Here is a 72,089-nt window from a genome sequence, read left to right as displayed (position 1 = left end):
TGTTGTGGTTCTACACGTTTTCTCAATGCAGCAGAATAATAATGCAAAAAGTTATGTTTGTAATTTTGGTGCCTGCTGAGCTAGGTAAGAAGACTGGGCTATCTTGAGTCATTGCATGCACATTTTGTGAGTTTCTATGGATCAGGTAACTCGCCATTTCCAGGGACCACTTTTTGGACTTGGAACCTGTGCTGAGAGAATAAACCAATTTCAGGATGTAAGTGGAGAGTATCTTTTCCAGTTTTTCCTCAGACTAAGGTCCTTTGGGGTTTGGCAGAGTGGAATATACCCCCTTAAATTGGGGGGGGGGGAGCTCCCTCTGCACCAAACCAGTAGTTCCCCTATCTAATTTAAAGTAAAGGTTAAAAACCCAAGATCTTGCAGCCTCTATGTCACAGGATTGTGGGTTCATAGTAGCATATTTTGGGAAGAGTGTCCAACACTGATTTTGATTTTTTTCGGCCTGAGCCACAATGCAAGTCTCCGGGTTAACTCTGCAATTAAATGATAAAATTATTGATGATGTTAGCTGAAGGTTACAGACCTGATTTACAAGAGAATAGTAATGCGTAATCCTCTGAAAAGTACTGGTAGTGTAATTTCCTCAGTAAATGTAATATCCACCAGGTGATTCTCTGCAGGAGGAATAACTACTGTCAAGCTGCCATAGCTTTTCTGAATCAGGATCTAAGTTTATACAAACTCTCCAGGCATAATTTCCCCAGGATGAATTAGATTTTAAAGGGAAGGTTTATCCCATGAAAGAGAATGGACCGTGACTAGTTTCTGATGATATCGGCTGAAGAGGAGAGACATTTTGCTCAGGTTTTAAGCTGAGAAGATTAAATTAATTCTTTGCTCCTGTTCTAACATAGCTCCTTGAACAGCCTTCATAACATTAATAAATTATATACTTTCAATTAGCGGTATACCTTTGAGTTTGTATTGTGGATAGTTATTTTTCTTTTTTGTTATTTTTTTATATAGGGAGCTATTTCTACACAGAAGCAACTTTAAGGAACTTTTTGAAAGGAGATGTAAAATGGAAAGACAAAAAGGAGTGTAAATATGAAATATCAAGTTACATAGTCAAGAATAGCAAAGAGGTACGTAAAGAGATTAATTGAAATATAAACATAACAAATAATGTAATGCTGTATGTAGGCATTGTTTCTCCCTATTCAATCCTTCCTGGATTTGTCTCATTTTGACTACCTGGGTTTGGACCTTTGCTGTTGGTGAGTTTAACTATCTGAGACTCACACACAGTAAATTCTGTGGAAACGGGCTGAGAGTGCTAACTGCTAATGTCTGCCTTTTAGGATAAGACCACTGCTGTGCAGCTGGGTTAAAAGTCTGTGGGCTGGTTACATGCAAACATGTGAACACATGCTTGTGCATGTCAGTGCATGGGACTACACCTACCTTAGCTCAGTTTCTGCGCACAGATTACCCGGTAGAGAAACTGCCTTTCTGGGATTGGTGCTGTCCTGCTGAAGGCCTTATAATGTGAGTGGGCCTTCATAGTGTAGGACTGTAGTGGTTACTGAAATGCTGAGAGCTCACTGTATTATACTTTGTGGGCGAAATCTACAACACTCCACAGTATCACCATACTTAGGTCTAGAGATACCGGTCAGGTATGAATCATAGGGTAAATATGTGCCGTGAGTGCAGACCCACTGTCACCTTTGTGTTAACCGTACTCCTTAAGTTCCTTTGAGAAATATCATATTTCGCTGGCTTTTATCAGATTCCAGGTCGTTGTCCCCCTTTTGGGCCAAGCTATTTACTCTGGTGGCCAGCAGAAGGACCAAAGGCCTTGCCGCACAATAGAGCCATTAACGTTGCTTGACTAAGTTCCTTGAAAAAGAAGGAGAAGGGAAGCAATCTGCATCTTTTTAATTACCTTTTCACACTGCACTTGGCCTGGACAAGCTGAAGTCCAAAGAAACAAATGAGGAAGTCTAGTCCTCTGAAGCCAAACACAGGGGTCCTCCCCTTTGAAGTTTTGGTGTGAAGAGGTTAAGCAGCTTTGTCAGTTGGGAGTGGGTCTGAGGCTTCCTGGATAGGTCTTTCCATAGATTACTTGAAGTTGACTTCTTCTAATGTCACAGAATGCTTTCAAGGAGGGGTTGGGCAGGAGTAGAGGTTTGATGTGGCACCCCAGGATTGGGCAAAGGTGCCTTCCTTACAGAACTTTACAGCCCCACTTGAAAACCTCTGCCCAAGGGAGAGACACTTGAGAAGACACTGGAACTGGGAGCGACCATGGTGAAAGAATGCCCTGCTGAAAGGAGAAGCTACCTGACCCCAATGAGAAGATGGAAGGAAGAACATTGACTTCATCTGGCACACAGGACTGGAGTGGGTCTCTCCAGGGCCAGTTCTACCAGCCTCCTTGTGCCCCCTGAGGAGAAGCTCGGGAATGAACCTACCCGGGGTATCCTACAAGGTCCCCTTGTTACTTCTGTGTATAGTACTTTGACTCCCCTTGCACACAGTTGCCCTGCATAAAGCCAGGAGGCTGTAGGAACTGGGAGGGCAGCAGGGATGGTGGTTTGTTTATTGCCTGTAGAGGGGCTGTGGAAGGTGCCCCCAAGCAAGAGAGAGCATCGGGTGCCCAAGCAGAGTACAGGTCTAGCAAGGGAGCAGAACATTTAACAGAAATCAACGTTTGGAGGCCATGAGATCTGAAGAAAATGACAGGTGGCCAGAGGTGGCTACCAGGAGCACAATGAGATCAAAATGATGAGAATCGTCCCTGTCCGGCTGCAGAAATCACTGTTGAAAGCTTGTTCCCCAGGGCAGATCCAATGTGAAAATGAGCATGCCGCACTCTGCAACTGAGAGGGAAAATACGCTTAGAGTGGGCCAGGGCACACAGGGGTCAGCACTCAGGACCTTCTTTAATTTCCTGTTATGTGGAGGGGCATGTGGTGGGCCCCCCTCCTCAGGGTAATCTTTGCTCCTAGGGACACCATGCATTTGGGGTCAATACAACCCCCTTGTGTGCCACCGCACACTTTAAGATTTACATGGTCCCCGGGGATCCCCAAATCCCAGGGAATGAAAAGGACAGTTTTGTGGCTCCGAGGTTCATGCTAGAGTCCAAGAGCAGAGACGGTTGCTTCTCCTGCTCTCCTGTGCCTGTGCCTGGAGGGGTACAGGTGCACCCGTCATTGGTTCCCACACAAGCAGGAGAGAAGAACCAAGCCAGCTTTTGTGCCCACTTCCAAAAATCAGGGTACTGCTGTGGGGAGCTGGCGGAAGCGGCAGGAGCATTGGGGTTCCCTCTGCATCACCAGCTGCCCAAGTGGGCCAGGGCACCAGGATTTAAAAAAAGACATGGCTCAAGGTTGGCGATCAAGAAAAATGCCCAGAGCAAAAGATGGCAATTAAATATTTGGGCCTTGAGTGAGCAGGTTCCCATGAGTCCCATCAAGAGTTAATCAATTTGCATGTTATTCCTTGTGGTACCCCAGGAAGGGCAGGTACCAAGAATTAAAGTATATGTTGATAGGGCTGCCAAAGGTGCAGCAGCTCCAGGAGAGTTTCTCATAAAATGTACCCTTTGTTACCTAGGGAGATATATGGATTAGTGGTGTGCAAAATTTTCATTTGTGTAATTATGCAAACTTTCTGCACAATTACATGAAATTATGCGTATGTGAAATGCAAATCTGTCTTTGCAAGCTATATTTTAGCATGAAATGTGTCCTTGTATCAATATTTAGCACGAGGATGCATTTAAACAAAAGCAGCGCAAACAATATCCATTCACGTTGTTTCTCCCGTACTACAAATGTTCCATTCACCTTATTTGTTTACTGGGAAGGGTGCATAACTATGTGCAATGGAATAATGGCATAATTTGAGTAATTTTGTGTAACAAGTGTAACGTGGAATTCCCAAAATTATGCGAATTAAGGTGGTGCAATAAAATTTCAACCAGTCTTAACACGGATGACCCTAGGAGAGATGGCTTTGTTTTTTTTTAGCATTACTGGATTTTTTTTTTTGCACATAGACTCTGGAATGAGAGGTCCCTGTTGTTCAGCAGTGTCAAGGTAGAAATAAAACTCTGTGACTCATGTTATACAACATAATGCTTTATTTTCAATGTTGAAAATTGACAATGCAACGTTTTATATTCCATTCAATGGTTTTGAATGTAGGTTCTATCACCATTGATTTCAGTGGTGTTGCAATGCAGGATTATGCATACATAGGGACCCCCTGGTATATATAGGTTACTGGGACAGTGACCACAATCAAATATAGATAAGAAACCCCCCATTAACCTTTATAATTAATTGGCATACATCCTAAAGTCTCATGGATGTGCAATGGGCTCAGAGACAGTTTTGTTGGGCTTTTAGTACTGGGGAAATGTTGCGGATCTTCTTAGCTATGCATCATGCCCTACCTATTCATCCACTTGTTTCTTCTCCATCGGTGTTAAAAATTTTATGTAGTGTTTGCATTGAGTATATAACAATTATGCATAATGGTACCCTTGCCCTATATGTGCTAGCACTTTCTTCCGTTTCTACCTTTCTGTGACGATTTATGCCTGAGAGTATTTTTTAGGAGTTCACGTTTGTGAAGCTTTAACTCTGTTTTTATGAAGATTCTTACTTCTTTTTTTAATCTATCTTTTTTATCCATTTCAACTTTTCTTATGATGATGCTATCTTACTGTCAGCTAACATTGTGTACAGAAACATCGTTAGACATTGTTTGTGTTGGCGAATCCACTACTTTGGGGCCGATTCCAATCCGGGTCGGACGGGCACCGAACGCGATCCGGACGGAAAAACTACAAGCCGTACGCGTGTTTTCCGGCCGACTCGTACAGCTGTGCGAGCGAGTAATTACTATGCGAGCTACGTTAGATTCACCGACCGAGTCATTTCCGGGTCCGAACCGCTCTGTACGTCTTGGTCAGAAGCTAACTGTGGCGTGCAATGGATGCGATTTACAACCAAGCCAGTACGATGCACGCGTGGGACAGCCTGTGTGAGCTGGAGTGTCCGGCTCGCAAAAGCTCCTGGAGTCGGACTTCGGGGGTACACGTCAGACCCCCTGACACCCGCAGCCCTACGACTCGGACACAGGGGGAGACCTATGGGTCTACCCAACACAGGCATGTATGGTGCAGATGGCACCGATGCGTACCCACTGTAGGGGGCGCACTTGTTCTGTTCAAGACGTACCCATTCAGTCAATAGGAGCGCATGTACGCGTCGTACAACTGGCTCCCATTGACTTCTATGGGAGTCCGACCGAACCAAGTCCAACAGCATACATGCTCATCGTACTCGCTCGGTCGGACTGTAGTGGTCCTGCTCGGTCGGAAAACACTCCGGAGTGCTTTCCGACCCGGATCGGAATCGGCCCCTTTGTATCTTTTGCACTTTGATGGTCAATACTGACCGAATAAAGTTTCTTGACTGAGACAGTTATATTGAAAGTATCCAATGCTTTATTTAATCAATTCATGCTTTTCTTAGCTTACTTATCTCCATAGTGGTAAGCATTTACCATGAAAAGTTTCTCACATCAATTGTCAGGTATCTAGAATAGTACATACAGGGGCCGAATCCGATCCAGGTCGGAAGGGCACCGAACGCGATCCAGCAGGAAAAATTACAAGCCGTACGCGTGTTTTCCGGCTGACTCATACAGCTGTACGAGCGAGCCAGTACGATGCGAGCTACATGAAATTCACCTACCAAGCCGTTTCCGGGTCCAAACTGCTCCGTACGTCTTGGTCGTAAGCTAACCGTGGCGTGCAATGGATGCGATTCACGACTGAGCCAGTACGATGCATGCATCGGACAGCCTGTGCGAGCTGCAGTGTCTGGCTCGCAAAAGCTCCCAGAGTCGGACTTCGGGGGTCCGCGTCAGACCCCCCGACACCCGCAGCCGTAAGGGTCTCCCCAACACAGGCATGTACGGTGCGGATGGCACCGACGAGTACCCACTGTAGAGGGCGCACTTGTTCGAGACGTACCCATTCAGTCAATGGGAGCGCATGTACGCGTCGTACAACTGGCTCCCATTGACTTCTATGGGAGTCCGACCGAACCGAGTCCGACAGAATACGTGCGCATCGTACTTGCTCGGTCCGACTGTAGGAGTCCGGCTCGGTCGGAAAACACTCCGGATCCGACTCGGTCGGAGTGTTTTCCGGATCGGAATCGGCCCCATAATGTTAAAAAAAGGAGAAAAACACAAGGGACAAATTTATGTCACTCATACACATACACATCACTCACCAGTCTATACTTTAAAAAAAAAAGAAGAAGAGGGGCAGCTTTTCATCAAACATTGAGGGTCTTAATTATCACAAATATTGTTCTAATTATGAATGGCAATGTTCAATATTACAGCTGTCTTATACCTTCACACATTTATATACGTTGGTACATCCAATCATCATATCTCTAATCAACTTTTAAACTCTTGGTCTCTTAATTATTATCCTTTTAGTTGATCCGTATATAGAGTATTATTTTCTTAATTGTTGTAGGAATGTGGCTCATCAACTCGCATTTTGGCAGAAAGCCTTCTTCAGGTAGGCCATAAATGAGACCCCACTGCATATCCATATACTAATGGGGAATGGGAGCTAACTCAATACTGAACCGCTGTTGACGAAAGTACAACTTAATAAAATCCAAAATTAACTCCCTTGTGTATCAGGATAGGCTGAATGCACTGGTTTCTTAATGTTCCACCTTGTGATTGCAGCTTCTTTAATTTACCTGAATCTGAAGGGTTGCGGTTTTCTGAAACTTGGATGAAGATTACATTGGGCACCGTAAATTAATGATGTAGATCACACCTGTCCTCACAATACTATTTCCTTCAGGTTCATGTGAATTAAAGAAGCTGTAATCATAATCATGCCTGGGCGTAGTTCGAGGAGTTCCACTACGCGGTACTCTGCAAAGTGACAAAAAGCTCAGTGAAGTTCCGCAAGCAGCAGAGTGCGCCGCGAAGTGCAGTTCACACTGATCTTCCTGCTGCTAGTGTTGAAATTCTACCTGAGTGGCATTTCGTGCTTCCCAACTTACCGTTGGCGAACGCGAGCAAGGAAAATACTCCGCAGTGGAATTTTCTGCACTCCCCAAGCTCTGCGGAGTGCTGGAAACTTCACAAACTCCGTGAACGGAGCAGTGTTCACCGCCCAGGCCGAATCATAATCAGACGATGGTGCCAACATTTGAAAGGAGGAAAAAGGGAAAAATGAAGCTGGGGAATTTTATTTACACCATTAACTTACATTGAAGTGGGTGCAATTTCAGGAGGGAAAAATGCTCAAATAAACCCCTTTTGGGGCTAAAAAATCAGGAGTCTCCCACCAAGGGTTGCTCCCTGGTCGGTTGATTACAGGTCTGCATTGTTATGCTTAGGTGGGTAAGAACATTGTGAAAAACAGTGACATATTTTTTCCTTTCTGATGCATAAACCTAAAACAGCAAACACATAAAGAAATCAGTTACAAAGTATTTGAGAAGTATGTACATTTTTTCCAAATGATTTTTAGAGCAAGCAGAGGGGTAGTTGCCATGTTACAGAAGAATGACAGCTACACAAATTATTTTCCCCTACTAGCTGTAGGTTGTTCTGGAGTAGTAAAGTGTAAACAAATGACTGATGTTTTTTTCCTAAGGAAAGAGGCAACCCATTTCCCGCCTGAATCTGGTGTGTTGCACGTATGCGCTAGGCAACTGATTCAAGACCCTTCTAAATATGTAAAAAAAAAAATGGGCAAAAGCAATGGCGAAATATTGATACAATTGATTGTATTTTTTTCATTTCCCTGCTTACAAAACACAATATTGAGAAAATGGGCGTTAACATCAACGTAGGCATAGGTCATAATCAGTTTTCTTAATTGCTTTTTAAAATAAATACCTTTTGCGCATTTGTGGTTAGTCCATTAGAGCCCACCAGTTTTTTTTTCTGGTGGAAAACTTCACAATGACTCTTACCTACAAATCGACTTACCTCACCATGGGAAAACGACGGCACGCCATCCTGCAGGTTTTTATACGTCAAACTGGGCTCCTAATATTCATCACAATTAAGGTGTTTTAGGCTGTGTTGAAAATGTAATAAAGTATTTGATAGAGGAAGCGTAGACAAATTTCAGTCAGCAGACGTACTGCTTGTGCTGAAACCTCCTTGATGTTAATTGCACAACAGCTCTCTAATGAAACTCCCTGTGTATTAAATCTTAACAGGCGTCGCCATAAAAATGGCGCCACGCTATCGACTCTGCTAAGGAATGTCCATGCCAGCATTTTTAGCGACTGTTAGTCCTTTATACTTTGTAATGCTTCATAATTATTGCTACAGAGCGCATTAGAACCAAACTAATGTGTTTATACTGGACATTACAGCAAGTCACACTCTCCTTGCTTTTTACACTGCAGAGAGTTGAAAAGTTGAAGCCTCTTGCCTCCTGGGACACGAAAGAGTGAACGCAGACAAGAGGAAAATGCCATATTTTGTGGCAAAGGCACTGTGGGTAGACGTTGCATAGACGTTTATTAATTCACCACCATTTAATTTAGAATAAATTAATCATTAATACAATCCTTAGGGAAAAATGGCATGTGAATAAAATTAAGCAAGATTGATGTTCGGTAATCTCTTTTTATGCCTCCTGCAAAAAAATATATGACATTACAATGATTTCCTGCTTTGCATAATTTATGCAGTTTCCCAGCATTGTCATTTGGAGCCAGTATGCAAAATATTCTAAACATGATGCTCGTGTTAAATAATGCTTGATGCCAGAGAACAAGCTTAGGGGACGACTCCATCGTTTTCTGTCTTTGCCGGCTGCAGTGCACAGTGGTTTTATATCGCATGACCCAACAATAATACTGTTTTACATTGATTTATTTCCACATTTGCAGCTCCCCCTCCATCCACTCCCACCCCTCACCTTCCTCAATATACCTCACTATGTTGCCATAGAATGAATATCCTCCAACCTTGTTCACGATTTCCCATTCCCCCTCTGGTCACACAAGTCGTGGTGTACATCAGATCTTGAGTTCAGCGGACACGCTAATATGCTTAAGGTTTAAGAAGTTAAGTGCCCTTGCAACAATGCACATGAGTATCGAGGGCAGAGTCCAAGGGAAAAATATGCAAATGCATTTGAGTAAATTTGAGAAAATTATTCTTTTGGGTACCATCAGCTAAGAGTAATTTACAACATGATGAAAAACACCCGTTACTGCTTAGGAGCCCCATTAAGTTAATTGGGGCAGATTTACAAGCCCCATGCGCCACTTTTGCGCCGCCGTTGCGTCACTTTTGTGACGCAGTGCAAAGCTTGCGCCTTGCTGCGACAGATTTACAACGTGACGCATTTAGGGAGATGCGTCACGTTGTAAAGCCCTGCGCCACATTAAACCCGCGTCAGGTTTAATGTATGCAGGGTGGGCGTTACGTCGGAAAAAGCCTCGGAGAAGTGACGCAGTGAAATTTACAACATTTCACGCAGTCACTTTTCCGACGCTGATGCGTCAACTCATTACGCCTGCTTCAAGCAGGCGTAAGGCGTGACGCACCATCTTAGGGATAGCGCAGGTTGGAACAGTGCTGGAGTTGCGTCGCACTTGCGACACAACTTCAGCACTGCGCCTACCTTACGCCGACAAATGCGTCACGCATCTGCTTGTCCTTGCGCCACGATGCACCGCATTGTAAATGCGGCGCATCTGCGGTGGCGCAAGGGCAAACTTGCATAACGCATCTTCCCTGGCGCATCCCTGCTGAGTTGCAGGGATGCGCCAGGGAACGTAAATCTACCCCATTGTTTTTTAAGTAACACTTAGAATCAAAGACAGTGAATGAGACTGTCTACGTCCAGGAAAAAAGAACCTCTTTCATCTGGGTAGATTTCTGTCCGACAGAGAGACGCAGTCAACATTCATCACATTTAGATGGCTGAGTTATTATGCCCAGCAATGGGTAGCAGCCAGTCAGGACTGATCAACACCACTTTGGGCAAGTAGTTGTGGACAGCAAAGGTGAGTGAATCAGAGACCCTTGGCATTCACAAGCATCACAAATAGGTCTTATGGAAACTCGTGGTATGACATACAGTGATACGGTTGTATGACATAATTTCGACAGACAGAAAATCGACCTACAAATATATCGCAACAAAAATATCAATGTCAAGAATATCGACATCCTATCAACAACATGGTAAGTACAAAAATATCGAAAATGAAATATCGATGTCAAAAATATCGTTATTAAAAATATCGGGTTTTTTTAACTTTAAAAATATATGTAAAATAAACCAAATAATACTTAGAAATTAAATAAACATAATTAAATATATTGTATAATATTTAAAATGTATAATTAATATATATAATTTAATAAAACTTTAATTAAACATATACATATAATATATAATATCCACAAATTGCTTTCACATTCCGCGTGCTCTCAGAAATCAGGGACCCCAAGCTGATAAGTTAAACTGCTGTTTATTCACACACAACGCGTTTCGCCGAAAGGCTTGATCACGTGTATATGCCGTCACACTAATGCGCAGCGTTTTAAGTGGAAACTGTTATAAACATAGAAAGAGGATCGTAGTAGAACAGAATCACAACAATGTAACATAGATCAAATACATCAACTAAATAGAATGTATTATCTGAAAAAATGCAAAAATGCAAAAAATACATTGCAAATTATTCACATACAAATTATATATGCAAAATATAAACGTGTATGCATGGCATTTCCCAGCGAATGTTAAATAACGAACAAACAACGGACATGCTGAAATGGATCCTGGGGTCAAACAAAATAATAGATATACCCCAAACATGTGTCACACAATACAGCACTAAAGCAATGTCCAAACTCAATAAAAACTTTGAGCTAATTAGCCGTTCTCCTCATTGTTACATCACGAAGATCTTTCACATGTATCAGATGTCAAATGATCACAATCTAAGATTTGCTAAAGTTCTGAATGCATCACAAATAAATGACACATCTCCATGAAGAGTAGATGAACATATCATCAAGAATAACTCAACCGTATTCAGTATGTTTCATAAGGCTTGCAAAAATGACAAATAAAGTTGTACCTTTGAAAAAAGTTCATATTCAAAGGAAAAATTAAACGCAAAATGCAAAGCCCAACATTGAATATAAAGCGCTATTTTTATCTTTGTGTAGTCCCCAAATGGAGCACCAAAAATATTTATTATCTGTCCGACACATTATTATAAGTAAATCTGTTCCTAGGATTTGTTAATAAAGTTACTCAATGTGTCAACGGACTCACAGCTAATAGCAAGTGCCATACTGTGAACGCCGAACCAAATAGCAAAAAGATTTTTTATTATATAACGTCTCCACCACAGCATATAGCATGTAAGAGGCATATTCTCTCATTAGGTGTGAATGAAAATAGTGTAAGAAAAAAGAGAAAAATAAAAGTGAAGTGAGCACAAGTGAAGAAGTAAAGAAATAAATGGAAGAAAAGTAGCACTCATATGCTGCCCGTGTAGATAATATTCTGGTAAATCAGCCCAATTACTTTCTTCCTGTGAGATAAAATAGAACAATGATTTGTATTAAAATACATTGGAAAATTAAATACAATTAAATACATGAATTAACCATCAATTGGTGGTATTTCTTCAACACAATACCAAGCACAGCCATGAACAAATACGTGAAACTGTACAGTACATCAGCAACAATTAGCTATATCTCATTCTCTTAAATGTACAGATAATTCTTCCTCCTGATTTAACCCTCCAGGGGTCTTAGTCTGGAAATCTATGATGTATTTAGATTCACGTTGTCTTAGTTTAAGGGTTCTGTTCCCACCCCTGGGGTTTCTCTCTATTTGTTCTAATAGAATATAGCGCAAATCTTTGGTATTGGAAAAGTGTTTATCACTGAAATGACGTGCCACAGGGTATTTTTGGTCAAGATTCGTAATGGCCCTGCAATGTTCTAGAATGCGTTTTTATCGCCATGCAGGTGGTGCTCCCAATATACCATAATTTGCAAGTACACTCTATGATATAAATTACAAATACAGAGCTGCACGTCAAAAACTGGGTGATGTTTTTACTAATACCATTGTATGACACTTTCTTTTGAGATATGCTATTTTGACAGGCCTTGCAGTGGCCACATGGGTAGAAGCCTTCAAGTCCCTGGATGTTATTGGGGGGGTACATGGTTACATCACTATGCACTAGCATATCCCTGATATTCTTATTTCTTCGATATGTGATACTAGGTCTATCAGGAATACTTGCACCTATTACACTATCGTTTTTAAGAATGTCCCAATTCTTGGAAATGATTCTCTTGATGGCTTTCGAGTCTGATCCGTATGTCATAATAACTCTAGTGGTGTTATCTTCACTGGTGCAATCTAATGAGGAATCAGAGATGGTAGTAGACTTTTCTATACCTGCTGCTCTCAGCCGTGCTTTTCTAAGTACCCAATCCGGGTACCCCCTCTCCCTGAACCTGTCAATGATACAGTAACTTTCCAGCTTATATGACTCTTCGGTGTTGCAGTTCCTTTCTGCCCTCAGCAGCTCCCCATAGGGGATACTCCATTTAAGGGTATCTGGATGGCTGCTGAGGGCATGCAGAACACTGTTACCTGCTGTGCTCTTCCGGTATAATGATGTATGTACCTTGTTCTCCCTTATTTCTAGTTTAACATCTAGGTATACTACTTCAGTCCTACTGATGGTGCCACTGAGGATGATGTTGAGGTCATTGTCATTCAATTTCTTTATAAACTCATGTGCCTCTTCTGATGACCCTTTCCACACAATGAATAGGTCGTCGATGTAGCGTAGCCACATCGACACCCGTTTCCAATCTTGTTGGAGGGAAGGATGGGATCGAATGCCTTCCTCCCAGCTCCCCATGAAGAGATTGGCAAAGCTGGGAGCGAAGCATGATCCCATCGCAGTCCCGTTGACCTGTTTATAGAGAACACCATTAAACAAGAAGATATTGTTTGTTAAGCAGTATTCCAGCATAGTGAGGAGCATGTGTGTATGTTCTCGAAATCTTATTGCTCTGTTCATGAGGTAATGTTTGCAAGCTTCTAAGCCTTGTTTATGATTGATAATGGTGTACAGACTATGTACATCCAAGGTAATGAAAATGCTGTCTGTGTCCCATACTAGATTTTCAATTTTTTAAAGAAAATCTTTGGTATCTTTAATGTAACTATCCAGTGACATCACATAGTCCCTCAGAAAATGATCTATGTATTTAGAAACGTGTTCTGCAACACTGCCCTTGGATGACACTATGGGCCTCCCAGGTGGTCTAATGGGGTCTTTGTGGATCTTAGGTAGTAAATACATAACAGGGAGAACAGGGAAATCACACTTGAGATAACCAAATTCCTCCCATGTAAGGATCCCCCTATCTTTCCAATCAGTCAATAGTTCCCAGATGTTGATAATGCTCGCATTATATTGTTGAAAATCAACTATCTGGTAAAAAGTGGTGTCAGTGAGTTGTCTATCTGCCTCCAGTATATATTGTTCACGGTCTAAAATGACAATATTGCCCCCTTTATCTGAAGGTCGGATGATAATACTATCAATATATATAATATATATACTTACTTTATATATACTTAATTTATAATTAATTTTAATAATAATTTCTGTAACGTATAAATTATTAAATGGTTTTAAAAATGACCAATACATCTGTACACATAAAACAATAACATCAATAAATACTTAATAATTACATATAGTAAATAATAATAAATATTTTTAATGTGAATAATTTTTGTTATTAATGATATATTACAATAGCTAAAATAATACAAAATATATTAAATATCAGACACAATAAAACTACTAGTCCAACTCCAACAAAAACAACAGTAAGGAAAATGTTGGATAGCGTAGGGGTAAAAATTACTATTCTAACTCCAAACAGTGCAACAGTAGGGAAAGCGTTGGATAGCGTAGGGTTAAAATTACTATTCCAACTCCAGAGAGTGCAATAGTAGGGAAAGTGTTGGATAGCGTAAGGGTAAAATTTACTATTCCCACTCCAGAGAGTACAACAGTAGGGAAAACGTTGGATAGCGTAGGGGTAAAAATTACTATTCCAACTCCAAAGAGTGCAACAGTAGGGAAAGCGTTGGATAGCGTAGGGGTAAAAATTACTATTCCAACTCCAGAGAGTGTAATAGTAGGGAAAGCGTTGGATGGCGTAAGGGTAAAAATTACTATTCCCACTCCAGAGAGTGCAACAGTAGGGAAAGTGTTGGATAGCGTAGGGAAAAAATTTACTATTCCAACTACAGAGAATGCAACAGTAGGGAAACCACTGGATAGCATAGGGGTAAAAATTACTATTCCCACTCCAGAGAGTGCAACAGTAGTGAAAACGCTGGATAGCGTAGGGGTACAAATTACTATTCCCACTCCAGTAAGTGAAACAGTAGGGAAAGCGCTGGATAGCCTAAGGTAAAAATTACTATTCCAACTCCAAAGAATGCAACAGTAAAGAAAGCGTTGGATAGCGTAGGGGTAAAAATTACTATTCCAACTCCATAGAGTGCAATAGTAGGGAAAGCGTTGGATAGCGTAAGGGTAAACATTACTATTCCCACTCCAGAGAGTGCAACAGTAGGGAAACTGTTGGATAGCGTAGGGAAAAAATTTACTATTCCAACTACAGAGAATGCAACAGTAGGGAAACCACTGGATAGCATAGGGGTAAAAATTACTATTCCCACCCAAGTGAGTCTAACAGTAGGGAAAGCGTTGGATAGCGTAGGGGTAAAAATTACTATTCCCACTCCAGTGAGTGCAACAGTAGGGAAAACGCTGGATAGCTTAGGAGTAAAAATTACTATTCTCACTCCAATGAGTGCAACAGTAGGGAAAACATTGCATAGCGTAGGGGTAAAAATTACTATTCCCACTCCAGAGAGTGCAACAGCAGTGAAAACGCTGGATAGCGTATGGGTACAAATTACTATTCCCACTCCAGTAAGTGAAACAGTAGGGAAAGCGCTGGATAGCATAGGGGTAAAAATTACTATTCCAACTCCAGAGATTGCAACAGTAGTGAAAACGCTGGATAGCGTAGGGGTACAAATTACTATTCCCACTCCAGTAAGTCAAACAGTAGGGAAAGGGCTGAATAGCGTAGGGGTAAAAATTACTATTCCAACTCCAAAGAGTGCAACAGTAGGGAAAACGTTGGATAGTGTAGGGGTAGAAATTACTATTCCAACTCCAGAGAGTGCAATAGTAGGGAAAGCGTTGGATAGCGTAAGGGTAAAAATTACTATTCCCACTCCAGAGAGTGCAACAGTAGGGAAAGTGTTGGATAGCGTAGGGAAAAAAATTACTATTCCAACTACAGAGAATGCAACAGTAGGGAAACCACTGGATAGCATAGGAGTAAAAATTAATATTCCCACTCCAGTGAGTCCAACAGTAGGGAAAGCGTTGGATAGCGTAGGGGTAAAAATTACTATTCCCACTCCAAAGAGTGCAACAGTAGTGAAAACGCTGAATAGCGTAGGGGTACAAATTACTATTCCCACTCCAGTAAGTGAAACAGTAGGGAAAGCGCTGGATAGCGTAGGGGTAAAAATTATTATTCCCACTCCAGAGAGTGCAACAGTAGTGAAAACGCTAGATAGCGTAGGGGTACAAATTACTATTCCCACTCCAGTAAGTGAAACAGTAGGGAAAGTGCTGGATTGCGTAGGGGTAAAAATTACTATTCCAACTCCAGAGAGTGCAACAGTAGGGAAAACGCTGGATAGCGTAGGGGTACAAATTACTATTCCCACTCCTGATAGTTAAACAGTTGGGAAAGCAGTGGATAGCATAGGGATTCTATAAACATAATAACCAATTGAATAATTAGTTATAAAAAAAAGCATGTTAATAATTAATTTACAAAATAATTATTATTAAATACCAATTATTTTAAAAACATATTTACATAAATAACTTTGAATTACATCCCACACTATTCCCCCTTTAACACACAACACACTACACATACAAAATACACAATACATTTAAATATCAATTTATCTATTATTTACAATTAATAATACATTCTTTATAATTAATATAGTTATTATTTACTAATTTATACATATTAACTACCAAATTACAATTTTTCACAAATTAATTATTAATTAACAATACATTAATTAGCAATAACAACAAATAACATGAAATAATAAATTATTTATATTTACTATATTTAACGTACTAATAACAATTAATTACCAATTAATAATTAATTAACAATTAATTATTATGAATTATAAATAAATAAAAATTATCATTAATTATTTTAATTTAATTACATCCCACCCTATTCCCCTATAAACCCACAACCCACTACACATAAAAATTCACATAATTAATTTAATCATCAATTAATCACTTAATAAAATTAAATCACCAATTAATTAGTAATTAACAATTAATTAATTAACAATACCAATAAATAAATATTAATATTAAACTAATTATAACATATAATTAACCAATTAATAAAATTAATTTACAATTAATAATTATTTAACAATGAATTAATCAATTAATATATTTAATTTACAATTAATATTTATTTAACAATTAATGAATCATAAATACCAATTAAACAATACATATTAATTCATTAATTATAATTAAATTACTTCCCACCCTATTCCCCTATAAACCCACAACCCGCTCTGATACTAAAATGCTAAATTAAATCTTAAATAATTATTAATCTCTAAACATTTATTTTTAAATGTATTAAAATACATTACAATAATCTTTAACAGACAAATAAAATACATAATAAAATACATTACACTAATAAAATATCTATATTATTGACATCGAAATTTTTGCTTACGATATTACTTACATCTATATTTATGACTTCGATATTATTAACTTCGATAATACTTACCTTGGGGTCGATATTCTGTCCATCGATATTCTTGACTTCGATATTCTTTACCTACGATATTAACAACTCGATATACTTGTAGGTCGAAATTTAAAACTCGATATTTAGACTGCTCACCCAGTGATACAGCTGTAAGATAATAAGTGCCAGCGCACAAAGTTCTTCTCAGAAGCACGCTGCCAGTGCTGCTAAATACTGGGTAAACCAAGGTTTTCTAGTCTATTTTACAGCTTAGGTCCCTTTCATCCACCACCGTATTAATCTGTTTTCATCCTTGTTTTTCTGCCTTTCTCACTGTTTTCCCGACTTTCTCTTCTGCAATTTTTGCATCTTTCTGCCTTTCTCTCACTTTTACTGAGTCAGAGAGGCCCATTAGGATGTAGGGCGGAATGCCTCCGCCCGCATGGCGGAGGCGATCCGCCATACATCCTTTCCCAGTATGGCGGGAGTACCGCGGCGGACGGGAAGACCGTCCGCCGCTTTTCCGCTCGGTCGACAAGTCGACCGGGCGGAAAAGGGTTGAATATGGTGGCAGTGTCTGCTAGACACCGCCATCCATATTAGCATGGGTGCAGAAATATGCCTTTCTGTGGTGGCATTGCCACCACCGAAAGGCATGCGGAATTCTCTTACGGGGGACCGTTGCGGGCCCCAGGGTATTGGGGGGGTGGACGGTGCACAGGGGGGGTACCTATGGTACCCCCTGCATTGTCATGGACATGGTGGCAGGCACCTCGTGGTGCCTGTCACCTTGTGCATGACAAGGCACGCAGTGCATTCCCAGCATTGTGGCAGGCGGTGCTCACAGCACCGCCCACCACACTGCTGGGAATGGAGGATGCCACCGCCGCGGTGGCATCCTTATCGCCGGTGCGGGACCGCCTCACCACTGGCGGCCGGTCCCAGCACCGCTAGGGTCCGCCATCCTAATGGGCCTCAAAGTCTGATGATGAATAATAAGTTCTGACCTTTCATAAATGAGAGCAAGCTCAAATAAAGCACCATAGTAGAGAATAAGACTGCCTAAAAAGGTACAGTAAAAGTTGCTTTTAAGTACTTGAAACCCATAACCTAGAAGTAGTTGTAGTTGTTTGCAAGCTGAGGTTTCCACAGAAAATAGCATATTTTATTTTGCGGTTAGCCTTGCTGCTAATACAAAATCTATGTAAAATTTGTAGATGTTTGATGCAGGCTGACTAGAGTCTCAATTTCAAAATTTGTGCAGGATACCAGTATACGAGCGGCCCCATTGATGGTGGGCAAGCCGAAGTCTGGCGCTACTGCCGGGGCTTCGGCGGGGACTGCGGCTTGCCGAGCCGGGGCCTTGCATCCGCGCAGAGGCTCTGGGAAAGCTGCGGGGGCGGGGCCAACCGGAAATGTGGATCGCGCACTTCCCTGGCCGCGGGCCACTCCAAAGTCGTGCCTGCTTAGGGAATGGGCCTGAATGAGCCTGAGGCATTTTGTGCGGTAGAGGGCAGGTGGAGGGAGGGTGCAGGGAGGGAGGTTAAGGGGGGACGGCTAAAGAGTCCAGGGAGAAACATGAAAGCCGGCTGGTGGGGCTGTCAGGCCCCCGGTTGATGGAGGGGGGGCGCCCCTTATTGTTTCAGCAGGGTAGTGGGGAAGGTTTGAGGGCACAAGGTGGGCAAGAAGGTTTTGGGATGTCTCTGGGTGGGGGGTCTGGTGATGAGATGGACCATGGATGCGGCCAGCAGGGGCAGAACAGCCCTTTGGAGGAGGGGGTCATACTCTATGGATGAGGGCAGTGAGGCCAGGTTGGGAGGGGATGGGGTGCCAGCTGCTTTGGAGTGGGAGAGGGATGATGAGGGGGTACTTGGGATGTTGGAGAAAGCTGGGGGAGTCAGGCTTGGGAGGGCCTTGATATCTTCACCTCCTGGAATGAGGAGGTGAGAGAGTGGAGTGGGGGGAGCAAATAGATGCCTATATGGCACAAGGTGGGGCGGTGGGGTTGGAGGCTCGGGGGGCAAGGGAAGGGGGGCCAAGGGGGTAGGAGGAAGGGCAGAGTAGGGAGGGATAGCAGCCCCTCAGGGCTGGGGGCGGTGCCAATGGGCTCCCAGGCAAGTGTAATGGCAGGCCTGGAATTGAGCGAAGGGGAGGAAGGGGGAGGTAGCGATCAGGAAGTTGAGGATTTGTTTGGAGTGAGACGTAGTTGGGCAGAGAATACGCTGGGGGTTAGTAAGAAGAGGGTAAGGGAGATAGAGGAGGCATCTATCAGGCCCAGCACACCAGTCCAATCCTTTCTGTTTCAGGGAAGAGAGCAACTGCAGGGATCAGACTTGGCAGAGCTGGGAGAGGCTCAGAGACGGCGAGGAGAAGGGAGGGTAGAGCCTCGCGCGGCGTGCCCAGTACCGGCGGGGGAATCCCGTTGCGGCCGGCAAAAGTAGACCCAGAGCGGTCTAGATGGCCCCAACACCCGATGGGCCTCAACGGTCTACAGGGCGACAAGGACACAGGAAGAAGCCGTCGAAGGGTGCCAGGTAGTGCTGGCAGGTGTGGTAGGCTGCTCCTGAAGGAAGAAATTAGGGGCCGGTTGGGGGCCAGGAAAAGGAGGGTAGCGAGCGAGAGGAATTAAACTAGGATGAGGAAAGCTTAGACGAGGGTGAATTAAGAGAAGGAGATCACAGGGACATGGGGCAGAGTAATGTGTAAGGTTACACGCGGGCGGCGGAGCCTGGGGAAAAGATAACCAAGGAGGTTCGGAGTCTGACCCACACAGCAAGGCGGACTGCAGCATCATTGGCACCCTCCTTAGAGCCAGGTAAAGCACAAGGGATTGGGGGAAAGCCTAAAATTATCTTGGTAGGGGTTGGGGGAGAGATGGAGAAGGGGAGGCAGGTACTCTGCGGAAGGACAAATATGCATTGGATAGTGGGTACTGGGGATATGGATAAGACGACTACACCGAAAACAGAGGATAGTAAAAATCTGGGTAAGTTGGATAAAGGGGAGGAAACCCTACCAGAGGGCAAAGATAAAGTCGAAAGTAAGGAGTTAAAAATAAAAAAATGATCATACATAGGGGTGACCAAGCCGCTGAGTGCGCATCTGATGATGACAACGAAAGAGTGCATTTGGAAGGGCGAGTATGTTGAAACGCTCAAGCTGTTGCATAGGGAAGTGCACGCATAAGAGGGTTCAAAAGAGAAGGAATATGAGTTGGACAAGAGGCCATGTGTTCCACTCATGATAGAAAACTGGATATCTGTATTCTTAATTTATGCAAGTGTTTACTGCGAGAAGTACCAAGAATGCTGTATGGCCCTTTTCAAATACATGGATGTGATCCGGAAGGCCCAGATCTCAGGAGGGGGGCGGTGAAATACGTGTGGGCAAAGTACGATGAGGAATTTAGGTCACGTATGGCCTAGGATCCCAAAGCAAAGTGGGGGGAGTTAGACACGGACCTGTGACAACACACGATGCGGGCTTCTAGGGCGGGAAAAACCATTTTCACTGCCTGTGGTCTCACGTTAGTCTACCAGCCCTTTTAGGGGAAGCCCACCCAGGGAGGGGTAGGTGGAAAGGGTAGAGGATAGACAAGCATGGGTGGGTCCTGCTCGGACTTTAACAAGGGATACTGCACTCAGGATTTTTTTTTATTTAAACACGAGTGCTCAAAATGCGGGGGTAGGCACGCTTTAGTCAGTTGCTAGGGCTTCAGCCCGGGATACCAACAGGGAGACCAATAGTAGCAGCAAGGGGGAGGTAGCACAGGGGATGGCCGTCACAGCATTTCACATGAGCGAGAGGGGCAAAGGGGGCTGGGCCAAAGGGCTCTTACATAGGTTAAAGTGGACAAGGTGGAGGCAGCCTTACAGGGTTATAACAACCAGAAGGCTGCAGATGTGCTGAGAGAGGGTGTCAAATGGGGGTTTAGATTAGGGTATGGGGGACCACAATCCAGAAGGTGGGTGGAGAATTTGCAATAAGCAAAAGAACATCCTAAAATAGTTCAGGAGAAATTAGACAAGGAAGTACGCAAAGGAAGGATGGCGGGCCCCTTCATGGATTGGCCTTTAGAAAATTTGATCGTTTCACTGATTGGGGTGGTTCCAAGGATGGAACACAGACAGTTCTGTCTGATTCAACATTTTTCATGGCCTGAAGGGAGCTCAGTGAATGATTTTATCGATGAGAAAGAGGCTACTGTTTCATATTCATCAGTTGACGTGGCCATGTAACTAGTTGTGACGGCGGGCACAATGGCAGGAATAGCAAAATGCAACAAAAGATCGGCTTTCCGTTTGCTTCCAGTCCATCAAGATGACTGGGATCTTCTGAGTATCAATCTCAAGGGAAAATGGTACGTGGACAAGGCATTACCAATGGGCTGTTCTATGTCTTGCGCATTATTTGAGTGCTTTAGCACGTTTCTTCAGTGGCTGTTTTCATAGCGCATGGGTCACCAATTGGTGACGCATCATCTGGATGATTTCTTTTTTGAGGGCACCTCAAGCTCCACAGAGTGCTGGGTGGCTCTGGAAAACTTCAAAGAGCTGATGAGCGAGTTAGGGGTGCCTTTGGCACCTGAGAAGACAATGGTGCCCAAAGGCTCTTTCCTTTTTGGGTATAGAAATTGATTCCAGGACAATGCAGGCGCGCTTACCAGAAAAGAAAAGATTAAGGATGTTGGAGCTGCTTAGACAAATGCTAGCTTGAGACAAGGTCACGATCAAAGAGATCCAAGTGCTGCTAGGGTATCTGAATTTTGCCTGCAGAGTGGTGAGAGTTGGGAAGACAGTGGGAGAGATTCCGTGGGCTAGCCAAGGACGCCAACAGGACCCCAACGCCCATGCCCCAGCAGTTGTGGTATGTAGGCAACACAGGATGCTACAACTGGTGTTAGGATCACTGGCCACAACTACGAGGGCTGCGTACAGTTTAGCGTGGGAATAATTCTTGCTATCAGGAGCCCAGCGTCATTCCACATTAGAGCAGAGAAAAGAAGACGTTGTGCAATTCATACTAGACATGATCGGCAGAGGTCTATGTCGAGATATGATCACGGGGAAGCTGGCAGGCATAGCTTTTGTGGGCAAGCTTTTATGGAGCTATGCACCTTCCTTGGGGGAGCTAGGCACGTGGATGCTGGAAGGTTGGGCCAGGGAACAGGGGTCAGTCGCAGAGGGTCAGGAAGCCAGTGTCTTGGCATCTGTTGGGTCGAATTTTACAGGTACTGCCACAGGTGTGCACAGATGAATTTGAGTCATGCCTGTTTTCCACAGTTATGGTGTGGAGGTTCTTGGTGCTTTTCTGATATCGGAATTGCTGGGGGATAGGAGGGGTGGGGGGATTTCTGGGAGGGTGTGGTGCCGAGGAGGGACAAGATTTGCATCTGGCTGTGTAAGTCAAAAACGGACCAGAGGGGTGTGGGTAAATGGGTGTCGCTGCAGGCTTTTTCTCCTTGGCACACTTGTCCTTGCACGTGGGAGGCGAGATACAGGGAGATTTCCAAGATGAATGTAGCAGGGTGACTGCGTTTCAGCTGTTGGCAGTGTTGTGGAAAGCATTGAGAGTTTTAGGAATTGATGGGGTCGGGTTTGGGACACATTCTCTCAGGATTGGAGCAGCAACCACAGCAAATAACAGGGGGCGGGGGGACATTATGCAGCTTGGGCGGTGGTCATCTGACTGTTAAAAGCGATATTTTCACAGCACAAATGGGGTGGCTAAAGCGGTTGGTATGACTTCCTAAGTTCACACAGTTTTTCTCATTACAGGTTCAGTAGCTGGCCCCCTCTCCAGGGAGAGAACCATTTGAATTGTGGTGCATTCCTTCGTGAAGTGGGCTCAGATCCAAGCTCGCAGGAGTTATTTTGTGTAAAATGTAGGTTTTAATAAAAAGCATTTCAATGTGTGTTGAAAGGGAAAGGGGGGCATGTTTTGGAAGGATCTTCTTCACTGCTTGAATGGTCTGTTGAGGGCAGGGAGGTGTCCGGATATATTGGTACCTCATTTAGGCGAAAACGATTTGGTCAAAGAAAAAGGGATAGTGTTAATGAGGAGCATGAAAAAGGATTTGGCCCTTATCAAGGAACAGTGGTCTGGTTGTTTGGTTATCTGGACAGAGTTCATTCCCCGAAGGGTGTGCGAGGTGCAGTTAAACCGGGAGCTATTGACAGAGCCAGAAGGAAGTTGAACACTGAAATGGTGCAATTTTGTAGGGAGCTGGATATCGGCAGGATTGCACACAAGGAGATACGTTTTAGAGGGGATGGTGTGCACCTTTCTCGGCTGGGTATGGACTGTATCTCTTAGAAATCAGGGAAGTTTTAGCCAGGACTTTGAATGTTCAGAAACACTGAGACAGTGGTTCCTGGGAGGCAGGGGGGGGGACAGAAACAAGAAAGGGGAAGTGGAGTAGCCTGCGTGCCCCCCTCTTTTGCCTGGGTGGTGGGGTTTTTAAAAGTTGGCCAGGGTTGGCAGAAGTTTTTGGTTAAGTGTTGGAAGTTTGGGAGCATGGGTAGGGGCAGGGGAAGGGTAGGCAGGTAGGCTAAGTTTTAGAGTATACGTTGGTTAGTTACAGTTGCAGAAAGGCAGGTAGGAGATTTGGGTTTCATTGGAGGGCAGGAATTGTATCTGCAATACTGTGTAAGGTCTGCCCCCCAGGCAGATTGGGAGGTGGTGGGGCCAGCAGATTACCGGCCATGTTGTGTGCTTTTTGGGCTCCTTTTAAAAATCGCCCAATGTAGCCCAAAGTATAAATGGGTTTTTGCGCCACTCTCAGCCACCATTTTAGGTTTGTTGACCTGGTGGCTGGGAGAGGTGTAACTTAGTGCCGTTTTTGCCCACCCTCCCATCCCTCTGGAGATTTTGGCTGGGGTTTGCCTTTGGGATTCATATATTATATCTTCGGCTAAGTTTTGTAAACTCAGGTGCATAGGGGAAGCAATTTTGTGAATCTGTCACTTGGAACAGGAGCTGGCGGGGTTTTTAAAAGATGGTCAGGGTTGGCAGAAGTTTTTGATTAAGTGTTGGAAGTTTGGGAGCAGGGGCAGGGAAAGGGTAGGCAGTTAGGCTAAGTTTTATAGTATACGTTGGCTAGTTACAGTTGCAGAAAGGCAGGTAGGAGATTCGGGTTACATTGGAGGGCAGGAATTTTATCTGCAATACTGTGTAAGGTTGTTGTTATGTTAACGGCAGGGTGGGGGAACTGCTGAGGGGATCGTAGGGGCGGGGTGGACCGGGAGGGTCAGTTATTTGATGTATAGTGAGGTTTTAGTTTTGTAAGGCAGTTGCCAGTGTTTTCAATGTGATATGCACCTGTTTCAATAAGCGTCCTTATACAAACACAAATTTGGTCTCGGTTTAGCTTGCCCCTCCCTCCCAAAATTCAGTTTGACCCATGTATCATTTGCTTTGACAATTCTTCAGGACAGGAAAACATACTGGGGTGAACCAAAGCTGTGAGTTACGACTTGATATAGCTCAGCCAGGGAATCGCTCTCAGATTATCCTGGGGAAGGCAATCCCTGATAATCAGTCTATTCAGGGTAGGCTCACTCATGTGCCAAATAGAGATCCAAGGTAACAACGGCCTAAGTTTGATAGTGTTTGAGATATATTTGTGGCACAGCTCCTCATGAACAGCGTGAGTTGAGGAACTCTGCAGGACGGCCGGTAAGCGCCTGGCACCTTGATTAACCCTGGGCATAGGACTACGCTCCGCTTGCGTAGTTTGCGCAACTACGCGCTATGCGAATTGCACGTAGCACAGTGCAAAAACGCATAGTGTAGCGTACCGCGAGCGAGCAAAATAACATCCTGGCAAGACTTTTTCCTCGTTCGCAATCAGCAACATCAAGTTGCCGATCGCGAGCGTGGAAAGTAAACCTCCCAGCGATAATCTCAACGCGGGAAGGTCAGGTTTCTCATTGCGAGTGGTCGTGTATGCCCGAGACCGCTCGTGATGACAAACTACCAGTCCTCGCTGAGAAAGCTGACGCTCGAGTACAAATCTACTCGAGTGGCAGAAAACAACCGCTTGCACTATGCAAGATGCGGTTTGCAATGATTGCACAGTGCGGACATGCATCCGGCACTGTGCAATCATTGCGAACAGCATTTTGCACAGTGCACTACGCAGTTCGCGTAGCTACACGTAGCTACGCGTAGCTCGCGTAGTGCGAAGTACACTTCACGTAGCTACGCGTAGCGCTACTATGCAAACTACGCCCAGGGTTAACCTTGATCTCTTGAACCTGAATAACACTACAATCCTGATGCCCCCAAATATCACTACCATATTATGTGGCAGATACACATTCGGTTTTATAGATATGAAGCAGGGACTTTATTTGTTTCCTGCTAACCCTGGCTCGCAGGAGTTATTTTGTGTAAAATGTAGGTTTTAATAAAAAGCATTTCAATGTGTGTTGAAAGGGAAAGGGGGGCATGTTTTGGAAGGATCTTCTTCACTGCTTGAATGGTCTGTTGAGGGCAGGGAGGTGTCCGGATATATTGGTACCTCATTTAGGCGAAAACGATTTGGTCAAAGAAAAAGGGATAGTGTTAATGAGGAGCATGAAAAAGGATTTGGCCCTTATCAAGGAACAGTGGTCTGGTTGTTTGGTTATCTGGACAGAGTTCATTCCCCGAAGGGTGTGCGAGGTGCAGTTAAACCGGGAGCTATTGACAGAGCCAGAAGGAAGTTGAACACTGAAATGGTGCAATTTTGTAGGGAGCTGGATATCGGCAGGATTGCACACAAGGAGATACGTTTTAGAGGGGATGGTGTGCACCTTTCTCGGCTGGGTATGGACTGTATCTCTTAGAAATCAGGGAAGTTTTAGCCAGGACTTTGAATGTTCAGAAACACTGAGACAGTGGTTCCTGGGAGGCAGGGGGGGGGACAGAAACAAGAAAGGGGAAGTGGAGTAGCCTGCGTGCCCCCCTCTTTTGCCTGGGTGGTGGGGTTTTTAAAAGTTGGCCAGGGTTGGCAGAAGTTTTTGGTTAAGTGTTGGAAGTTTGGGAGCAGGGGCAGGGGCAGGGGAAGGGTAGGCAGGTAGGCTAAGTTTTAGAGTATACGTTGGTTAGTTACAGTTGCAGAAAGGCAGGTAGGAGATTTGGGTTTCATTGGAGGGCAGGAATTGTATCTGCAATACTGTGTAAGGTCTGCCCCCCAGGCAGATTGGGAGGTGGTGGGGCCAGCAGATTACCGGCCATGTTGTGTGCTTTTTGGGCTCCTTTTAAAAATCGCCCAATGTAGCCCAAAGTATAAATGGGTTTTTGCGCCACTCTCAGCCACCATTTTAGGTTTGTTGACCTGGTGGCTGGGAGAGGTGTAACTTAGTGCCGTTTTTGCCCACCCTCCCATCCCTCTGGAGATTTTGGCTGGGGTTTGCCTTTGGGATTCATATATTATATCTTCGGCTAAGTTTTGTAAACTCAGGTGCATAGGGGAAGCAATTTTGTGAATCTGTCACTTGGAACAGGAGCTGGCGGGGTTTTTAAAAGATGGTCAGGGTTGGCAGAAGTTTTTGATTAAGTGTTGGAAGTTTGGGAGCAGGGGCAGGGAAAGGGTAGGCAGTTAGGCTAAGTTTTATAGTATACGTTGGCTAGTTACAGTTGCAGAAAGGCAGGTAGGAGATTCGGGTTACATTGGAGGGCAGGAATTTTATCTGCAATACTGTGTAAGGTTGTTGTTATGTTAACGGCAGGGTGGGGGAACTGCTGAGGGGATCGTAGGGGCGGGGTGGACCGGGAGGGTCAGTTATTTGATGTATAGTGAGGTTTTAGTTTTGTAAGGCAGTTGCCAGTGTTTTCAATGTGATATGCACCTGTTTCAATAAGCGTCCTTATACACACACAAATTTGGTCTCGGTTTAGCTTGCCCCTCCCTCCCAAAATTCAGTTTGACCCATGTATCATTTGCTTTGACAATTCTTCAGGACAGGAAAACATACTGGGGTGAACCAAAGCTGTGAGTTACGACTTGATATAGCTCAGCCAGGGAATCGCTCTCAGATTATCCTGGGGAAGGCAATCCCTGATAATCAGTCTATTCAGGGTAGGCTCACTCATGTGCCAAATAGAGATCCAAGGTAACAACGGCCTAAGTTTGATAGTGTTTGAGATATATTTGTGGCACAGCTCCTCATGAACAGCGTGAGTTGAGGAACTCTGCAGGACGGCCGTTAAGCGCCTGGCACCTTGATTAACCCTGGGCATAGGACTACGCTACGCTTGCGTAGTTTGCGCAACTACGCGCTATGCGAATTGCACGTAGCACAGTGCAAAAACGCATAGTGTAGCGTACCGCGAGCGAGCAAAATAACATCCTGGCAAGACTTTTTCCTCGTTCGCAATCAGCAACATCAAGTTGCCGATCGCGAGCGTGGAAAGTAAACCTCCCAGCGATAATCTCAACGCGGGAAGGTCAGGTTTCTCATTGCGAGTGGTCGTGTATGCCCGAGACCGCTCGTGATGACAAACTACCAGTCCTCGCTGAGAAAGCTGACGCTCGATTACAAATCTACTCGAGTGGCAGAAAACAACCGCTTGCACTATGCAAGATGCGGTTTGCAATGATTGCACAGTGCGGACATGCATCCGGCACTGTGCAATCATTGCGAACAGCATTTTGCACAGTGCACTACGCAGTTCGCGTAGCTACACGTAGCTACGCGTAGCTCGCGTAGTGCGAAGTACACTTCACGTAGCTACGCGTAGCGCTACTATGCAAACTACGCCCAGGGTTAACCTTGATCTCTTGAACCTGAATAACACTACAATCCTGATGCCCCCAAATATCACTACCATATTATGTGGCAGATACACATTCGGTTTTATAGATATGAAGCAGGGACTTTATTTGTTTCCTGCTAACCCTGGCACTGAAATCCATGACTGACCCACGGGAATGAGCTAGCATGATTCTTTTCAAAAATAATAGTAGGCCCCAAGTGTTTCTGTCTTCAAGGAGGATACCTAGGTATTTAAGTGTGTGTACTTGAATAATCTTAGCATTATTACATAAATAGGCTTTCAATTTGGCGGGTTTAACACCAGTGATCAAAACGCAAGATTACATGTTATTTATCAAAAGGTCTAGACTGGCCATAAAATGAGCAAAGGAATCAAGTTGATGTTGGAGCCCTACTGCTGTCCTTGACATAAGGACGGCATCGTCTGCATAGATAAGGACAACTACACAAGGAGCGTCACATTGTTTTCCCAGCATCACCTCCTCTTAACCATTAATAGTAATAGTAATTAAAAAGGGGGCCAGGATGCACCCCTGTCTAATGCCTTGAGTATTGGGGAAGTGTTTGGCCCTTGAGCCATCCTCCCCAAATGTTACAGAAGCAAACATATCCATATGAATGCCGCCAGAAAGGATACCAGAGCTCGGTCAACACTAAGAGACAGCAACATTGACCAGAGCTTGTAGTGGTTCACCCGGTCGAATGCTGATGTAAGGTCCAAAAACCAAAAAGAGAGTGTCGTCATTGGCTACCGTTTAATTCTGGATTAATAAATTCAAATTCATGCTTTGTTCAATAGTACTCAGGCCAGGCCTCAACCCATACAATGAGTTGGAGAATATGTTTTTCACCTCAGCCCATAAGGACAGCCTTTCCAGAACCACCTGACCCAGACCTTAACAGTGGTGTCAATCAGAGAGATGGGCCTGTAACATTTTGGAAAAGTCCGGTCACCATTTTTGAAAATTGATACAATGAAGGAATGGGTATCACTGTCGATACAGCAAAAGCCTTTGATCAAGTTAACTGGCACTATTTAAATAGGACATTCAAGGCTTTAGGTTTTGACGACATGTTCAGATAAGTTCTTAAGAAAACATATAAAGTTCCCCTTGCCCAGATATTGGTTAATGATAATCTTAGCGCGGTGGTCACAATTCAGCGTGGTACGAGGCAGCGGTGCCCATTATTCCCCCGTCCTTTTTGATTTGTGTATAGAGCCTCTGGCCCAAAGTCTAAGGCAGAATGATAAGATCACCCCTTTCACAGCTAATGGGTTCAAAAGGAAGGTAGCACTTTATGCAGACCACCTGATTTTATTGTCATCTAACGTCAATTCTACCCTATCCGTGCTACTGGCTGAAGTCCAGGTTTTTGGAAAAATGTTGTTCAATGAAGTTAAGCGATAAGCCAGAGATCATGGCCTGGAACGTTGCAGCTCAGGGAGTGAGGCTCTCCAAGGAACTAAGATACCTGGGAGTAACAATAACCCAAGATCTAAGAAATATCCCCCCAAAAAATTTAGAGAACGTTTCTAGAGAGGTGGAGGTTTTATTGAGGAGGTGGCAGAGTATTCGGTTATCTCATTACGGGAGGGTTAATCTGATTAAAATGTGTGTTCTCCCTAAATATGCTTACCTTTTAAATAACATCCCCTTGGAATTTGATGAAGGTGAATTACTTAAAATACAGGGCTCTCTTTTACCTGGGCAGCTAAAGGGATCAGGTTGTCCTGGAAGACTAGCAGATCTTCAGTTATATTGCTGGGCATATCAATTAAAGAATTGTAGGATGCTACTTCTCAGGCCAGATAGTTCCTTAATCGGTAACCTGTTTCTCATTAACTGTTCCGAGATATAATCTTTAAGGGGCTCTTTTCTCTCCTTTGCAGCCTTCCTTTAGACAGTACGTAAACATCTGATCTCCACCCTGTCCCTTGGGGAATGTTTAAGGGCCTTCATTAGGGTACAATGAGCCATTGTACCCTAATGAAGGGCAAGGCTCATTAACACAAAGAGCCCCTATGGAAGTGGTATGGCCTTGATTAGGTACAGTGAGGGCAAGTCTCACACCAATACATAAGACAGAAAAAACATTTAAAATATTGGTGGGGCCTAAATTAGGATCAAGACAGCATTCTAACTCATGGCACCTCTGCCTAAAGAGTTTCCCACAAAACCCCTCTTGTATTACTTTAGAACATCTGCCCTGGTCTGAGGGGGCTGAGGAACTTCGATTTCCGATCGCAATCGAATCGACCCGCCATTTTGTGCTCCGCCGCCATTTTATGTTGCCATCACTCAGGCAGCACGGCGAACAAAGTCTATTCTGCTTTTTCCATGGATTCATGTTAAAAAACAGCCTTTCTGCCTCTATTTACAAAGCTGGTGTTAGGACTGGCCGAGTACACTAATCCCTGTCAGGCTTTTCTAATCCCCGTCTCAACTATCTGTTGGTTCACACTATTCTTTCCTGACTTTATCTTATCGTCTGGCCTTCACTGTCTTCTGCTAGCATTCTCTCATTTCACAACTGTCCTCCAATACACACAAACGTATCTCGCCACCTGCAAGTTAGTTACGAATCCGTTAATAAATTAGTTTGAGGGAGGGGTGACAAACATAGTTGGAGGAGAGGTTTCTTTGAGTCATCTGACACTTTTGTTTTCCAATCTCTATTATTGGTTCTGTCATGTTTTCCAACTTTCCTTATTGGCTCTTTCTTGTATGTTCTGGGAGTGTATTTGGTTAATGTATATGTTACCTATATGGTATATAAGTTTGTGCGCCACAGAGTGAAGTGGCAGTCTCCTGAGAACCTACCTTGTGTACTTCTGGGATAACTGTACTAGCTGCAGCTAAATAAATCTGATCTTCTAACGCCAGCAGAGTGTCCCGTGTCTCTGTGTAGCTGAGCAGGTGAACTCCGGAGATTAAGGCGTACCCTGCGCTGCCAGATCCAAAAGGTTCTGGTTCTTCAACTGGCGCCCAACGTGGGGCGGCTTCAGTGGTACCGGTTCTGCTCGAAGGTCGTGAGGAACCCCGCAAGAAAATTCCAGAGGGTTCGCGAGCCACGTTAAGCGACCCCTGTATGTCGAAAGTGGTCCGAAGGTCTTTTGCAGCGCGGTTACTCCTTCCTGACGGCTACTAACAACCGCTGCCCTGACTGCTGCCCTGCCTTGGCCCTTCCTTTGATGATGTATGGTAAGGCGAGACGATAGACGGGCCTCTGTTGGTGTGAGAAGACATCCTTAGTTAAGTATCTTCGTGGGTCGCGCCCACACTTTTTTCTTTGTTTTCTTGGTATTTGTAGTCCTTAGATTCGACTATTGCAATAGCCGAAGCCGAGGGTAAGTGCATTTGTGCTGCGTAAACTGAGTTTTACCCCCTTGAAGTTTGTGAACAGTCCGGTGAAATCACGAGATGCCTGGTCTGACTAAGTTTGGAAGAATTTGTTGCTTTGGTTGTAATAGGGATTCCCGACTTGAGGACTCTTGTCCAATTCCTTCGGTTGGAACTCCCACATATGAGCTCTATTCGAAACATGGTATTGGCCCCATTGCCTTTAGTGAGACATGGACCCGATACACGAAGAAAGATGGAGTTTTAAAATGGCCAGAAAATGGTAGTTTTGATCCCGATGTGCTAGATAATTTAGAAGCAGTCTTATTCAAAAGAAAAGCCCGGCCTGCAATGTTTGACTCTTTCCACCTTTGGCGTAAGGAAGCCAAACAGAAAGAAATTAAGCAAGCAAAACGAGATAGAAAAGCACAGGGTATGACAATTATACAGGCTGCCCAACAATTCAAAGATGATGAAATTGATAATGCAACTGAAATTTCAGAAAGACAGCATCGCATGGCGATAGATAAATGCTATCCGATGTTGCCTGTTTCCCCTTCTGAAAACAAGAAAGACATAGAAGAAGATCCCCTAATGTCCCATTTATTAAGGTTACTTCCGCCCTATGCACAAAGTGCCAATGCACCCCAAATGTTGCAGCCTGTTCAGCCGCCAGCGGTACCTCCGCCTGTTCCGGCTCTTCCGCATTTGCCTCCTCCAGTATTACCGCCTTTGCCGGTTTTACCGTTAGCTTCAACTTCTTCGCCCTCATCTCCTGATCTTAGATCTCCTTTTCCTTCCGCTCCTCCTGCAATTATCGGTTCTCCTCCTGTCAGTTCTCCTAATACTTTGTCTCCAATTCTTATGTCTAATTCTCCGTCTGTGCGTAAGCGTCTCACAGACACTGTCACTGGTATTTTATCTCCTTTCTTCGAAGCTTTAAATATGTCTCCGGCTTTTGCTCGAAGACAGTCTCGTAGTCAGTTCCCAGATTTTGAAGAACGAGAAAAGTTGGACTCTCTTGCACGTAAATGGATCAAAAAGGGTCCTCAATACAATATGCCCGATATTATGTCTACTTTTTCACAATGGAATGCGCCTACGCAAAGATATGTTTTTAATGCAATGTGCTATACTCTCATTAAAGAATGGGAAGATGTGAATTCGAGTTCGATCCCCCAAGATCTGTTAGATGTTCAGACTGATTTTGATAAAGGACTTGTTGTGGGTTCTAAGGTTGAGAAAGCTGTAAGGACACTTATTTACTATAGATCCTTATTGTTCACTCAAGCCTTTCTTGATTCTGATCCGTCGGTTAAATTGACACTGAAAAATTATCCCATGAGAGAGGTTCCTCCAGTATGGAAGGAAGAGGTTGCAGCAGCAGGTGCTAATCCACTTATTCCTGCTCATTTTCAACATATATGGATACATGTCCCCTGGAAGAGATCTGAAGTTTTGGCCCTTAAGCAGACTCTACCGGATCCTCGTAAAAACCCTGCAGGTTATTATAAAGAATTATCACAGACAGTTGACGCCTGCATCATGAACCTAGCTGATATTGATATGCTAATGGGAAATGTAGTTCCACAGACAATATGGGCTAAGATTCGTAAAGAGGATCACGCCCAGGAACTAGGTGCTACTTGGGATGTTATAACTACCACTGATAGAGACCAAGTGGGTGGTGCAAAGCCTGATGCTTTGATTTCGGAACTCCCTGGTAGGATTATTACATTAATGAAAACTATGATGCCTGCATTGAGAGTTAATTGGGATAAACTAGCAGCATGCAAACAAAAGAAAGATGAAAGTGTCTCTGATTTCTTTACTCGTTTCGAGGAGACATTTATTGATCACAGTGGCCAAGACATGGCTACAGAGGGTGGACAGCGATTATTTGTGGACAAATTCGTATTCAATTTGCTTCCCGAGCTGTCACATAAATTGAAAGATTCTGAAATTTCATGGGCTGTTTCTTCTTCTGCCCAGATATTGGCTACTGCACAATATTACGAAAATAGGGATAAAGAAGAAAAAGAAAAGCAAGAGAAAAAGATGAAAGAATTCAAAACGAAGGTTCTCTTGCAACAAGCTTATCCTCCTCGTTATGTCCAGCCTCAGTCTCAACAGCCTCCGTAGTTTCAGAGGTTGTATCAAAAGCCTGAGCCATACACTCCGCGACCTTTATTAGGACCTAATCAATGTGCCTATTGTAGAGAGGAAGGTCATTTTAAGAATAGTTGTCCGGTTTTATTGCAGCGCAATGGAGCATTATCTGCTCCACGAGGTCGTGCTGGCCTCCAGTCAGCAAACAGAGGTAGACGTCGATGTGTGTTGACTCAAGAACAGCGTGCCCTTCCTTCCCTCAATTCCATGAATTACTTCGATCAGCAGAATGTCAGGTCTACTCAGTACTACAATGAAGACCATTATATTGAAAACGAGAATGAAAGTCTTCATGCCAACTAGGACAGCCATGGACAAAGTAAGGGAGTTGTGTCGATTCCAGTAGATCAGAATGGACCTTATGTTATCGTCACTACAATGGGTGTTTTAGAACCATTTCTTCTAGATACTGGGGCAATGAGAAGTTCTATCATTCACTCTAAACTCCCTGGGGCACCTTTGTCTGGCTTAACAAATGTTTCTGTAGGATTTTCTGGCGCCCCTGTTCGTAATCCAGTTTCTTGCCCTTTGCCTATTTCAATTGGTCCTTACGATTTGGAAGCTCCACTTCTGTTAACGAATGGTTGTGGTGAGAATCTGTTGGGTCTAGACCTATTGAAAAGAATGCATGCTACGATATATTGTTCTCCTACTTTAGGACAGAAATTGATTTCCCCAATGTATTTGTCCAAAGATCAGTTTCCACCTGAATTGCTTTCTCTTCCAGCAACGCTTTGGGCCACGGGTCCGAATGATGTAGGGTGTCTTGAGATTCCACCTTATGTAGTCACCCTCAAGCCCAATGTTGAATTGCCGCGCATCCCGCAGTATAGAATTTCCACTGAAGGTGAAAAAGCGCTTTTAGAAATCATTCATGGTTTGATTCAGAAGGGTGTGGTTGAAGAAACAAGAGGAAACACATACAATAGTCCTATTCTTCCTGTTCTTAAACACACTGATCCTTCTCAACCACCTGTATATTGTTTCATAATTGATCTGCAGGAGGTAAACAAAATTGTTGTACCACAATTTCCTGTTGTTCCAGATATCACTGCTCTGTTGACGATGATACCTTCCACAGCGACTTGGTTCTCTGTTATTGATCTAAAGAATGCCTTCTTTAGTATTCCCATTGCAGAAGAGAGTAGGGACATTTTTGGCTTCTCTCTTGGAGGCCGAAGCTTCCGGTTTAAGCGCGCACCTCAGGGTTATTGTGAAAGTCCCTCCATTTACAGCCAAGCTTTAACCCCTTCCCCGCTCATGACGGAACCGTTCCGTCATGAGCCACGGTTGCCGTGTGCTCATGACGGAACGGTTCCGTCATGACAATCCTGTTGGCGGCCGCTCCGCCTGCGCGGCGCTGTTTCCCCGCCTGTGCGAGGGGACAACGCAAATGGGCGGAGTCATGACGGAACCGTTCCGTCATGAGCACAGCTCAACTGTGGCTCATGACGGAGCGGCTCCGTCATGAGCACAGGCCCACCGCGCTGCCCCCCTGCCCCCCCCAGCGCTGCAGCGGAATGTCCGCAGCAGCGAAGGGGTTAAAATGTCATCTTGATACCTTTCATTTGCCGTCTGGTGCAGCTCATCTCCAATACATGGATGACTTATTAGTCGCTGCTGATTCAGAAGAAATTTGCAAAAATGTCACTGTTGCATTGTAACGCCATTTATTTAATTTGAATCATAAGGTTTCACCTTCCAAATTACAATATGTCTGTCGAGAGGTTACCTATTTGGGTCATCTCCTATCAAAGGAGGGACGGCGATTAACCCCAGAATGAATTCAGGCGATTACGCAAATGTCTGTGCCATCCACACAAAGGGAAGTACGTGCCTTTATAGGTATTACTTCTTATTGTAGGCAGTGGATCCCTATCTTCTCTCTGTTGGCCAAGCCTTTGTTGGCACTCACTTTGAAAGATACGCCTCAGCCCCTTCCTTGGACAAATGAGTGCCAAAAGAGTTTTACTGACTTACGTACTGCTCTGTGTTCTGCCCCTGTATTGGGTACTCCTGATTACAGTAAGCCTTTTACGCTCTATGTTCACGAGAAAGAAGGTTGCGCGTTGTCAGTTTTAACACAGCAATTCGGAGACAAACAGCGGCCATGTGCCTATTTTTCGGCTATGTTAGACCCTGTAGCTAAAGCATTACCCAGTTGTCTCAAGGCGACAGCGACAGCAGCAATTTCTATTCGACAGTCTGCTGGAGTGGTGTTGGATAACACTCTCATTGTCATGGTACCACATGCAGTTAAACAGAACGAAAACGCAGCATCTTACGAGTGCTCGTTTAACTGGATACGAGCTGACGCTTTTGGCTAGTCACGTACACATCAAACGATGTATTACCCTAAATCCAGCTACTCTGTTGCCCCTTCCAGATGAGGAAAGTGTTGAGGAGCAACATGATTGTTTCTTCCGTACTGAAGAAGAGACGAAAGGGAGAATTGACTTAAAAGACACACCGCTAGAGAATCCAGATGGAACTCTATGGGTAGACGGTTCTTGTTTCAAAATGCCAAATGGAGATACAGTTTCAGCCTATGCTGTAACTACTTTACATACAATTGTGGAAACAGCACGCATCAGACACAATTCAGCTCGAGCAGCAGAATTGATAGCCTTAACGAGAGCCTGTGTATTGTCAAAGGGGAAGAGAGTGAACGTGTACACCGACAGTCAGTATGCCTTTGGTGTAGCGTTTAATTTTGGGCGTCTTTGGAAGGAAAGGGGATTCCTCACTTCACATGGCACCAAAATACAACATGGCCAGTTAGTGACTGATCTCCTTGAATCGCTTGTCTTACCCACCCAAATAGCGATTGTGAAGTGTAGTGCACACAAAAAGATCACAGATGATGTTGGCCGAGGAAATGCATTTGCAGACGAAATAGCAAAAAAGACAGCGAGAGATGCAACAAGTCGAATGTATGTGGCGGGTCCTGCAAAATGGGTTAGAGAAAGAGGAATGTATGAAGATACAGTGGAAAGTGTAAGAGCAATTCAGAAAGAGGCTTCAGAGAAAGAGTTGAGCAAGTGGAGAGAAAGTACGGGAATGTTAGATGAGATGGGTTGTTGGGTGGAATTATCTGAACACCAACGATGGCTGTTACCAGATGCCTATGTACTCCCAGTGGTTAATATGACACATGGTCCAGCCCACTTAAGTGCAAAAGGTATATGCAAACTTCTGGCTCCAGTGTGGCAAAACGAACAAATCCCAAAATGCGCAGACAATGCAGTGAAACATTGTATTATTTGTTTAATGTACAATCCGGGAAAGGGAACCCCAACCCCAGCGGGTCACTTTGCTCTTCCGACATATCCATTTGAGGTGTTGCAAATCGATTATATTCATATGGAACGATGCAACAACCTTAAATACGTTCTGGTGGTAGGATGTGCCTTTTCAAGATGGATAGAAGCATACCCTTTAAAAGACAACACAGCCTTATCAACAGCTAAAGTTCTATTAAAAGAGTTCTTCCCCAGGTTTGTTTTGCCGCGCATTGTCTGGAGTGACAATGGGAGCGAATTTGTTGGCCAAGTCATGCAAAAAGTTTGTGCAGGTCTTGGTATCAAGCAAAAGTTCCATGCGGCAAATCATCCCCAGTCAGCAGGTTTAGTAGAATGCTACAACGGAACCTTGAAGTTAAAACTAGCGAAGGTTCAGGCTAGTACAGGACTCAATTGGCCCGATGCTTTGCCATTAGCTCTGTTGTCCACCAGAACTGCAGTACACTCTCGTTTGGGACTTAGCCCTTACGAAGTGGTTTTCGGACGCCCTGCTAATGTATGGGGAGTCCCTCGCCCTAAGAAATACTCAGACTTGCCATATCCAATGTTGATTGACTACTTGCATGATCTTACGACTAAATTGCATGTTCTCCATCAACAGGTTCAGAGTGCTCTGCCGGAGGCCTCCACAGACCCAGGTCATTCCATCTGACCAGGTGACTGGGTCTGTACCAAGAATTTCTAAAGGACGAGAAATTTGGAACCCAGGTGGAGAGAGCCCCGGATGGTTTTGCTCACCACGAGAACAGCAGTTAAAGTCGAAGGAAAGAAAAATTGGATTCACGGCGTGCATTGTAAGAAAGTGCCTTTGCCTTTACCTTACGATCAATGGGTGCGCAGGGGCATTGGTGACTTTGAAAGTGAAAAGGTTCCACGATTCGTGCCCTTTAGTGATGCACGCCTGAGTGGGACACTGTCTGAGAAAGAGGACGACGACATTCTGCAGGAAGCAATACCATCACATCGTCGCTTGGATACGACAGATCCCAGAACATTGTTCCACGACCAGACTGTACAGAACAAAGAACAATATAATCTAAGACCTAGAACAAAGAACTCTTAAGATTTTTCTCTCTTGTGTAGTATTCTGTCCCGGTTGCAGGGTCACGGTAGAAGTCTTAATTGCGACCTGAGTAGTGGCAAAAGGCCTACAGGACTTGCAGTGTCATAGGACGGCAGACAATCGTGATTGAGTGATCGAGGAAGATTGCCGTGAGCATCCATTAGAAAGATGGAAACTACACTTGGAAAAAGAGAGAGAAAGGATGAAATGAAGAAAGAATCCTGAAAAATAATGTACAGTCGTTTCAATATAACCTTATGTATTATTATATTATTGTGTATTGCTTTGGCGTTTATAGGTTGGATTATTTATGCTCTGCAGCAAAAAGTTGTCTCTCCTTCTTCCTCTTCGTCTTCTTCTACTGTCTCTCCACATCTCTTTCATACCCTTCCTCAACATGAACTCATTAGAAGAACTGAATATTATAACAATTCTTTCATCCAGCTGTTACATCAGCACCAGTTAGTGGTCAATACGACTGACTGTTGGGTGTGTGGACTTATGCCACATACTACAGAGAAAGGAATGCCATATTTAGTTCTTCCGTTTTCTTATGAGGGTTCTGCTTGAGCTTATTTTGTCATTTTCTCCAATGCCTACCAAAGCAAGTTTAAACGATCCATTAGTTCATATATTGGTGGTCCGGATTTTAGTCATAGCTCATTAATTAAGGGAATGGTAGCTATGGCTAAAATCATGGAAAATAGTAAGATCTCCATTGACATAAGAAAAGCGTACACTAACTGGAACGTCACCCAATATATGTCTAGCCTTATTGATAACGTTAAGAAAGGAAAATCTCCACCGATTTGGACGATTCCTCATCAGGGAAATTTCTGTCTACAAATTAACGATCGCTCTTCTGACACCACAAAAAAAAATAACTGTTCCCACACATATGTTTATTCCTCTCAGAACTCACCTCCTCTAGTGCCGTCTCAAGGCACATATTTCATTTGTTATAATAGAGCTTACACATGGTTGCCAACGGGTTTCTCTGGTACTTGCTATATAGCTTTCCTTCTTCCCCCTACTTACACCGCTTCCGCAAATCATCATCGAAACAGATACGGCAGAGGGATTATTGATTCAAAGGACACAGCATGACAAGAGGGAGGAGATTTCCTTAAGGGATTTCTTCCCTTCTGGGGTCCAATGGCTAACAGCAGAAATATAAGGCAATTGGTTCGTGTCGTAGAAACTACAATAGACATCACTGTAGGAGCCTTAAGTAACATCACGGCAGAACTACAGGCGGATCGTCTTATGACCTTACAGAATCGAGTTGCCTTAGATTTTGTTCTTGCAGATCGTGGTGGAGTGTGCAAACTGATCGGGTCAAGTTGCTGTATTTTCATACCTAATGACGCTCCGACAGTATACCAAGCTATCTCTAAGTTGCACATAATCTCTGAGTCGATTCATCAGGACGAAGGAGATTGGTCTTTTACGGAGTGGTTTTGGGGACTACTGTCCAAATGGGGTTGGAAAGTATTGACATTCCTTGGAATAATTCTGACCATTATCTTTTCTTGTTGCCTTTGTATACACTGTGGTCCCGCCATCTGTGACCTATGTGCTACAATGTGCATCCCTAAACCCAAACCACAAGTAACAGAAAACATAAGAATGATGTTACAGCAACAGCTCGATGATCTCATGGCTATCGACGTTGACTCAGATTAACATGAGTCTATCTTGCCTGAGTTCTGGCAAAAGGAGGGTCTGAGGAACTTCGATTTCCGATCGCGATCGAATCGACCCACCATTTTGTGCTCCGCCGCCATTTTATGTTGCCATCACTCAGGCAGCACGGCGAACAAAGTCTATTCTGCTTTTTCCGCAGCTTCGTGTTAAAAAACAGCCTTTCTGCCTCTATTTACAAAGCTGGTGTTAGGACTGGCCGAGTACACTAATCCCTGTCTGGCTTTTCTAATCCCCGTCTCAACTATCTGTTGGTTCACACTATTCTTTCCTGACTTTATTATATCGTCTGGCCTTCACTGTCTTCTGCTAGCATTCTCTCATTTCACAACTGTCCTCCAATACACACAAACGTATCTCGCCACCTGCAAGTTAGTTACGAATCCGTTAATAAATTAGTTTGAGGGAGGGGTGACAAACATAGATGGAGGAGAGGTTTCTTCGAGTCATCTGACACTTTTGTTTTCCAATCTCTCCTATTGGTTCTGTCATGTTTTCCAACTTTCCTTATTGGCTCTTTCTTGTATGTTCTGGGAGTGTATTTGGTTAATGTATATGTTACCTATATGGTATATAAGTTTGTGCGCCACAGAGTGAAGTGGCAGTCTCCTGAGAACCTACCTTGTGTACTTCTGGGATAACTGTACTAGCTGCAGCTAAATAAATCTGATCTTCTAACGCCAACAGAGTGTCCCGTGTCTCTGTGTAGCTGAGCAGGTGAACTCCGGAGATTAAGGCGTACCCTGCGCCGCCAGACCCAAAAGGTTCTGGTTCTTCAGGACCAAATAATTGGATGGAAGGCCAAAGGTGGTGGTCTCTGACACTGAAATTTTAGTGCTACTGCTAAGGGATTATGATCACTCCAACCAGACAATTCGGTCTGGCAATCGACTAAGTAGCTGGAAAGGGGTGAGCAAATCAAGATATAATCAACAATTGATTTCAACCCTCTTCCCACATAGGTAGGGGCTACCGGAGAGCTGGGTATAACTACATTCAGAGATTGGATTAAGAGATTCACCTGGTACCCTTGAGAGGTGTGTTTGAAATTAACCAATTGAGAATCATCACCAGAGGGGAAATCCTGAAAAATTTGGCAGGTTTCTGAACAAAGATGGATGTTAAAGTCCCCAAGGACCATGGTTTAGATGTATGAGGTGGAACCTGTGCTCGGAACTGAAAGAAATATCTTATGTTTCTCTACAACAATGCCCAAGGAGGAAATAACTTCAGAGTAAGGAATATGTCCATTAGAATTACAAATATTTACAATCAATAACATCAATTTATCAAGGAAAGTAAGTAGTACCAACCCTATATTTGAGCAATTTGTCTGCACCCCAGCCATAACACAATTCAAGGAGAAGGAAATTAAAATGCACAGCTCCACTGAGCTTGCCCCAAAGAGGATCAAATTGTTGGGCGGACAAAAAGAGCAAAACCATCCGGAAAAAAGGAATGTTCTTAACAGTCCAGGTTTCCTGAAGGGCCAATATATGGTATGATCTTACAAAATCTAGCCAATTTGGGTCCCTGGCCTTCTCTTTGAGCCCTGCTATGTTCCATGAAAGGAAACTGAGCAGGCATTAGAATCAGGACCTGAAGGGGAGCTATCGGCTTCCCCGTCTTTTTTAGAAAAGTTATCACTGAGCTCGGTAGATGGTAGTCAGTCCCGCTCATCAGGAGAATCAAGAATCAAAAACTTCAAATCTATTAGAAGAAATGCAAGGAAAAACTAGCTCCCTGGGGCGCCTATGGTGTATCTCATAAGGACCTTGAATCACCTGGGAATGAGAGGGCCTGGGAGTTCTTGCCTTAAGTGCAGGCCCTGGTTTGTGAAAGAAATCCCAACTCCACAGTCAAAAACTGGAACCCTCTGACTCCCTCATATACAGAATGCCATCACCGCAGAACTATTTAGTGTCTTGGGCAAACCAGCCCACTCTGTGTACCATGTTAATTTGTGTATGGATACTGGTATCGATCCAGGCCTTCTAGAGAGCCAGTGGGTTACTTTGTTCTTTAACTGTGAGAACCCTTCACTAGCATTTGACTGAAGTGGGGGCACATCCACTAAAACCACTACACAGAGTGGGTAACCAGGGGGAAGATCTAATTGCTCAGCCTTAGGTGTAAGTCCACCAAAACCCACCCCAGGCAAAGACTCAGGATTAGCCCTAGTAAAGTTAGATGAAAAAGTCCATATCCTAAATCGGAGGGGCTCTATCGTAATTACCAGCTTTAGAGTTGTCTATACAAGAGCTCTCTGCCATTTGGACACCCCCGTCTTATAGGATTGGAAGTTACAACAGTGGATGTGAAGGCTATATGAATAGATATGGGAACCATATGAGTAAAATGGAGTAAGTTGCTCCCACTAATGTGACCATCCTGTAATACGGCCCCAAAACTAGCTGAGCTACTAGTATGGTTAGGCTGCTTATTTGCACACATCCGATGATTGCAAGACTTACTTACCAAGAGTTTCTCCATTATTCTATTGTTGAATACAATAAAATCCATCACCCATGTGTTTGAAGAGAGAACAGCATTTCCAACAATATTAAATTAAGACCTTAAATTCTCTACAATAGCTTTCAAATCATGTAGACAAACAACATTGACAACATTAGTGTCCAAGCCGAATCCCGTCTGATCCTTAAGTCTATTTGTATCAGTTAAAGGAATTTCACAAGTGGCTGGGGATGACAAACATAACAATATTCATGATTGGTTAATACCGCTTCCAATGGCAGGCCATTATTGTCAGAGGGCATCTGGTCGGTACAAGACAAGGGGATAGATTCCAAAGGCCTCACCTCCTTCTCGAAATGTGAGTTGGTAGCAGAGGAATTTTAACGTGTGAGTGAGCGCTATTTGGTGTTCCCTTCCCCTATAGAATTGGGTAATCTTAGATGTTGTTGCTCTGGGGACAGGCGTGACGTTGTTTCTTCCACTACTGAGGATGTCCTCCACCTCCACAAAGAAATCATCTGTGACTTGTAGAGCACAATTCTTGACCGCTTGACTCCTGACTGATTTGGGCTCTTTCCCAAAACCCAGGGTATTGCCAGTTGCTTTTCATTTGCCCATTAAAAATGAGAAAGGGTAGAATCACCCACCTGTGAAATGCAAATCATTGTGCGATGGAACAGTCAGAAAATCAGACAAACCAGAGGTACAATGAGGATGAAAGAACCCTAACAAAGCCACAGCACATCAAATGAGGATTATCATCCCTATTCCTGGTGCTGAAAGGCACAAAATTGGACTGCCCTTGGCCCAGGCACTGCCCGTGCAGCAGGGCTACATCAGCACTTTTATAGCGCTTCAAAAGGTGCCTTCCCCCTGCTCCAGCAAAGGGTTCTAGGATTCATGGTCCCTCGTGGCTTTCAGCAGCTATCAACAGTGAAGGATTTGCCCCCAGGACTGCGGGGCAGCGTCGTTGCTTTTATAGCGCTACAGAATATGACCTCCTGCCTGCTCCAGCAAAGGGTTCTGGGACTCGTGGTCCCTTGCAGCTCTCAGCGGCTTCCATCAGTGAAGGATTTGCCCCCAAAGTGCTTGTGCTCACTTCCTTAAGCATGGTAGATTTGGCTTACACCCAAGTGGCACATTTAATTTACTTATAAGTCGCTAGTAAGGTGGTACTACTTGTACCCAGGGCCTGTAAATGAAATAGTACTAGTGGGACTGCAGCACTCATTGTGCCACCCACTTATGTAGCCTTTTAAATATTTCTCAAACCTGCCAAAAAAAACCTTATACCTGGCCTAAATCTTCCTTTTTAATACAGGTACATAACCCCTTGTGAGGCCCTACACACCCCAAAGGCAGGGTGCAGTGTATTCAAAAAGTTGGATATGGACTTTTAACTTTTAAATGACCTGGTAGTAAAAAACTCTTACATTTGTTTTTCACTGCTGCAAGGCCTACCTCTCCTATTGGATAACATTGGCTTACCTTTTTAGATTTAATAAGGGATAATTCATTTGGTAGCAGGTAGGAATTTCAAGTTTGGTGTCTAAAGTATTGTAATATAAAACCCTATTTAATGATAAAGTCGGTTCTTAAGTTGCAATTCTGAAAATTCTGCTTTTAGAAATTTGCCATTTTCTTGTCCTAACCAACTGGTGCCTGCAGCCTGTATTCTGGGTCACATAACTAGGTGTACCTGGCAGTTGGTCTTTGTGCAGTGCTCCCAGGTAGTGAGACACAGAGGGAAAAGGTGTTGGCAGGAAGGGCTAGCTCTGACTTGAGGGGAGGAGCTGTCACCTACCACACTTGCACATCACAAAGACTCTGCCTAAGCTCACTCGCAAAAGGTTTGATAATAGTCTTTTATGCCCCCAAACAAACCGCGACTAGGGCAGGAAGGCAAACATTTCTGGGGGTGGAAACCTCCAGAACCTTCTACTTTTTTTTTTTGTTTGTTTTTTTTACAAAATTTGGCCAAGTTTCATCTAGACACCATCTTTCACCCCTAATTGGTGCTAACACTAGCTTCAGTACTGGCTTCAGTACATAACATAACCATTACACTTCTGGCTACCCCCTCATCTGAGACAGAAGGGTATCTACATCTTCAGGTGAACTGAAGTTGTGCATCTTGTTTTTCCACATTACTTTCAGCAATGCGGGAAACTTCATTTGGACCTGTGCCCCCAAACTCCTCAATTCAGGCATTCTGGAACCTAACTCCCACTGCCTTTGCGCTGTTCTCCCACCTATGTCCGACCGAATTTGGTAGGGCCCAGCCTGATGGTGCAGTGTCGACCCTGCTAGCGACCTCCCCAAAATTAACTCTTTTACTGTATAGGTCTGAAAGTTGACTAAAATGTTTCTGGGGGCTCTCCTATCAGGGTGCAACTTGAAAGGATCCCTGTGCACTCTCTGAATCTCTGCCTCTAGGTCAATGTCTAGTCGATCTTTCAACACCCCCTCCCTCAACAGGTTACATACAGACCCCTTAATGTCCTCCTTCTCTGCACCCTCTGGTATCTTGAGGATCCTAAGGTTGGTTCTACGGGCTTGCATTTCTAGCCTCTCCATATCCATCTGTAATGATCGATTCTGGGCTTTTTTTTAAGGTGTCTATATCATAAAAAAAAAAAAGAAGGGGAAAAGGGGTTAACAAAATAATAAAAAAATAATAATAAGGAGGGAGTAAAAAAAAAAGAAAACAAAGAGAGGAAAAGGGGAAGATTCTAGATATTTGGATGACCTTGTACGCTATGGTTAACGGGTAATACTGGATATTAATAGAAATCTGATTTTTGATGGTGTTTCTTCTTTTTTGTATTTTTAACAAGATGTTGTGCTGCCCCAGGGAGGGGTCCCAATAGGCGGTTCCAATGCCAGGTATTGAAGGTGGGTTCCTCGGGGGTGGGCAGGGGTGGGTTGCATAGGGAGGTGGGGGCAATGGGAGCAAGGGGGGTGAAAATGAAAAATTTGTCCTCATACAGACAAAAGAAGGTTTTGTTAGCTCTGGATGGGTAGCTTTATGGGTAGGTTATGAATAGGTCATTTGAGATTAAACTCCTCTCCTGGAACGTGAATGGCCTCAGGGGGAGCAGGAAGTTATCTCGGGTGTGTGAGTTCCTAAAAAATAATGAGGCCCATATCTATTTGTTGCAGGAAACTCACTTAGAAGCCCCGGAATGTAAACAGGGTTTTAGTAAGCTCAGCTGGGTCCAGGAGGTGATATGCTTCAAACAAAGAGGTTGCACAAGAGGGGTAGCAATAGTTATAAGAGCTAATACAGGATTAAGGTGGATAAATGGGATACTGACCAGTCTGGAAGATGGCTGGTGGCAACCCTGTCTATATGCGGTTCACCAATAACCTGTGCTGTTTATTATGGGCCTAACGAGGACAACTCTGGTCCTCTTCTAAATCTTGAGGCCAGCCTATTATATACATCTGCCCCAGTTATACTCGGCGGGGATTTTAATTTAGTGCTTGATAAGCAATTACATCGGACTTCTAAAGTAAAATATAATGTTCCAACTAGAACATTTTCCATACTTAAGAATGTCATTAAAGAGTTTCATTTGCTCGACATCTGGAGATCAAATAACGATAATGCCAGAGAATTTTCTTTCTATAGTAAAAAATACGAACAATATTCAAGGATAGACTACTTCTTGGTAGATCAGAGTATGCTTTCAGATCTTAAGTCTATTAGTTATATTCCGGCGATTATATCTGACCACTCTGCCCTTGAGCTGGTGCCTAATTTTAGGCTTAAAAAGTGTGCGAGGAGGTGGACTCTAGACAGGACTTTGTTACTGGACGAGAGCGTGAAGGTGGAGCTAGATGGTAAAATAGGAGACTTTTTTAGTTTTAATATAGGTTCCACTTCTGACCAGATAGTTTGGGAGACCCTTAAAGCATATTTGAGGGGGCTTCTGAGCTCTCTCATGACTCACAAAAGAAAACCCATTAAAAAAATAGAAATAGATGGCCTCAAGAAGATTAAGGAAAAGGAGAGAGAGCTGCAACAAGCAGCCCTGACCTCCCGGGATCTCATGCCTCAGTTGGAGAGGGAACTGGTGATTTTACAGGCAGATTTTCAGGCCAGAACTGACAAGATCATGAAGGACAGATGGGATGCCAGCAAATTACAACACTTCGCCTATGGCGAAAAATGTGGCTCCTTGCTGGCATGGAAATCAAGAACAGAAAGGGTAAGAAACCACATTAAGAGCCTGGTACAAAGGGGGTCAGGTGTCCTCTTACAGGAGGATTACAAAATTAGAGAGGAGGCAAGATCCTTTATGCATGATCTATATCAAGAGGACATCATATATAGACCAGATGAAGTTAAGGCATGGTTAAATCTGAAGGATCTTCCTCAACTGTCTGAACCTAACAGGCTGTATTTAGCTACTAGTATTTCTGAGGGGGAATTCAGTGAACAACTTAAAAAAAATGAGTAGGGGTAAAGCTGCTGGCCCCGATAAGTTACCAATTGAAGTTTATCTTGGTCTCTCAGATAGGGTAGTGCCGGTATTAAAATCCCTTTTTAATAAAATATATTTACAAGGTGAGGGCATCCCCCCGTCATGGTACGATGCAACAGTATCATTGATTCCTAAACAGAATAAGGATCCTCAAAAAATTGAAACATACAGACCGATCTCGGTGCTAAATTCGGATCTTAAGATCTTCTCCGGGATATTGGCTACTAGGATGGCTAAAATTATTAAAACCATCATACACCCTGATCAGAGGGGGTTTATACCTGGAAGACAGCTCAATGAGCTCATCTTTCAAGCTATTGTGGCAATAGATGTTGCAACGGAAAAAAGCTGACACTCACTATTGTCGCAATTGACGCCGCTAAGGCATTTGATCAGGTGAACTGGTGTTTTCTTTGGGAGACCTTGAATAAGTTTGGTTTTCCAATTAATTTTGTTGAGGCTGTCAAATCTCTTTATTTGAACCCCCGAGCAAATGTTTTAGTTAACGGTGCCTTAACTGAATGGTTTAGCATCTCAAGAGGTACTAGGCAGGGCTGCCCCCTGTCACCCTTATTATTGTCTCCAGGACCAACTGTGTCAGCCGCTTAAATTAGCAGGTATTGCTTTGTGGGGTGATCTCCGTAAGGACTCACAACTTATTAGCTGGGAGTCTCTTTTCAACTTGACTAACGGGACATTAACGAGATTTAAGTTCTACCAGTTATCCGCATGGTGGGCAACACAGTCGTGGGGCAACGAGGATGCCAGTACGATCATTGATTTTGTCTCCAGAGCGGGCCCATGGAAACGTGAGGTCTTGTCCTGGTATGGGGCCCTTGTTGGTGCAGAAGACCACCTGGACTTTGACTCCTTTATTATGTTACAGACAGTGATTAAACCAGCGACCCTCAGGAGGAATCATCTGTATACCGCCTATATGTACTGGACTCCTGGGAAACTGTCTAAGGTGACTGCGAGGATATATCACTGTCCCAGATGTAAGTACCCAGCCGCAGATGATCAACATATGTTTGCGGATTGCCCAAAGATTGGTTCTTACTGGACTGAGGTATGTGGTTTCCTGGAGGATGTGCTGCTGAAGCAGATCGAAGTAAGCCAAAAATTAATCTTTCTTGGTCTCTTGCCGGATTATTGTATGAGTGCTCTTGTTTCGAAATTTGTATTTTATGTAATAGTTATTGCCAGAAGGGAAATCTGCAGAGTATGGAAATCTGAGACTCCACCTTCATTCGCAGATTGTCTTAAGAATATCATCATGATTAGCCAATCAGATATGGCCTGCGACAAATCAAGTGTCAATAAGATCTGGGCGGCTCTAGAGACCTGGAGGTAAGATCGGTCCTATGATTATGCCAGAGGATTGTTGTCCGGTCCTCCCTAGTAACATATGGTTGGTCAGGTGCGGTGAACGGGAGTGGGACCAGGAGACAGCCTTACCTCTGGGTGAACTCTATCTGCCCGTCACAGGCAATCTACTAGGGCGGTCATCGAATATGTCTGTGTGGAGGGCGCAGAGGGATCTCATATAGAGTTTATTTGCTTCTGGTGGCATGTATGAGGACACAAAAATAAATAAATAAAGAACCTTCTACTTCTTCAACACTGGCACCAAGCATAAATATTGGACCCCCTGACCCAACTCTTCGGTACACCTCTGAACCTGTGGAAGATTCAGAAGGACTGCTCTGCTACACTGCTGCCGTGATGTTTGCTGCCCTGCCGCCTGAGTGAAAAGGACTGGACCTGCATCTTGAACCCAGAACCACCAGAGTGACTCCAAAGGCTAGTTGGTAGGCCTCCTGATCACAGGCTCAGTGTCAGAAAAGGCTATAAAAACCTGAATCTCAGCACCTGGACTCTCTCTGCTGTGAGTCTTGCCACCCTGTATTTCACAGTAATGTTGGCTCCTGCAGGAGGTTGAGGAGCCAGCAGGGACCATGGGGGCCTTGAGGCTCCCCCCAGTCCCCAACACATGTTACTGGGTGCCCTAGGGGCACCCATAATAAAGAGGCTGGGCCCCGGGGAATGGATTCCTGGGGCCAAAATTGGACACCCTCCCCTAATCATAGTTTTTTGTGTTTTTTTTTCAAGGTGAGGCCTTGGGGGTGGGGTCCCCTTTGGGGGCTGCATGACCTCCCTTCTCCAATGGAAAAAATTATATATTTTTTTAATGAATGCCGGCCTGGGGGTAGTTGCCACTCTGCAAAGGGCCTCCTGGTGCACAACTCGTTGAGGGATCAAGTCCCCTTGGCTGGTGAGGGTCCTTGGGGGCCAACAACCCTTCTTGTTACCACCAGTGAGTCCCACACAGTGGGATTGCTGAGAGGTCATCCAAGGCCCCACCCCCTTTCTCCACCACTCTGCAAATGCGCCTCCTTGCAAACTACTTGTTGGAGGATGAAGTCCCCTTTGATGCTGAGGGTCCCTGGGAGTTAAGTACCCCTCCTGGTACCACCAGTAAGTCACACACAGTGAGATTGCTGAGATCTCATCCAAGGCCCTGCCCCTTTTCTCCACCCCTCTGTAAATGTGCCTCCTGGCGCACTACTGGTTGGGGGATAAAGTCCCTTTGGGTGTTGAGCGCCGTGGGGCCAACAACCCCTTCTTCTACCTTCAGTAAGTCCAACCCAGCAGGATTGCTGAGAGCTCATCCGAAGTCCCGCCTCCTTTCTCCACCACTCTGCAAATGCACTTCCTGGTGCACTACTCGTTGGGGGATGAAATCCCCATGGTGCTGAGAGTCCTTGGGGTTAACAACCACTCCTGTTACCTCCAGTGAGTCCCACACAGTGGGATTGCTGAGAGTTCATCGGAGGCCCGCCCCCTTTATCCACTACTCGCAACGTGCATCCTGGCACACTACTTGTGGGGAGATGAAGTCCCCGTTGGATGCTGAGGGTCTTTGGGGGCCAAGAACTACTTCTGTTGCATTCAGCAAGACTCTCCCAGAGGGATTGCTGAGAGCTCATGGGAGGCCCCGCCTCCTTTCTCCACTAGTTAGGAAATAGAATTAAAAAACCTTAGAAATCCACTTAAAAAAACTACGTTTACAGGGATGTTATACTTAGGAATTAACATTAAAAAAACTTTAGAAATTCAGTTAAAAAAAAGGTTACAGAGACGTTATAGTTAGGAAATAGTATTTAAGAAACCTTAGAAGTTCACTCAAAAAACCAAAGGCTACAGGGACGGTATAGTTAGGAAATACAATTTAAAAAACCTTACATATTCACTGAAAAAAACAAAGGTTACAGGGATGTTATAGTTAGGCTCATATTTCACTTATACAAAACCAGATAACTTCTGCTGTTATAGTTAGCTTGGCTAACTATAACTTTAGCCCCCACAAAGCACTGCTTATGATCTCACATATTACATCACTCATGACATGGTTAGTGACATCACTCATGACATCTCTGATGGCATCTCAAATGACATCACTGATGAAATCATCCACAGAACCAGTCACACACCCAGTTATACCCCCGTAAAACATCTGATACACCCACTGCCACATAACCACTGACAATCCTATTTGCAGACCCATACAAACAGTGATAGACCTACTCACTGATCCATAGAGCCACTAACACATTAACTCACCCATACAGCCACTAACACAACCACTAATTCACATATACAGCCACTCATGCACCTACTCACTGACCAATACAGCCACTCACATAGACATACATAACCTTAGACAACCACTCATTCACCCATACAGCCATTCTCATACTGAATCAGTCACCCATATAGATACCCACATACCTACTCACTCACCCATACAGTCACTCACACATCCACTCACTCACCCATACAGTTACTCACAGGTCCACCTACTTATTCATAGATATACCAACACATGTACTCATTCACCTATACAGTCACTGAGACAAGCACATACTCTCCCATACAACCTCTCTCATACAGTCTCTCACACATCCATTCACTCACCCATACAGCCACTCAGTCAACCATAGAGCCAAACAAACATCCATTCATGCACCGAGAAAATTAAAAGGACATCTCAAATGACATCACTGATGACATCATCCATGTGATCATCTGATGCACCTCCTCACACCCTAATAAAACCTTTTATTCACCCACTCTAAAATACAGACTAGCAATATCGAAACCATATATATATATAATATTTTCAAATTTACCTACCTGCGAAGTAAAATACTCCTGATGTAAAATTATAAAATTTACCATTGATGTGTTCTTACCTGCAATGCAATGAGTCACAAACTAAACTGCAAAGTGTGAAAGAGCATTCCTCTCTTTACACATTTAAAGAAGAGATGCACAATTGCCATTTCATTTTTAAGATGGTCCAGTATTGGAAACAGGAGTGTCATATATTCAGGATGTCATTAAACAGGAGAACATAGGCCTCATACTACTGTATGGTTTTAAAGTTGAGTTACCGGCACATAAGACAATCATTTGCAAGATTGTTTTTGGGTTCTTTCTTTGTAAATGTAATTATAGCAGAAGCAATTCTTAGAAGTTCAGGAACATGAAAATAAAAGAACCATGGCAGATGTTCAGTGTTGTGTGACTCTCGCTCACAATCATTTTGTTAGAGAAGCAAGGGGGATAAAGGAGTTGCAAGTGACAGGTGCCCCAAACGTGTCGGGGTCAATGTGACATCATTAGTCGGCCATAATAAATAATCCGAAGTGAAAAGAGGTGTTTCTCGTATAAAAACACAGCTCTCACTTCAAAACTGGCGGGTAATAAGAACATGAATGACAGGCATTTTTAGAGCGATTATACTTCCCCATGAATTATATAAAATATATTTCATCCAACAGTTATCAAGAGAAGTATCATATGCAGTGCAGGAAGATTGCACAATGCCATATGAGCCGAATAAAATGATCTTATTTAGAGAACTATAGTAAACATAAGCTGAGCATACCTTTAACAGCCTTTAAACCTTTGATATGTTGGTACATTTGGTAAAGGTAAGGAATGCATACTTTCTGAGCGAAACAAATTGTCGAATTACTAATATTTCTATTCCTAATTAATAAATCCACGTTTGGTGTTCCATTAGAAGACTGTAGTAAACCCATGTGTCCTCTGTGTTATACTAATTATTTCACCCTGACAGGTTATTACTCCAGTCAGAGAGTAATGTAAATAGAAAAACTAGGACACAAACGCAATTTTCTAGTTTTCTCGAAGCAATTACAAATAGATGAGAAACTATAAAAATATTACACCTGGGAACTGATCGCAGTTCAACTCAACCTAATGCTTCGGCAATAGAATGAGCGCAGAAGAGTTGAAAGCTGACAACACTGTAATTGGTGATTTAAAATTAACGCAGGCGTCCTGTGGCAAACACAGAATACTGATGAGCCCACCAGTCAGACGCCTCAAAACGTCACTGTTCAGGCCTGGAAACATTTCCTCTGATTAGCTGTTGTCAGTAATATCAAGCTTCACCTTTTAACAATGTACTCATCAAAATGTCAACACATTTATGTAAAATATTTAACGTAACTACATGGAGCACTTATGTAATTACTCTTGATAAATACCTTATACAGCTGTTCATAAAACCTAACGCCCTCAAACAGACGGGCCCGAATTGTGCAGAAACCTGGGTGCAAAATAGTGATACCCACCGAGAAGATTGAGAGAGGGTCCATCTTCAAATTGCACCATTACAATGTCCTCGAACATTGCGTGGGCAATATATGCTCACTTTGCTTGTGGCAGGATTTTTTTAAGTTCAAAAAGATTTTATTGATAAAAATAGAAAATGTCACAACATGTTACAACATAATAAATATACGTCATACAAAAGAAAATCAACAATGTTATTAATGAATCAGGTTAAAAGAATAAAATTAAGGGTAATAAAGCATCAGAAGCGATAATACAAAATACTTGAAAAAACAATTAAAGGCGGAACGGTTGGGGTGATTCAGAGGGGTTTCGGGACTTCTTGTTGCGACGGACGCAATTGAAAAGAATGACTAGCACATGCATCTAAATAGGTGGTAATAGGAGACCATAAATCTAGTCTTTTTGGCCTCAAGTAGATGGGGTTTACAAAGGAAGTATCCAACATGTGATTATGACAAACAGCATACCACCATGCCCTATAAGAAATTTTTGAGGAATCTTTCCAATTAGCTGTGATTTGCTGTAACGCAACTGCTAATAATAAATCAACAATTTTGACATTGACTGCAACGTTCTCCCAACAAGAAGACAGGCTCCCTAAGAAAACATGAGTATAGGCAAAAGGAAATGTAGTGACGAAAATCAAATTGATTTGAGACCAGACCCGCTTCCAAAAAACACACACAATAGAGCAAGAAAATAACATATGAAATAAATCAGCCTTTGGTGAGGAGCAAGTCCAGCAAATATCAGGTACATTAGTTTAATTTTTACTTAGAGCACTCGGTGACATCAAAAGTCTGTTATACACAAAAAACAATGTTTGCGTTGTGTTTGCAGCTCTAGAGGATTTGCGAATCTTAACCCATATCTTCTTCCATAGAGACACTGGCCAAGATAGTGCAAAATCACGTTCCCAAGCTTCTTCGATTTTGGATTTCTGTCAGACTTTATCAATGTTATGCAGAAATGTATATAGTGTGGAAGCTTTAGGTGATGTTGCTAATAAGGAGCGTAATTGTGAGGGAGGATCTGGAGTAGTAGAGACGGGATGTGTTGGTGAGAACTGTGCACGTACGTCCAGCACAGCGTTTTTAAGTATGAAGTATTTATGGATGAATGAAGGGGGTAAATTAAAGGAGCGACTAAGTGAAGAAACAGAGAGAAAATCTGAATGTGAAAAAAGCTGATGAATCCAGACTAAACCTCTATGATGCCATGATTTCCAGTAAAAGGGTTTATTACGTATGAGCAAACTCTTATTATGCCAAATTGTAGAGTTTAGAAAGGAGTCAAAAGTGTTATGAGGAAAAGGGAATAAAGGTGTTAAAAGTTTAGAAGTAAATTTAATAATGGGAGTAGCTAGGGCTTGCGGTTTACGTGAAAAAGAGAGGTATTCGCTAAAGGTAAAGGGGGACAAAGAAAGGCGCTCAATTGTGGTCCATAGGGGGCAATCATATTTAGAGTCGCGCAACCACAACGAGGCCTGACGGAGAAGAAATGCTTTTTGAGATGCTGGAAAATCAGGAAAGTTAACTCCACCCTCAGTTGGGACGAATTAACCTGTGTAGAGACATTCGAGGATTCTTAGAGTTCCAAAGGAAGGAAGAAAGAATAGAATTCATTTTCCTAAAGAATTTTTGCAGGATGGAAACTGGGATGTTGGAGATAGTGTATATAATTATGGGTGACAACATCATTTTGATGGTATCCAAATGACCCCACCATGATAAGTAAAGGGGGTGCCATTTGGTAGTAAAATCCGAAATCTTCTGCGTACATTTATCCATACATAATGAAACCGTGTCTGAAATTGAGGATGTGACATGTAAACCCAAATATTTAATGTGGATAGGACTCCAAGTAGATTTAGAGGCAGCAAAATCAGGTTTAAATGTGTACTTTGTCAAAGGTAGGATCTCACATTTGTCATTATTCAGTTTGTACCCCGAAATATCAGAGTAAGCTTGTACTTCCGCTAGAAAAGCGGGGATTGAGTCAGTTGGATGGGACATGAAAAGCAAGATATCATCTGCATATGCTGCAAGTTTAATGTGAGAATGGGATGCCTGGAATCCATGCAAATTAGGATTCTGGCGCAGTTTTGATAAAAATGATTCCAAAGCCAAGTTAAAAAGAAAAGGGGAGAGGGGTGCATCCTTGACGCACCCCTCTTCCGAGGTCAAAAAAGGGAGATATCAATCCATTAGCACAGACCGCCGCTCTAGGTCTAGAATAGAGGAGAGAGATCAAAGATATGAAATTGGGACCAAAGCCAAACCAATTAAGAGTATAAAAAAGGTATGCCCACTCAACCCTATTGAATGCTTTTTCAGCATCCAGCGCTATTGCTGCCAAGGAGTCTTTAAAGCGTGAGGATTTGGACAAAACGTCAAACAAGAGTCGTGTATTATCAGCTATGTAACGACCTTTAACAAAACCAGACTGCTCTGTCCCTAACAGGTCAGGTAAGAAAGAATCCAATCGCAGGGCTAGTGCTTTAGAAAAAATCTTGTAGTCAATGTTTACCAGGGATATGGGTCTATAATTTTTGCAATGTTTAGAATCTTTACCTTCTTTAGGGATAAGGCATATATGAGCATCAGAGAAAGAACCAGAGGAATGTCCTAATGTACTGAAAGAGTGTAATAAAGAATATAGTTTTGGTAGTACAAGCTTGGAAAAGTGCAGATAAAATTCAACTGTAAAACCATTAGGTCCAGGTGCCTTATCACTTTTGAGGGAGTGAAGGGCGTTCGACAACTCTAGCTGCGTTAAATCAGATTCTAAAGAAGTCAAATCTGGAGTGACATTTAGGGGCTTTTGAATAGTGGAGAAAAAATGTGACAAGGCCTGGTCAGTGGGTTGTGTTTCGGAGGCATACAGTGTTTTGTAAAAAAGAGAAAATTCGTGCAGAATGTCAGTATCCTTGAACTTTAGATCTAATTGTGCATCATAAATGGATTCAATGTTCAACTTATTATACTTAACTTTCAGGTAGTTGGCTAGAGTTCTCCCAGCTTTATTTTTGCCACCATAAAATTTAGCACTGGATTTTAATAGATACAATGAGGCATCCTCTGTGGACTTTTTATTATATTGGAATTTAGCTTGAACACGAGCTTTTAAACTGTCATTGGTATGTGAAGTATAATAAGAGTGCTTCAGTCTCTTAATGTCTTGGAGAAGGTCCGATGTCTGTTTACAAGCGTTTTTACGCTTCTTAGCAACAAAGGATATTATAAAGTCTCTAGCAGAGGCTTTAAAGGCATCCCAAATCATAGAGAGAGCCATGGAATCACTTTGATTTATCATTAAAAATTCATCAAAGAAGGTGGTGAATGAAGCCGCCAAGAGAAGGGAATTATTAAAACACCACCTCCTGGGGCCGGTAATTTTAGGTAAAATATCAATGCCAATGGAAACTGGGACGTGATCTGAAATCAAAATGGGACCAATCTCTGCGTGAGTAAGGGTTTGTGAAAGGTTATGAGAGACAAAGATATAATCGATTCTTAATTGGGAGTGATGAGACGGGGAATAAAAAGTAAATTCCTTGGTAGTTGGGTTCCAAAGTCGCCAAGCATCAAAAAGCTTATGTTGGTTTATAGTGTGAACAAAAGATTTATGGGGTTTGTTGGGTATAAAGGAAAACTTAGAGTTTCTGTCTATGAATGGGTCAAGTACCTGGTTACAGTCACCTGCTAAGATAAAATTATCATCTATGCAGAGAGATATGTGCTTGGCAAGTGTGGGCCAAAAGGAGGGTTCTCCGCACGTGGGGGCATAAACGTTTAGAAGTGAGACTGGAACACCCTTAAAAGACAACTTAACATTTAACCATCTACCACTAGCATCCGACTCTTGAGACAAGAGCGAAAGTGAAAGCGATTTGTGGCAAAGTATCGCTACACCATTACGTTTGCCGTCACCTGGAGAAAAGAAAACCTCTCCCACCCAGCCCCTCTTTAACTTTAATGATTCAACTTCAGAGAGATGAGTCTCTTGTAAAAATGCAATGTCCACATGTAGTTTGGCTAGATAAATCAAAACCCGTTATTAATTTTAATGACATAGATTAATAAAAACGAATAAGCCTAAAATCGTAAGAGAAGAACCCAATTCAAACAAAGAAAGATCAAAAATACAGGAAGGAAAATGAAAAGACATGTAAGTCACCATGAAAATAAAAAGAATATATGAACTGTATAACAAAAACCAGTAGAAAAGTTGTAAAAGAGGGAATGAACATGATATACCATCCACTTAGAAGAAGAATGTTGTGACTGATAAAGAAAAACATACAGAAATTACAAAAAGTGAACATACAAAGACAGTTGTAAAAGAAAAGTAGAAAGAAAGAAGGTGAGAAAAGGTGTTGAAGGCAGAAAAGAAGCAAAGAAATACAATTTGTAGAGCAATTGACATAGATAGAGAGAATGCAACACAAAAATCAAAAATCAAAACGAAGAACATACCTAGGAAGGGGAAATGTGAAGGAGGGGGAGGTGAGACCACATGGGCAGACGGAACATCCGAGCACGCACACACGGAAAGCCAGGGGGAAACCACGTCAAGAGAAAAAAGGGACCTGCGGAAGCAAAGAAAAACATTTTACACAAAAGAAGAGCAGGACAAAATATGTTCCCTGAATTCAATATTAAGCAATAACTGGTGTGAACCTACAAACAGCTTTACTAGGGAAGACAACCTGTGTAAAATAAACTACAAACAGCAGGAAAAAACTTATGCAAAGACCAACAAAATGGTGCAAAACACTGAAACAGTATCTAAATATTAAGTTTGGAATGATGAAGAAGAGGCAGTCGAGTCCATGCTGGTCGGCCCGCAGGTATTGATGAAGCTTCGAAGCCTTATCGGGTCTTCATACGTGGTTGTCCTATTATTATAGGTGACCTTAAAAAGACAAGGATGAAAGAGTCCATAGCGAGCTCCCAACGATCGAAGATCAGATCTCATGTTCAGGAAAGCTTTGCGTCTATTTTCAGTAGCTTTTGCGTAATCTTGAGCAAAAAATATAGTAGAGCCGGACCACGTAATTTTTGGAATGGATTTGGCCGCTGACAGAACCTTTAACAAGTCTGTCTGTATACTCCAAAAAATATATGAATACACCTCTTGGCCTCTGCGATGGTCAAGAATTAGAGGCAACACGGCCCAACCTGTGCGCGCATTGGATATTGAGTGCAGTACCATCTGGTAAGTGGAGTAACTTAAGAAGGAAGGACTTAAAAAAGGCGGGAGCATCTGACCCCTCAAGTCCTTCCACCAGGCCATAAATGCGAAGGTTATTCCTCCGATTGCGATTTTCAAGATCCTCGACTTGGTGCTGAAGCGTCGAAACTTGGGTATGAAGTTGTGAGACGGTGGCACAAGATTCCTGGAGTGAGGTGACACTTTGCTCAACTACTGAAACTCTAGTGTCCAACTGGGACCAGTTCTCTGTAGGAACTTGAAGCTTAGCATTAGTGTCCTCCATAAACAGTAGAAGTGCTCTAATTTCTTCCAGCAAGAGTTCCAAGGAGACTGGTGAGGCAGATTTAGGAGGAGAAGGGGCTTGGTAACAGATTTCCCGGAAGCTGCAGAAGTGGAATCCATGTTAGGCTCCAGAGATCGTGGCAAAGGCAGTGAAGAGTCCTCGAGATTTGAAAATTCTGTGAAAAGTTTTGAGTTTTGAATAAAAATTTGCAGCACTTTCGAAGACGTCTTGGTTCTGCCCATTAAACAAACAAAAACGTGATGCAATGATGGGCGTATGTCAAAAAGAATGACCAAACAAAGATATTCTCCTTTAAACAGGCGATGAAAAAGTGAATAGTACGTAGAGCATAAGGAAGATGGTTGCCAGTTGGGCCAGAGCATCAGCAAAAATCAGACTTGCAGGCAACAAAATGCACGGTGCTGTATAGAAAGATTCCTCACAATCATTCACCCTAAAATGGCTGCCTGGGAAGTCCACTGACAGTTGGCACGAACTTGCGTGAGAAATAAGGCACAACAGCTTGAAGACCGGTAACCAAAGGTGAAAAAGTGCTCCAATACATTGCCAAGTGATTAACCATGCAGGAGGCAGGCAAAAACAGGCTGTGTCTTCTGAAAACTCCATACACGGCAAAAAAGAAAATGGCGGCCGCTACGGAGCTTCCCCGTGTGGAAGCGCAAGAGGCATGACAAATGCTTGTTTCAAAGCGCGCTCTTCAAAGACGAGACCCGCATTACAGGCAGCATACCTTCCGGTAACGGGAAATGTAGGAAGCTTCAGCCGTACATAACGATTAGCGCGGTTTCACCAAGGCAAGCCCGGGAGCCTCACTCGGGCGCCGCCATGCTCCGTGGGCGTCAAGCCACGCCCCCTTGTGGCAGGATTGACCTGGAGAAAATTGGCCAGAAAAAACACGCTGGGATGCGCAATTTGTGCCCAGGATGCATTGCCAAAGTGGGTGCTTACTCCTTGCAAACGCCCGGTATTACCTCAGTACTCTGGGCAGTGTTTTATTTGAGCCGGTGGTTGCACATGGGCTACCCCGGCACTTATTTTGGGCTACCGACTGTTATTGTTCTGCATTAAATGTACCAAGCACAAGAGAATGAACGTACACAGATCGGAAAGGCGGAGGAGGAGCATGAAGGCAAAACCATCTGGAAGGGAGAAGCAGTGGCATAGCAAGGGGGGGGCGGAGGGGGCGGTCTGCTCCGGGCGGCAGGAATTTTGGGGCAGCGGCTCAAGCCCCCTCCTGCTCCTCCCCCGCTCTTCCCTGCGGCAATTGCGGCAATATCGCCAGCATCCCCCCTCTTATGGCCGGCAAAGGTAGGGTGCGCCACAGGCAGGAAAGTGGCTAGCTACGCCACTGGGCAGAAGGCAGGAACCTGCAAGAGCAAGAAAAATGAGCAGGGAGTGTCTGGTAGTGGATTAAAGACTATCTGGCACATGCATCAAAAGAAAAAACGGTCGCAAAAGGGCAGATTCTCAGAATCTGCCCCTTTGCGACCGGTATTTTTGCATTAGGGATGCATCATCCCAAATGCGAAAATCGCAATTTAAGTAATCCCTAAATTGCGATTACTTAAATTGCGATTGCATTTAAGGAATCGCAAATTGAGATTCCTTAAATGCAATGCATTAAAGTAATAAAATTAGCAATTTCGCTAATAGGGGGCGCAAATTACCATGAAGTTGAACTTCATGTTAATTTGCTAAACATTTGAAAAATGCACTTTTGTGCATTTTTCAAAGTTTCATGTTGCGCACACACATGCCCTTAGGGCATGTGTGTGCGCAACATATGTGCACAGGTCTATTTCAGGGGTGCAACAGGATGTCCTTTTGACACCCTTGAACCCTGAAATTGCATGCGCAATTTGCGAGTACCTTTTGGTACTCGCAAAATGTGCTTGCAATTTCCCATTCATTCCTACGGGCCTGTAGGCCCATAGGAATGAATGGGAAGCTATTCCTTATTTGTGACTTGCAATTTGCGTGTAGCAAATATGGAATGTGTTGGAATCGCTATTATTATAACGATTCCTACATGCATAGGATTTTGCGAGTCCTTAATTGCGAACCCTTAATATTTGCAATTAAGGACTCGCAAAATCCTAGCTTGATGCATGTGCCAGAATAGGCCTTAGCGTTCAGTGTGCCAATGCTTTATTGCACCTGACACCGACTTCAGAGCAGAGCTTTGGGCACTGACACTCTTTCCTTCATAAATTGAACACTAAGTCGGGGCCTAAATAAGCCATTGTAATATTCATGTTTTATTGTATGCATTAGTGTTTTGCTGTATCTCATTTCTTTGTTTACATAATGTTTTTTACATTCTCAGTCGTTTGTTATGTGACCCTGTTTACTTTGGAACTTATGAGGGGTTCTGGAATCCTGAGGTTATGGCAGTTACCTGGGGTTCGCTGGACCTGCCAGACGGTTTCTTGGTTGTAGGTCTGTTCCCACATTAAAAGGAGTTTCTTCTAACTTCACATTGTGGTCGTGTGCATCTTTGGATAAGAGAGCACCATCACACATTGCTTTGTACATTTAGTGCCAGGAGTGGGGTCTGTACCCCGCCTTTACAGACCCACCGCCAGAACGATACCTGGGGCTGGCCTCCTGCCCTCATCTCTACTTGTAGGCCTCTCCCCACAGACAGGTTGGATTGAGAAGTTTGCTGCCACTTTTAGGAGAGCTCACACCAGGTTTGGTGGACAGAGTTCCTGCACAAGACTTCGCCGTTGAGCGCTCAAGCCAACCCAGCGCTCCTAATTCAGTGCGAGGAAATGAAGCAAGCCATCTTAGCACTCTTGCCCCAGTGTGAGGGACCGTCATCAGAGCCACTGAGCAAGGGACGGTGCGAAGCAGCGACTATGTGTAGTATGGCAGCGCGTGAAGCACAGCTTACCGTTTGTCTGCATTGCTCCCATCTTAGATGGGGCAGCGGGCATGCTGCTGGGGAGTGTGAGCGCATACAACATCGCCCCAGTGGGAGGTGCACTCAGTGCATCTGACATTCCATGCAGCAGCAAGCAACATTTTAGAGTGGACACAAAGTTATTGGAATCTCCCCAGATTTTGTAACGCCCATAAGGCCTCAGAACTAAGGGACATATTATCAAGACAGGCGAAAAAATTATTGCCGCTATAGCGGCAGAAAACTGCCGCTAAAACGGCGATAATGGGCTTGGTAATATGCTCTATGGAATTCCAATTGAAGCCCATGTTAGATGTCCTTCACATCTAACATGGGCTTCAATTGGAATTCCATAGAGCATATTATCAAGCCCATTATCGCCGTTTTAGCAGCAGTTTTCTGCCGCAAAAGCGGCGATAATTTTATCGCTTGGCTTGATAATATGCCCCTATGATTGCTTTTCACAGAACCAGATCCTGATTTATGTACATTGGTGGCCATTTTCGTTTGGGATATTCTTTTTGAGGGTTTCACCTGAATAAAAGAAATATTTATATAACACAGTGTGAGTTCCTCCAGTACTGATTGGTGAGGAAGTGAATTCAAGCCTTTCTACTGTTCAGGTGGGGTGTGCATTTTTAGTTTACTATGGCAGTCACTCATGGAGCTATTCAGCCACCTCCTTTTCTTCAGAAAGAAGGAAAACCAGAGATTAAATGGAAAGAGTGGTTACGCATTTTGATGCCATCGACTATGAACCACTCAGGAAAATGGCACTGCTCTTTAATCATTTGGGTATTGATAATTATTGTCAAGGCACTGTTTCGTGAAGGGGAGGCGTGGAATATGCATTTAGAGGCTAAAGAGAGGATTCCCAGGCAATTTTCAGAAGTGACCAGTGTTCTACTTTAACAACATAATTTTTTATAGTGTGGAAGAGTATATTGCAGCACTGCAAGGCATATTTGTGTAGGAGCTGTGTCGCACTTGCACTACGCAATGGGGGCAAGAATGATGCAACTCTTAAATTTGATTTATCAAGCGATGCAAGGCCATCTTGCATGGCTTGATAAATCCAGAGTAACACATTTGAAGATGCCAGGACACTTCAATAATCAAAGTAATGCGTTTATTGAGTCCCGTACAACAACTTTTGGCAGTCCTCTCCACGTCTTCCCTTCTCAGCAACTGCTTGCCTCCTGTTCTTGGAACCCACAATTTAGAATCCAGTAGAGCCAGCATCCAGTTGCTAGGAAATAAGACATCTCACTTTTTCCATAATCTAAAATGTTAAACATTTGTGAACAAAGTGCATAACTAAAGGTGGATAAACATTCATGAACATACGAAGCCCTTGTGCCAGACTGGTTTCCTCCAGATCCGCTCCCTTTCATTGTTTTTAATTTCCAACACAAAATCAAATCCTGGCAGGTTATCATCATCATTCTTTTCCAACCAGATGCTGCATTCTAACTCATTGCACAAAGTGATTTTCCTCATATTCCACTTTCTATCATCATCCAGCCATATATTGTTTCCAACTACTTTTTTTACCTCCTTGTGCTTAGACCATTTAGAAAGACCTGATCTTTAGCTACTCGTTTGAGGTATTCTCACCCATTCACCCACCGCAAACTTGTGTGTCTCCTTTTTCAATTTGTCATTATGGGTCTGCTCATATTTCCCTTGATATCTGGCTACCCTCTGTTTCAGATCCACCTTATCAATCTCCCTCTTACATAGTTTGTTCGTCCATGCAGGCGTCCCCTTGGTGCATGCCAGTCTTCCTTTCAGCAAAGAAATGAGAGTCCCGTTTGTGGCTGTATGTGGTGTATTGCAGTAACTCCACCACATTTCCTTGACCGCCTTCCTGCAATCTACTCACATTCCTCAGTCAATTGCACACACTCCTTTAACACACAATTAAATCTTTCCACAAGACCATTTTCTCTTGGATGGTACACCGCTGTTCTGTGATGCAACACCCCTTCCCTCTTCAAGAAGTTCTGAAATTCTTCTGTGACAAATTGTGGCCCATTTTCACTGACTATGCACTCAGGGTATCCTTCCCTCCTAAATATTTATTTACAAATGTTTGACGCAAGGTGCTCTTGTATACTTTACAAACGCCACCTCAGGCTATTTGGGGAAATAATCCACCAGAGCTATAGAATCCTTTTCTTCTATCCCTCTACTATTGAATGATCCACAAATGTCAATTGCTTGCTTTTGCCTTGGCTTTTATGGAAGTTTAGTCTGCATGATGGGTGATTCTTCTGATTTATGGGATTTATCACTACACGTGCAAGCTGTGCAATTACATACAAACCTCTCTATCTCCTTGTCCTTGCCCACCAAAAATCAATGTGGTACCTTCTCTTTATACCTGACATGCCACTTTCGCCCGCATGCAAGAGTTCTAACAGTCTAGTTCACAGTCCTAAAGGCACAACCAATCCCTCATTTCTTCTTAATATACCTTCCACTGTTGATAATTCTGACCATATCATCCTGTAGTCACCATACTCCTCACATTTTCCACTTGAATAGTGGTACAAGATAAACATGTAGTGAGTTGTCTCAAAACATCATCCTTCAAAATAGCCTGTCTTCATTTAACCTCAGTTATGGCTCCACCACATGATTCATTCACACTGACAACCAACCACTCCTCACAGTCTCCATCTTTACCATCCACATCTTCCTTCTCCAATGGTAACTGAGATTAAACAATCTGCATTCAGATTCTTGCTACCTGGAACATACTTCAACACAAAATCATACTCCTGCAGATGATACAACCATTTGGTGATCCTGGATGTTGCCCTTCCTTTCTAAGTGAACGTATCTCTTAAAGGTTTATGATCAGTTCTCAGCTCAAATGTGGTTCCCCAAACGTAAGTCTTAAAGTGACTTACACCCCACCAGCATGCTAATGCTTGTCTCTCTATTACAGAATATGTTGCTTGGGCTCCGTTCAGTGTTCACTCTTTCTCTGCATCAATACCAGACCCAATCCATAAGCGCTAGCATCCACCACCACTATAATTTCATCCTGAGGTTCAAACATTTTCAATGCTTTCACAATCTCCGATTTGACACCCTCAAATGCCTGCTGACATTCTTGTATTCCTTTCTTGATTAACCTTCCCAATACATGTACTTTGTCTGCAAAGTTTTGCACACATTTCAAATAATATTCGGCTAAACCAAGAAATAAATGGAGCTGTTCCTTGTCAATAGGTGAGGGTGCACATTCAATTGTCTTAAGTAACTTCATTTTGGATTTCACCCCTTCCCCCGACAATGTGTGTTCCAAATAATCCACTTGCAATGCTCCAAACTTGCTGACAGTTAAAACAGCTTTTTGTAGTTTGGCTAGCACCTCATCTAGTCTTCGATCATGACTATCTGTATCCGCACCCCACACTAAAATGTCATCCTGGAAAACTAGAACATTTGAGATTCCCTTCAATACACTACTCATGAGCTGCTGGAAGACCACAGAGGCAGACGACAACCCAAAAAGTATCCACACAAACTGGAAGGTGCTTTCTGGTGTTATAAATGATGTGAGGGTGTGTCAACTTGGGATGCAACCAGATCTGGTGGTAGGCACTGGACTAGTCTATAGAAGAGAAGTCTAATACTAGAGATCATCTTGTTTATTTGTGGCAAAGGGTGACGATCAATACATGTATTTTAATTGAGGTCTTTCAAATCAACGCATATCTGCAATTTTCTATTGACCTTATGCACCAAAACTATAGGACTAAGCCACTCAGACGATTCTATTGGCTCGATTGCCGCACATAATTGATCAATCTCTTCTTTGAGTTGTGCCTTCAAAGCAAGAGGCACATTTCTCACTTTATGCACCTTAGGTCTGCTCCCAGATTTTAGAAATATACGATGTACACATTTCTCCAAGTATCCTAACTCATCAGCAAATGATCTGGGATACTTTATACACCATTTCACTCTCTCCACCTCTTCGGTAAGCAATGCTTGCTCGGAGTGTTTAGAATCGAGAATAATATCAAGCGCTCCATCCCAAAAGCGCTCTACCTTTCTTCACCATATACACCCTGCCTTTCACACACCTGCCCTTGTATGCTATCTTTCAATTAAAATAACCAATCAAAGGGAGTTTCAGGCCACAATATCCTTCCGGTTCAATTTCAGGTGGCATCAATTTACATTCACCCAGGCCTTTTCACACTCCCTTGTCAATTATTGTGTTCGCAGAACAAAGATCTGCCCAGATTGTGACATTAGCATCACTGATCGTCATTACACATTTCGGAGGATGATACTCTTCTTTTATTTCACCATCTGGGTCATTGCATATAACCAGCACTTCCACTCTGTTATCCTCCTCATCCTCTTCAGAGTAAACATCACAGTTATTGTTCACCACATTTGCCATTCGTTTACTCCCACTTTGAGCATCTGATTTTTACATACGAGAGAAATGTCCTAACCTTTTACTTTTGAAATATTTTGCTTTTGTGGCAGGACAAGTATCTGCATCTGCCATATGTTTAGTGCTCCTGCACCTATAACATACCCATTTTTGCTTTGCAACATATACCTTGGAGAATACCCCAAGACCCATTTTCACCTTCTGTACCATGTTCACCTTCTTATATTATTTTTTTTATGCGTGTTGTCCTCACTAAGCTCCCTTACATATCGAGACGTTTTTTCTATGTGCCTCGTTATGTTTATTGTCTTTTTCAAAGAACGATCCTTCAATTCTAGCAGTTTCTCTTGGATCTTGATGTTACTGGTCCTATTTATAAATTGATCTTGTATGATCTCTTTGTGTAGATCTTTGAACTTACATGTTGAAGCTAATGTTCTCAACACAAATACATATTGTTCCACATTCTCCCAACAATTGTGATCTGGAAACAAATGTATGCCTCTCTACAACGAAACTTATTTTTTCCATAGTCATCTCCTAAGGCCTTCATTGCATCAACATACTCATCAGTGATCGCCTCCTCTGCTTCTGACACTTCTTCCCCTTCATGGTTCGCCAAAGCAGCACACATAGGTTTAGGCAATGTTTTAAAAACTTTTCTGCCTTCAATGCTTAAACTATGTTTTAATAATACCAATTTACATGTGGCTGCAAATGTCCCCTCCCCTATATTCCAGGTATGTCTCAAAGGACTCACACCAGTCCTCCCTCACCATTATTGGGGGACCTGGATTGTGTAGGAATTTTGGGGTAGCTACTATCGATGCATCCATGTTGGTTTTAAAATAGCAATATCTTTGCAGTACACAATGGGGAACTTCCTTATAACATTTATTAATATATTATAATATCTATAAATATTGCCCAGATCACCAGAATTAAGAAACTTCTCAGTAATGCATACAACTGCAGTGACCAGTCTGCATGGCTAGCTAGTTATTGTATCAAAATTGGGATTTTGATGCTGTTTAGTCAATACGTGCAGCGTGGGCTAGGCACGTCACCAGTGAAAGCACGCAAAGAATGAATTGTTAATCTTTAATAAAACAGGAATTTCAGTTAAACATAAGGGGCCTCATGTAGGTAGCTAAATACCGGTCGGTAACGGCTGAAATTCGGTAAATATCCCGTTACCGACCGGTATTCAGTCAAGTGAGATGTAGGAGGCCAAAAACCAGTTTTCGGTAAATATGAAGCGGTAAATACCGATTCATATTTACCGAGTTCCAAAATACCGATTCATATTTTCCGAATACATATTTACCGAATCGGTAAATATGAAGTGGTAAATATGAAGTGGTAAAACTGAAAAAGACATGTAGGTAAATTCGGTAATTAAGAAATCCATGAAATTCTGTAATTAAGAGTCGGTAATTAACACAGATTGAAAGCAGGTGGTAAGCATCAACAGTGCATATAAGCAATCCCAAAATGCAACAGCGTGGACAACATAGCCGCTCTGTATGTCATTGCAAGGCGCCTACGTCTACATGCAGCAGGTCTGAGGATTTGGAGACGGGAGGAACGCATTTACAGACAGCGCATCACACTATTCCAACTGACTGAGGATGAGATACATGAAAGGTACAGGCTACACCCCCAAACCATCATGGACCTGATCAGGGACCTGCACCCACTCCTGGACCAGCCAACAAGAAGGGCGCATGCCATACCACCACATGTGCAGGTGCTCTGCAGCCTACATCTACTGGCATCTGGCAGTTACCAGGGGGTGATAGCTGCGGTGGGCGGTGTATCCCAGAGTTGCCTGTCCTGTTTCTTCAGGAAGTTCCTGGATGCCATGATGCAGAGAATGCACCACTACATCAGCTTCCCAAACACACAGGCTGAACTGCAGAAAACTAAAACTGACTTTTATCACATGGCACAGTTCCCCCATGTCATTGGCTGTATTGATGGCACACACATCCCAATCTGCCCACCAGCTGCCACTGAGCACATCTACAGGAACCGAAAGTCCACCCACTCCATCAATGTGCAGGTAATCTGCGATGCAGGGAACATCATCACTGATATTGTTGCGAAGTTTCCTGGGAGCACCCACGACTCCTACATCTTCCAGAACAGTGGGATCTACACACGACTGCTTGCCGGAGAATTTGGAGAGGGATACCTGCTAGGTAAGTAACACTGACGCCCCATGAAACTTGCAAATCATAGTGTATTGAGGCATGTGACTGATGGTTCCCTTTTACTCACCTAGGCGACAGTGCATATGCCGTGCGGTCATTCATCCTCACTCCCTACCTACACCCAACAACCCAGAGTGAGAGACGATATAACGTGGCACACAAATCTACACGCAATGTGGTGGAGCGCACGTTTGGACTATTGAAAAGCAGGTTCCGCTGCTTCCACAAGAGCGGAGGCGCACGCCAGTACACACCCATCATCTGTTGCAAGATCATTGCCACTTGTGCAATGCTGCACAACCTTGCCATGAAGAGAGGTACAGAGGTGGAACTAACAGATTTTGAGGACAATGAGGATGAATCAGGTCAGCCAGAGGCCAACGCTGCTGGAGTGCCAACAGCAACAGATGGGAGAGAGAGACGGGCAGAGATCACATGCAACTATTTCTGAGTAAGTAAGGGGACACAGCCAGTTGTTGTATGTCATGACGTAGTTTTAATGCGGCACTACGCCACAACACCAAAAATATGCCATTCTGGCATCATTGCGTATGTACAAGTAGTAAGTCCAGGGTTACGTCACCCAATAGTCTTTGGCTATGCGGTGCTGCATTAATGCTTGCGGCCACGCGCTCCAGTATGGGATGGCACGGATTGAGCCTCCTCACTAGTGCCAGCCCCAAGCCGCCTGCTGCTCCTGCGGGTATCTGGGACCGGGGGTGTTATGCTGCTCCTGCTGCTGGTGTCGATGCTTTCAGCAGCATCCCCTGCACCAGTTGTGGCCGCCTGACTAGTCAATAGCACCTCAAGTGCACTTGTGACCTGCACCATCCCCCGAGACACTTCGCTGCTGCAGTGTGACAGGCCCTCCTGCATAGACACAGAGCGCCGGCAGAGTAGTGACGTGGCAGTTGCCAGCCGGTTTAGTGCCCTGGTGTGACTGTCCCTCCTCTGCCGTTCCCGGCGCCGTGCAGCTCTGTCAGCATCATATTTGCTGCACAACAGCTTGATGGATTGGGAGATGTCCTGAATGCCCGCTGTCATGTCACCCATCCCCACCGCCATTGTGCTGATGTTCCTGTCCATGTTGGCAAAAGTTGTTTTCAGTCCCCGCATATGTCGCTGCACTGACATAACTGCCTTTGTTTGCAGGCGCTGTTGCTTCAGCATGTTGCCCTCGAGCCCCGAGAAGTCCCCATGGCTGTCGACGTCTGCTGGTGGACTCTGCACCCGCGACCTGCGGCGCCGTCTTGCACCCGTGTGTTCTCCCTGTGAGGTGGAGGGCACAGTGGCATGGCTCCCATCCTGGGGCATAGTGTTTGGCTCCGGCCCCTGCTGTCGTCAGATGTGGTGTCTAACGCTGGCAACCTGGCAGCAGCACGCCTCCTCGAACGCACAAATGCAGGCGGTGATGTGGCCGGTGACTCAAACATGAGTGGCGATGCTGGCTGTGGTAGAGGTGATGCTGGCTGTGGTTGAGGTGATGCTGGCTGTGGTAGTGGTGATGCGGGCTGTGGTGATGGTGATGCTGGCTGTGGTAGTGGTGATGGTGGCTGTGGCAATGCTCCCTGGGCAGAACTTGTGCTGGCCAGGGCTGACCTGTCTTGCCGGTGTGCCCTCTCTCCTGTAGCATGTGCAGTCCTGCGCGATGTTACATCTGTGGACAGAAATGCAACATCAGCTCAGTGTACCTGAAGCCCTGCATTGCTAGCATCACAATAAATTTATGTAACACTCTCACATTGTCCCCTGCATCCTTTTGGCTAATGTGTGTACCATGCATTGTTGTTCTGTGCTATTCAGTTCATGGTTGGGGTTTCCTTGACTACATCTCCCATAATGCATTGCCTGTCTGCACTAACACATGGACTGGAGTGGGATACTCATTTCACTATGGGGGATGTGGGATAGGGGTAGGGGGGGCTACATTGCTGTGCATTCGTCTTACCTTGTTGGGTGGCGGCTCTGGCAGAGCTGTCGGCATCCCCAAGGCCCACGACGCTCTCGTGCTCTATTGTGGCCTCCACCAGCTCCTCCAGTTCGGTGAGGGCAGGTGCCCTGTTAATTCCACCTCCTGTCCGGCTGGCCTCCTTCTGTATTTCCCTCATCTTCCTCTTTGTGACGATCCTCAGGTCGTACCAGCGCTTTTTCAGGACCTCAATCTCCCTGGGGGTCACTCCAACCGCATTGACCTGCGCCTGGATTCCCAGCCATATATTGCGCTTCTCTGACTCTGGCACTTGCAGGGACTGCCTCCCAAACAGCTTCTGGTGCTGCTTCACCACCTCCTCCACTAGCACCTGGAGTTCCCTGGGGCTGAATTTCTGCTTCCTCCTCCTTTCCCCGCCATCTCTCTGTGTCCTCTGGCTGGACATAGTGGTTTTGAGCTGCACAATCAGGCACTGGCTCCCTGCCTCTCCTCTCCACTCCCAGCCTCTCCAGGGTCTGTTGATTGTGTGCACCTGCCTGGGTGTGGCCACTTCCTGGTTGGGTGGGGTGTGGTTTCACAGGATTGGCTGTTTCATTCAGTCATGTGTTTTCGTTTTTCCGATTCGGTAAATACCGATTCGGTATTTACCGATTCGGTAAATACCACCTCGGTATTTACCGATTCGGTAAATTCCAATTCTTTAATACCGAATGTTACCGAATCAGTAATTATTACCGAATTATTACCTACATATAACTTTCCGATTCATAAATACCGATTCGGTAAAGTTCGGTATTTAAGAATCGGTAAATTATATTTACCTACATGAGGCCCAAGGTGTGCAACCCATTTATATATGATGTTGTCGACAGCTAATTATTGTCACAATATAACAATTTACTTGCCTAAAGTAAGAAATCAAAATATTTAAAGTTGTCACCGCTGTCTGGGAAAACAATAAAAATTGTCGCCATGGTCCTCACCCTTTTACCTGAAACTCATCTAATTTTGCTGGTTCCAGCCCTCCCTGCACTGTTAGTTAGAGAATCCCTCAGCGATGTATGTTCCGTGTGTTTCAACTGCACGGATGTATGAGCCGCGCTCTGCGCTGCTGCGGTTGCCTAGATACACCAACCGCTTTATGTATTTGCGGCTCCCATAGGTGTGATTGGCATGATACTGTGCAATCACAGCACGACTGCATGAACACGGGGAAGCTGGCTGCCCGGGGTTGTTGAATGGATGCACTGCTCCTGGTGAGTTTTAGTTACTTTACAAGTTCTGCGTTCTTTCAGGGAATGTAGATACACAAGTCCAAAGTGTTCAAAAATGTTCAATTTCTGAGATAAACTTATCTAACTGCCTCTCTCCGCATGAACTGTCCTCGCAGGTGTCTCTACAAATTCCACATTGATCGATGCACAAAGATGAGGACCAGGGGTTGTTTACTCCAACTGTCTAGTGTCCCAAATTCCTCCACAACATCCCGGCATTTAGGATCTCATCTTTGTAGCCAATTTTAGGACGCAATCACACTTCAATATTAGGTGTAATACATTTATTCAGTCCAGTACAACAACCCCTGACTCGTCCTCTCCACGTCCTCCCCTCTCAGCAACTGCCTGCCATCTGCTCCTGGAATCCACAATCTAGAATCCAGTAAACGCAGAATTCAGTTGGTAAGATACAACATAGTGCAAATCACTGCATTGCATTACTCTACCCCAGGGAGGCATTCCATGGGTGGAGTATGGGTTTTACCATGCATCCACTCATGGATTTTGGTGCATTCCCAGATTTACTATTAGTGGTAAACCTGGGAATGAGTCAAAATGCTACGCCTCCTTGAGTGAGGCATAATGAGGAGAAGAACAGGATTGTTTTTGTGCAGGTGTAGTGGGATGTATGATGATACAACGCGTACCATCACAACGCGGTATGTTACATCGCGGTCTTGACAACGCAAGTCATTACATCGACTTGCGTTGGAGGGCGCTGGATTTAGGAATAGTGTGAATTACTATTCCAACTCCAGTCTACGTACAGTAGGGAAGGTGTTGGAATAGTAATTCACACTATTCCTTAGTCTAGAGCGCCCTCCAGTGCAAGTCGGTGTAACGACTTGCGTTGTCAAAACCACGATGTAACCATACCGCGTTGTAATGGTTGCGTGGTAAAGGATGTTTCCCGGTGTAGTGTCATGTGATCATGTGCAGTAGGACCCTTATGGTCCTTTGTCGGGATTCTTGCAAAGTTGCGTAAGTAGTTAGGAACTGGCAGTATTCAATGAAGATTAAGATGCAGAGCATTCATTTAATGGTTGCATAACAAAGAATAAAGATGTGTTACAGAGCTTCAAGTGTGGTGTGGTCATTTGTGTGTTCCAGAGCTGGGGTGGACGCGACAACTGGCAATGAGTAGGGGATACGTGCCAGAAGAAACAAGACTGCTCTCTCTGAGAGGCTGCCAAGGTCCAGCAAACTGCTAGTGTGTGCCATTTGCATCCCAAGAAGCAAACAATGGTTGGCATATGTGGAGTCAAAGCGTCTCTCTAGCTTGTACAAGGCCCTCAAAGAAGGTGAAGGCCCTGCAGAGAAAGATAGTCAGAAAGCCCACCAGAAGCGTACTGATAAGGCCGGAAAAAGAGATATTGCATAAAAAAAGCTATCGTCCATACAAATCAGAAATACTAAAGGCAAAGACAACGAGGTACGATGCACAAACATGAGAGCAGTGATGAACATGTGCAAGAGACAAAACTGCTACTCACCGTTAAGAAAGAAGATGGTTTTGTACGATATTAGCCTGGGCACGATGACCCAGATGTAAGCACACAGCTGATGCTTACAGAAGGTGCAGGATTCAAGTGAGCAGTGACCATAGTCGGGACAGTATATACTATCAATGTCAGTAAGTCCCAATTAAAGTTATGGTTCTGCTGTGTTTTTAAACAAAAACACTGCCATTTGATACCTCGACAAAAAGCAGAATATTAGCGCCAGATGAACTGTATGGTTTGAAACACTCAATGACTTCATAGATGCTCTAGGAGAAGTAGATGACAAAAAGATAAGCACATACTTAAAGAACCTTGGAGGTGATGAAGTGAAAGATGTGATAAAGAAAATGTC

The sequence above is a fragment of the Triturus cristatus genome, chromosome 3_1 (assembly GCF_964204655.1).
Source record: "Triturus cristatus chromosome 3_1, aTriCri1.1, whole genome shotgun sequence".
Classification (NCBI taxonomy): domain Eukaryota; kingdom Metazoa; phylum Chordata; class Amphibia; order Caudata; family Salamandridae; genus Triturus; species Triturus cristatus.
The sequence above is the reverse complement of the archived record's forward strand: the minus strand, read 5'-3'. Positions refer to the sequence as shown.